Source organism: Durio zibethinus, chromosome 3, assembly GCF_047325235.1.
Source record: "Durio zibethinus cultivar Kanyao isolate XHJ-2024 chromosome 3, ASM4732523v1, whole genome shotgun sequence".
NCBI lineage: Eukaryota > Viridiplantae > Streptophyta > Magnoliopsida > Malvales > Malvaceae > Durio > Durio zibethinus.
Genome location: NC_143164.1, coordinates 6,707,679 through 6,771,910, shown reverse-complemented (window position 1 = coordinate 6,771,910; position 64,232 = coordinate 6,707,679). Strand labels below are relative to the sequence as shown.

Genomic DNA, 64,232 nt, shown 5'->3' with positions numbered 1-64,232 from the left:
TTCATGGTTAGTTTAAACATCATAGACTTCCCTTCTCCTCAGTCGTTCATGCCATAACTCATGGACCTGACTTAAGGTTAAGAGAAGATGAGAAAAGGAAAGGAAAGGAAAGAAAAGTAGGAGAAATAAAAAAATCTTTTCTTTTGTTTGGTTTATAATTTGAAAAAGAAATTGAGCGTGCCTCCCTTTTCCTTAAAAAGCTCTAAGTTATAACTACCTCAAATTAGGATAAACAAAAACGAAAAGAAAGGATTAAAATTTTTTAAATATAAAATAACTTTTATGTTTTTGTTATATTTTATTATTTTTCAAAAAATATTATTATAAAATTCAAGCTTAACCGTTGATGCTGTCTTTAAATCTTTTGCAACTCGTTCCTCAACTTTTTTTTGCCAATAATTTCAAATTCTATATATTTTTAATTTATGCTTAGGTCTTTTTTTTTTAATTTTATTATCACTTCACAAATTCTAAATAACAAAAACAAAAAAAAAATGATAGAACATATACAACAGTAAGAAAATGTTAATACTTAAACAAATTTATGGTTAATTTTATCTTAATAATAAATATTAAATTTTTAATTTTCTCATTTGTGGATTAATTTTGAAAAAAAATTGTAGTATAAAAATAATTCCAAACATATATTTTTTATGAATTAAGTATTAATAATATTCTCTTTAATTGAAATTATTTTTATTAATTTTTAAAATTATTTAAAATAGTTAATATTGAGGTTATTCATATGATAGAAAAATAACTTATTAAAAGATATAATTGGAGCAATATAATATAATATCTCATTTCCTTTCCTTTTCATAACTTAACCAAATTAAGGTTTGTGATCAATTCATTCATTTCCTTTCCTTAACTCATTTTAATTATCCAAACAAAGGAATGAACTATTATTTCTTTTTCTTTAAAACTTTTCTTTAATTTTCCTTTCCTTTTCTTTACAAATTTTAATCCATACATAAACTAAAAGAATTCAATATAGCTATTACAAGGGATCTATTTACATTAATATAAGTTTTTTCATTTGTTTTGACCTAATCAAAATGATTAAGTGTAAGTAGGCGTTTGGCTCGTGGAAACTTAGATTGTGAGAGAAAAAATGATCATTGGATAAGTATAGATTTTTGTCAATAGATGATTCTTCATTTTATATAAATATTAGATTTTGGTGTTTGGTTCGAAAAAAAACTATATTACATAATAAAAGCTGTTTACTATAATATCTTCGTTACTAGTGAATAACACGTAACCAACATTTCAATTATTAATTATGTTATTAAAATTAAACTTGTGACAACCATTAAATAATCAAAATAAAAAAAGTTTTTATTTTTATAATATTAAAAATAAGATAATTTATTATGAACAAAATATATATAATAAAATCAAATACCACCTTTTTAAAATCTAAATGTAGTCCTGACCAAAATATATAGTAAAAAACTACGTTTTATTAGACATATACGCAATGTTTATAATAAATAATATGTTTCTATAAAAATAAATACTACGTTCATGAAAGTAAAAATATAATTTTTGATTGAAAAAAATAATAACAATCATTACATTTATGAAAGTAGAAACATAATCTTTAATTAAAAATATTTTATAATCATTATATTTATAAAAATAAAAACATAATCTTTGATTAAAAATAAAATTTATAATCGCTATCTTTTTATGTAGAAATGTAATCTTACTTTACTTTTTTATCTTTTTATCTTGTTGAAAAGTGGCCATTTTCGACACTTTTTTCTTTTTATGACATAAGGTTTACTTTTTTTATTCAAAGAAAATGACCACTATGTTGACCTTTTTCTTTTATTGAAAAGTGTTGAAAATAATCATTTTTCATTAAAAAAAAAAAAGTAAAAACGTAGTCTTATTTTACTTTTTTCTATTTACAATCACTACATTTGCGTGTTGGAAAAAGTAATTAATAATTCCAAAAACTACATTTTTTACCTTAAAAAATTAGTTGAAACAATTTTTTAAATATAATTTTTTTTTCATTATCAATCATGTTTTTTATTTTAGAAAAGTGATTTTTGTAATATGTTCAAAAACTAAGCTTTGAAAAAAAATGATTTTTGATAGATTATCAACCATATTTTCAAACAAATAAACATGATATTTGTTAGCAAAAATTATATTTTTAAATATTATACATATTTTTTTAATATTGTATCGATTACTACATTTTTTACATAAAAAAACGTCGTTGATATGAAAAAATCTATTTTATTTTATTATTATTTTAATTGATTTATTACATTTCAAATATAAAAAACATATTGCTTTCTAAAATTAAAAGAAAAAAACATAAAATTGTAGTTATCTACTATTTTGTTATTTTTATTATATGTAATATATCACATATCTAATTATGTGCCAAGTGTCCAATCTACGGCTAAGATTGCACCTTTGTCCAATGGTGGCTATGAATGTACATTTCCATGTCATAATGAGTTTTCATTTATTATATAATTATGTTAATTTTTAAAGGTAAAACAAATTAAAAAAATTTATTATTAAGGTCAAATGTGAAACAAAATTAGTTTTTTTTTTTTCGGAATCTTAAAAAACCATATGAAAAGTTAAATTTTTTATTTTGAAAATTTTGGACACTTTTAAAAATCTTATAATATTTTTAAGAATCAGATACCATAAACCAAACATCGGACTCAAATTACAAAAAATAATATTTAAAAGGATAATATAACTTTTCCAATAACTAAACGTTCCATAGATTTAATTTTTATCTAATGATAAAAAAAAGTGTATAATACTTACACTAATATAAGTATATACACAATAGGAGGTAACCTTTTTTCATCTTATAAATCTCACTTGGTCCATTTTATAAGCTTCGAATATAACTTTCAAGATAGATGATTCATTTAAATGAACAGTAAAATTGATTTCGATGAGGTTAAAAATAACAATGAAATTAATATTAGTTAACGTAATTATGAGATTAATTATTATAATAGTGAGATTAAATAATGAGATATGTGTTAGATACAAATATAGTTATAGCAATGAAATAAAATATAGTGAGAATAATAAATGATTATTATAGACATTATATTAAAACTTATATATAATGAAAATTTCAGAATATTTTTGCATTTATAAGTTAATTTTTATAACAAATAATAATTTTATTAAAAATTAATAATAATGTTTTACAATTAAAAATTGATTATTTGTTTATGATTTTTAGCTATTTATTAATTAATTTATTAAATAATTATATAAATGATTTATTAAATAATTATAATGATGTTATTTGAAAACATTTAAATAAAAACAACTAAAATAATCAAAAAACAAATAAATAATAAAAGAGACAAAAACAAAGGCTATAAGTGATAGGGACATTTTTGTCCCTACACTGCAATCTTAATGGTAAAAATGAAGAAAGAATAGGAAGCATGAATAATCATAAAGGGAAAGTCGAAATGCATCCATTTTTTATCTCTACATCTTTTTCTTTTTTTTTTCAAATTTTTTTATAAGTAAAATTGCTTAGATATCATTTTCACAAGTATTCAATATTCATATTCAATAAATTTTATAACTTTTCAAAAATATATTTCTGCCAAAGTACTATGACTTTTTGAAAATGAATTGTCAAAAAAATCATAACACTTCTGAAAATATATTTATAAAAAGTTATAACACTTACTGGCAAAGTATTTTTGATAGTGGAAGGAATGAAAGTTTTTAAAAAATTACAAAAAAAGAAATCTTGTTAAAATTTTTATGAATTAGTATAATGAAAAAGTTATTACTAGAAAAATCATAAATTTTAAAATTAATAAAAAAATTACTTTTATTATTTTGATTTAAGAGAAAAAAAAAATCTTATGAGATCTTAATTAAATATTTCATCTCCTTATATTACAAAGAATGATGAAAAAATTATCAAATTTTGTCAATATAAGAGTTGATAATTGCTTAAAACTGTATAAGTAATATTTGAATACTATATAATTTTATCAAAATATAATATGTTAATTGAGGAAATCTATCGTGATAAGTAGATGGAGAAACTATTCCAAAAAATTAAGTTTAGTTAGAGCTACTATAAAATTTTAATAATTGATATAAAAAATTATTTAAAAAATGATAAATTTTAAATTTATAAAAAAATTATATATATTATTTTATCTTTAATTTAATTAGGGACTTATAAGATTTTGTTCTTTCTCTAAGATCAAAATAATAAATATAAATTTTTTTCTTAATTTTAAAATATAAGATTTTTCTAATAATAACTTTTTTCATTATACTAATTCATAAAAATTTTAATAAATTTTTTTTTTGTAATTTTTCAGAAACTTTCAATCCTTACATCCTCAAAAATATATTTTCGAAAAGTGTTATAACTTTTCGAAAATATATTTTCGAGAAATATTATGATTTTTCAACAATCTATTTCTAAAAAGTTATAAGACTTTTCAAAAATATATTTTTAAAAAATTATAAAATTTACCGAATATTAATATTTAAACACTTGAGGAAAATGTATTTAAGTAATTTTATTTATAAAAAAATTTTAAAAAAAGGGATGTAGAAAGGACAAAAAATAGGGTACATTTAATCGCTTTCAAAAATAAAAAGAATGTTACGGTGGGAGTGAAATATTTCCACTGGACCCCTAAAGTCCAGTCAGTTTTTAAGCTTCTAGTGTAATCAAAAAGCATGAAATGTATTTTCCAATGGTATACTTCAACTGAATCTCATTGGCGCTTAAATAGAAACCAAATGAAGCCAAAGTCTAATTAAGCTTTAATTGCAGTATGTTCGTTTATAGACAAAATTGAAGTTTGAAATAAATCTAAATGAAGAAAACAAGCTCATAATAAGAAAATTACAGTAATCCCAAAATCAGGGCTTTGTTCAGTTTTTTCTGTTTAGTATTATCATAGGTATCATTCCTGTTTTGTTCGGATTTAATTTTTTTGGATAATATTAAAAATAAATTTCTTACATCGGTTTAATACATTTAAAATTTTATTTTCGAAATACTTTCCACACATCGAATAAAAAAACTTTTCTTTTACCAGCTGGATTAACATGTTTTATTTTTTAATGTATATTCTTTATTAGTTGGCATATAAAATGAGATTGAAAATTTAGTCAAAGCAAGATTGGTAACTGTTTCAATTGGTTAGTTTGGAAATTTTCGTCTCATCCCACAATTTGTAAGGGCAGTAATTGGATGGTGGTCAACAAGTTAGGCCTCATTAGAAAGTCATTGGACGGTCAATTCGGCTCGGTTAGGGTTATTTTAAGGTTTCAATCATATTGGGCATCCGTTGGGCTCTTTTTCAATATGGCATAGTTGGGGCACTTTACCGGCTCGCATCTTCAGTGGCCAATTGAAGAAATAACCCTATAGTGACCAACTGAAGGTGTTTTTTTTTCTCACTTTTATTTTTAGTGCTCTTATACATCAGTTAATTCTTTTTATTTTTTTAATTTAAGAAATTATAAAATATTTTATTAAATTTTCTATGACAAATAAATTTTTTTATTATATAATAAATTAATAAAATATAAAAATTTATTATATTAGAAAATAAAATAATATTATTTTATAATTTTAAAATTTTAATACATACAAATTTTAATCTAATACCCTTCTTGATTATTTTTTCTTATTATAATTCACCTAACCACTTTCACCAACACTATACTTACATTCAAACACATATTTTCACTATTAATTTTAAATTCATTGTTATAATAATTAATCTTATTATTATAATAACCAATCTCATTTTTATTACTATTTTACATCTCACCGAAACTAATTTTATTATCTATTTAAATGAGCCCTTTTGTGGGTATTTATTTCAACTTATGGAAAGACTTATTTATTTTTAAAGCAAAAACCAAGTGTGACTCTCAAAATTTTAAAAATTTTAGCTTATAGGATGGTAAATTTCTACTTTTAAACGAAAATATAAATTAAAAGTTCTTCTAGAAATGTTAATTTAATAACAAGCATTTAATGAAAATTGTTAAATTCTCACTTTATTCTTTAATAATCCACAAAATTATATTATATTATATTATATTATCTATTTTTTATTGAATTCATTTGTTTTTTTTTATAATTAAATTATTTTATTTTATTTATTTTTCACCTAAAAACTTGTGATTTAATTTATTAAAGTTGATTTTTTATTTTTATTTTTTAAAATATACACAAATACTATCAAATAGTTTTTTTAACATTCCATAATTCTTTTATAGTAAATTTGCCAAAAATTATTTTACCTTCTTTTAACAATAACTCTACTCTAACAATTTCTTTATATAAACTCCAATTGAGGCAAAAGAGATCCCTTGATGATTTAGTGGCTTTTGATTGTTTGGTTGAAAACTTGAAAAGTGCATATGTTGTCACACAATGTATTTCCATGAAAATTATTGAAATTGATCATTATATCCTCCTGTTAAATATATTAATATTTAATAATATTAGGGTTAAATATAAAAATGGCCCTTATATTATATATTTTTTGTTAGTTTGGTATTTCAACATTCATTTCATTATTTACTTTGATATTTGAAATTAACGTTACCAATTAACTTGCAAATGTGATATTAACATTCAATAAGATGTTAATATGTGTAAAACAAGTCCAGTTAATATCACATCATGAATGCCACGTAAGTATTAAAAAAAATTCAAAAAATTTAAAAGAATTCAAAAAATACAAAAATAAAAAATATATATTTTAAATTTTATAAAAAATTACAAAACGAAAATATTTTTTAAAATTTTCAAAAAATAAGGAAACTTAAAATTTTCAAAAAAAATCTTAAAATTTAAATAGAAACCAAAACAATTTCAAAAAATTCTAAAAAATAAAAAATTATATATAATTTAATCAAAATTTAATTTTTTTTAAATTTAAAAAATCTTAAAATTTTAAAAATATTTAAAATAAAAAAAATCTAAATTTTTTTTGAAAATGCCAAAAAATTTTCATTTTTTGAATCTTACAATTTTAATTTTTTATATATTTTTTTAAATTTTCAAAAATTTTTGAAATTTTTTATTTTTATGAATTTTTAAGTTTTTTAAAGAATATTTTAATGTTTTAAAAGTTTTACAATTTTAAAATTATTTAAATTTCTAAAAAATTTTAAAATTTTGCAGATTTTTTTTATTTTAAAATTTATTGAAAGCTTTTTATATATTTTTAATATTTTCAAATATTTTAAATTTAAGACTTTTTTAATTTTCAATTTTTTAAGTTTTTTTATTTATAAAATTTTAAGAAAATTGAATTTTTATTACATTATTAATTTTTTGAATTTTTTAGATTTTTATTTTTTTTTGAATTTTTAAAGTTATATTAATTTTATAATTTTAAAATATTTAATATTTTAAATATTTTATAATTTTAATTATTTTTAAACAAATTTAGAAATTTTTTAAAAATTTAAAAAAAAATTAGAATTTTTTTAGAATTGTTTTGAATTTTTTTAGAATTTTTGAAAGTTTTTTATAATTTTTTTTAATTTAAGATTCTTTTAGAATTTTTTTTTATGTTTTTTAATTTTTAAAAAATTTTCATTTTATACTGATTAAACATTAATAATATGGCATTGGATGAGGCTTTTAACACGTCTCAATCTAAGATAGAAATGTGATAATTGAACGAAAATTAAAACATTAATCTAATAATTTTAATTTTTAAAATTAAACTAACAAAAAATATAAATGTAAGGAACTATTTTTATATTTAACTCATAATATTATGCTACTAACCATTAAAATTCAAATCATTCATGTCACATATATGCTGACATTTTATATTTTTGTTTAATTTTTTTATGTTTGAGATGCTAAAATTTAAATTATAATTATTAAAATTAAAAATTTATTATTTTATCAATAAATTATTGATATATTGATATATCTATATATATACACACACGATAAATATATAATTCTTATTGATTTTTCTTTCTTAATTTGATGAGTTTCTTAAAAATTTTCAAAGAAATTTTGGAGTTTGGATTTTTTTCTCAAATAAGATTCTGACAGAACAATAACATATGTAGAAAGCAATAATCTGGTGCGGTAAAGTTATTTTGGATGTGTGTATTCATCGTTTCGGGAAAAGGAATCAACGGTGCATATTTAATGTAGGAAGTATGGTTTGAAACGCAACTTTAGAAGCTTGAAACCGACTTTACTTGCATCGCATGGGTGCCACGTAAGCGAAGTTTGTCCTTTCGATTGGATGGTTGTTATTTGTAGCGTAACATTTACTCAATATTCCTCATTCCTTTTAACACTATTTTTTGCTCAACACACTTCAGTAAATTACTGCTTGATTCAAAATTTTCCAAAATAAAATTTTAAAAACTCCTAAAAATTTTTGAAAATAGATATTTAAAAACTTTTAAAAGCTTATGAAAATAAAAATTTTTAAAAATGAATTTCAATAAACTTTTAAAAAATTTTAAAAATAGATGTCCGAAAAATTTTAAAAATAAGATTTTAAATTTTTTTAAAAATTTTTGAACCTCTATTTTTAAAAATCGACTTATTAGCATCTAAATGCATATTTTTACTATTAATTTTAAACTCATCCTTATAATAACTAATTTTACTAATACATTAATTAACATCACTTCTATCAATCTTTTAAATACATCAAAATTAATTTTTTTATCTATTCAAATGGATCTTTTGTGAATATTTGACTCAAATTATGAAAACACTTATTTATTGTAAAAGCAAATATCAAGTGTGACTCTTTTAAAATTTTAAGAATTTAAGCTTATACGAAAGTAATTTGAGCTTTTAAACCAAGTTATAAATTAAAATTTCTTCCAAAAATGTTAATTTAAAAACAAGTATTTAATGAAAATTGTTACATTCTCACTTTACTCTTCAATAATCCACAAAATTATAAAAAGAGTTATATTATATTATTTTATTTTATCTATTTTTTTAAATTCATTTGTTTTTATTATAATTAACAAAAAAATTTATTTATTTTTCAGCTAAAAACTTGTGATTTAATTTATTAAATTTGATTATTTTATATTTTATTTTTTGAAAAATAGACAAAAATACTATTAAATAGTTTTTTCAACATTCTATTATTTTTTTATATTAAATTTGTCAAAAATTATTTTAACTTCTTTTAACAATAACTCTACTCTAACAATTTCTTTATACAAACTCCAATTGGGGCAAACAAACCCTTTCATGATTTAGTGGCTTTTGATTGTTTGGTTGAAAACTTGAAAAGTGCATATGTTGTCACACACACAGTATTTTGATTGAAAATTGTTGAGTTGGTCATTATATTCTCATATTAAAAATATTAATATTTAATAATATTATGGTTAAATATAAAAATATTCCTCAATTATAAATATTTTTATCAATTTGGTATTCAAATTTTCATTTTATCATTTATTTTGATACTTGAGACTAATCCATTAGTCAATTAGCGAATGTTACACTAATATAGAATAAGATGTTAATATGTTTCAAAAAAATTTAATCAATATCACATTATTAATGCTACGTAGGTATTAAAAGAAAATTCAAAAAATTTCAAAAATCTAAAACTTTTTTTTTTTAAATCTGAAAAATTTTAAAATTTATAAATATTACAAAATAGAAATATTTTTAAAAAAATTAAGGAAACTTAAATATTTTAAAAAATCTTAAAATTTTAATAAAAAAATAAAAAATTTTAAATTCTACAAATTCAAAAAAGTGAAATTTTTAATAGAAATAAAATTTTCTTAAAATTAAAAAAATACAAAAGCATAAAAATATTTGAAATAAAAAATAAATTTTTTTGAAAAAAATCTAAAAATTTTAAAAAAATTAAAAAATTTTATTTTTTAATCTTATAGTTTTATTTTTTTTAATTTTTGAAATTTCAAAATTTTTTGGATTTTTTTGAAAATTTTAAGTTTTTTTACTTTGTATTTTTCAAAATTTTAAAAATTTTTTAGAATGTTTCAAAACATTGAAATTATTTTGTTTTTCAATATTTTTTAAAAAATTTTCAGAATTTTAAAAAAATTATATATATATTTTTTATAATTTCAAATATTTTTAAAAAATTCAGAGTTTGTTAATTTTTAGTTTATAAGTTTTTTTTTTTTTTAATTTTAAGAAATTTTAATTTTTATTAAAAATTTTCATTTCTTTGAATTGTTTAATAAATTTTTATTTTTTTTTGAACTTTTAAAATTATCTTAATTTTATAAAATTTAAAATATTTCATATTTTTTAATTTGTTATAATGTTTAAATAAATTTTAGAATTTTTAAACTTTTAGAATTCCTTTAGAATTTTTTTTAGATTTGTTTTGAAATTTAAATTTTTTTAAAAAAATTTCAGAATTTTTTTAATAAATTTTTTATATTTTTAAAATTTTTGAAATTTTTATATTGATGTGGTATTGATGATGTTTGTCTAAGATACTACGTTAGCATCACATTAAATGTTTATATCACGTCAGCATTAAAATTTTAACAACGTTACTCTAAATACTAATGTGATAATGGAATAAAAATATGATAATGAAATAAAAGTTAAAATATCAGTATAATAATTTTATTTTTTAAAATATAAAATTGATAAAAAAAAATGCACCTCAGAGGTTATTTTTATATTTAACCTGTAATATTTTGCTCATTGCCTGTAAAATTTAAATCATTTCACTTATGTGCTGACCTTTTATACTTTCGTTTAATTTTTTTTATGTTTGAGATATTGAATTTTAAATTTTAATTAAATTTTAAAATTTAATATTTTATTGATAGATTATTGATATATTGACATATATATATATATATACATGATAAATATAAAATTTTTATTGAATTTTCTTTCTTAATTTGATGATTTTCTTAAAAAATTTCAAAGAAATTTGGAGTTTGGATATTTTTTTTAATTAGATTCTGACAGTCCAATAATATATGTACAAAGCAATAATCTGGTGCCCTGATGTTATTTTGGATGTGTGTATTCATCGTTTCGAGAGAAGGAATCAACGGTGCATATTTAATGTAGGAAGTATAATTCGAAACGCAAATTTGGATGCTTGAAACCGACTTGACTTGCATCGCCTGGGTGCCACGTAAGCTACGTTTGTCTTTTCGATTTTTGATGATGATTTTTCTTCTTTCCTTCTTTCGTTTCTAATATTACCACTTGATCTTTCTTTTAAGAGAAATTATTTGAGATATTGGTAGCAAAATTTTTTTAATTTTATAATTAAAGTTATGATAATTATACTTATTTTATTTTTAATTATTTTTTAAATATATAAAAACAAATTTTATAATCTTAATTTTATTTATGAAATTAAAAAAATTCATTATCAGTATATTTTATAATTTCTTTATTTTTAATGCATCAATAGAAATTTTTTTTCATAATTTATGTAAAAAAATTATAAAAAGAAAAAAAAATGCTCCACCATCATTTAAATAAGGTAATTATGATGTAATGAACCTTTAGTTTAGTGATAAAAAATAGATTTTAGAAATTTGAAAATTTAAAATTAAGTTTTATTTGTTTAATTATATTATAGTTTGTTAATTAATTATTTAGTTATTATAATTTAATTATAATATAGTAATTAATTATTTAATAAATTATATAAAAATAATATTTAATTATGATGACAACTTAAAAAAAAAAAAGTAATTAGGAGCCTTTATTGATAAATAAAATATTAAACAATTTCAATAGTTTTGTTTGGTGTTGAAGGTGACTCTTTCCCAAAAGGAAAAGTTTTAAATTATATATCTTCTTTTACTTGGTAAACAAAAAGATTGCATTGTTTTTTTAACAAAAAAAAGAGGTTAAAATGTTTGCATTGTTTTTTGGAAAAAAAAAAAAAAAAGGTTTACATTTTGGCATAAATAAGAGATTGTTTTAGGTATCCAAGATATAATAGTTTGTTTTATGTAAAAGCAAATATTTTCTTGCTCACTTGTGATTTATCAACATTGAGTTAGATTTTTTTTTATTTAGGTGATTATAAGTCATAGTTTTAAGTATCAAAAAGAAAAAATTATCTTAGTTTAAAGTTGAATATTCAATTTGATTTAAAATGAAGGTTAAGAAAAATACTATAGTATTATTTGCATATTGAAAATTAAAAATAATCTATATTATTTATATTAGTAGATTTTAATATTAAAAAAATTATAAAATATTAATATGGCATATTACAAAGGTAAGAAATACTAAAAGATAAAATATAACTTAAGACATCTCCAAAAATTAAGAATTATAAGCACTCAATTAGAGACATACAATCCACTATTTTTTGAATATACTTGCTTGGACTAGGAAAAAGTAAATGTAGTAGAGTTTTGGTTTCAAGTAATTTTAATGTGGTTTAACTATAATAATAAAATATTAAAAATTTTAAACTCAAAATTTAACTAAATTGATTTATATAATTATTCTTAAAACGTGACATTTAATATATCTGAAATTTAAATTTTAGTATTTACAATATTTTTTAAAATCAAATTATAGTTTCCTTTGTAAAAAATATTAATAAAATTTATTTTAAATATTTCAATTAGATAAATCTGAACTTTTATTTATAAATATGATTTCAAATGAAATTTTGTAACCCTGATAATTTAAAATATGGTATAGCAATATGATACGAATACGATGTAAAAAAAATATAAAGTGACTCAGTTTAAATTTTAATAATAATTTTATATGTGTTTAATAAAACCAAAAAATATATTTCATATTTATATTAATATTAATTATGACATGTAATTTTTATGTAAAATATTGTATGAATATATGAATTTCAGTATTTTATATGATATGAATATACGAATCGTGAAATTTAAAATTTTATAACTATGATTAAATTTGATAGTGAGAATTCATAAGAAAAATCTAAAAGTGCATTTAAATAAAAAATGTTTTAAAATAAAATTATTTTATTTGATAAAATAAAAATTAAATTATAAAAAAATTTTAAATTTGAAAGAGGGATATTAGATGACTCAATTTCCTTTTAAAAAAGGTAGATTTTTTAAAATAATATGTCAACATTTATATTATTTCATTTTTTACATAATTTTCACCTTTTCAACTCTAATTATAATAACTCATTTTTTTTTTTTCATGCTATTAATAATATTTATGCATTTTTACATATCTAATAACACTCATATTACATATTTTTTTCAATATTTTTTTTATTATATCTCTAACATCACGTAATTATTAGAATATGTTCAAATCATATTTATCTCTAATATCATTTTGAGAAACCTAAATTTGAATGTTTCTCATGATATTCCCTTTTTCTAGATATTTTTTATTTCGTTCTTTAGCATATTAACGGTGACATGTCATCAACTTTTCCTAAATTGAGCTCAAAAGTTAAAGCCATTTGTCGTTTTTAAAGACCGTGTCTGGCGTGATTTGGTTAACTTCGGAATTAACGAAAAAAAAACCCACTTTACAAACACTTAAATCAAAATCTCAAAGCCATTTGCTTTGACAATTGGTCTGATTCTTTTTTTTTTTCCTCACCAAAATCTCTGTACCTGACTAACTAAAAAAAACAAGTTAATCTTGGATTTTAGGGTTTGTAGGTTCAATGCATCGATAAGAGAGTCTTTAAGGATGAGAAGTAGTAGAAGCAGAGTGGAAGAAAAGAGGACTACAATTTATTCAACATTACATTCTTTTTGTGTAAAAGTGATTTTATACTATTATAAAAATGTTTTTATTTTTAATTTTAAGCATAAATAAAGATATTTATTCAATAAAATTTTTATTGCTTATTTTTATATATATGCTTTATAACCAATTAAAAGCTTTAGAATTTTAATTTGAAAATAAAAAAAAATTGTTACAAAAATAAATAAAATAATAAATATTTTTATTTTTATATAATTAGTTGAAGCTAGATTTGATGGTTGACAATTTATATATCAATGTCATATAAAATATTAAATTATATATTTATATTTTATTTTATACAAAAATTATGTATTTGTGTAAATATAAAAATATAAAATAATTTTTTTAATTTTATTAAATTTATATATAATTATTATTAAATTATTTTATTTTTATATCAATTATTTGAATTATATTTATAATATAATATAATATAATATTTTAAATTATCAAATTTAATTATAACGAAATGCAGATAGCAGAATAATCATATTAAAATCGATGGTGAAAACCGTAAGACATCCCAAATTAGATAAGCAACTACTAATGAGAGAATGATATTTTGATTTATGGAATTCACATTTAAAAAAATCGTAAATAAAAAAGGGGATTTTTTTTTTGCCAAAAGGAAGAATGGAATTAAGGGCAATAATATAATACGAATATCGTAGAGCTGAGTTTGCCCTAGCCTTTCACTTTTCCCTGTGTTGCCCTATATAATGCTACGTCCTCGCCATTTTCCCCGCACCAAAATCCTAACATCTGCCATCTAAAAAACTCCAATCTCAGCTTCTCATCCCAAATAACCAGTCCCTCTTTCTCTTCATCCCATCAAAGGTATGATTCTTCAGTTACCTATTTTATTCTTATTTTCTTGATGAATCCGTTCGATTTAATTTATTATTTTTCTACCGTTTATTTTTATCTTTCATGTATTTGTCCCATAACTAGATTTATGTTTTCTGTTATTGAATCGTTGCAGATCTGTTTTTATTTTTTTTGTTTTAAGAGCTTATTTGTTTTGATTTAGCTTTGAATTTGGATTATTGTTGACGATCGGATCGATGTAGTTTTGGTTCTGACCAGAGCGATTATATTCTAAAGTTTCTCTAATTTGTGGATATGTATTTTCGCCTTTAGATTATTACAATGCAGATATCAAATCCTATATATATATTTTTTCTTTTAATTTTTCATCATTTAACATTGAATGGAATGGTTAGATTATTTATTACGAGTTTGTAGTTCTTAATAATTATTTATTTTAATTTTTCATTAAATTTACCTCATTTTTTACATTTTTTATAATTATTTTCTGTATGACTAGGAGGTTTTAAAATTGGGATTTACATTTTCTTTCTTTTAATTCACTTTTAATTTTTCAAATTTTTTTTTTCATATTAATGGTTTGGTATCCTTTTACTCTTGATTTTGATAGTATCTTTGTAACCTATGTGAGTAAATAACCCGAATTTGGAAGATCTATATTGGAATCTTTAGGCGTTTAAGAAACGGATATTTGTTAATTCTGATGCTTTATAGGCATTTGGAATTTGACATATGTTTATTTTGTATATATTTTTGATGTATATATATGTATTGTTAAAATTGTATCATTATGCTTCAATATTTCATTTTACTATAACATATTAATTTGTTGATTTAGTGTTTTCTTGGCTATTAACCTTTGCCTGGAATATTCTATTATTGTCTTCAGGAAGTTGGCTGTTTGGTCTGCTGTGTCTGCAGTTTGTCAAAGTGGAGGGTGTTACTTTTGAATCTTCTTTTATGTCTGAACGGGCCTCTCTCTTTTTGTCATCAATTGGATTGCTCGGAGAGTACTGTCCCACTCCTAGAAAAAAGAATAGAAGTTCCTCTTCTGAAGTTATCTGCATGCATGTTGAGGCCAATAACACATATTGTCTGGATTTCCATTTTATGCAACCTCTTTCCAGTGCAAGGAAGCTGACTGGTAAAGGATTTCTCACCACAATTGAGAACACCAGCATCTGATCTGTCCTTTAATTAACTCTGTCCCACAGTTTGATCTAGATGGCTTTGCAAAATATTGGTGCTTCAAACAGTGATGATGCCTTTTATAGGTATAAGATGCCCAAAATGATAAGTAAGATTGAAGGGAGGGGAAATGGCATCAAGACTAACGTGATTAACATGGTAGAAATTGCCAAGGCTTTGGCTAGACCTGCTTCTTACACTACAAAATATTTTGGTTGTGAACTGGGAGCCCAATCCAAGTTTGACGAGAAGACTGGAACTTCACTTGTAAATGGGGCCCATGACACTGCCAAGCTTGCAGGGCTTCTTGAGAACTTCATTAAGAAGTATGTTCAGTGCTATGGTTGTGGGAACCCTGAAACTGAGATAATTATTACCAAGACACAGATGATTACCCTGAAATGTGCTGCATGTGGGTTTGTTTCTGATGTTGACATGAGGGATAAGCTTACAACTTTCATTCTTAAGAACCCACCTGAGGCGAAGAAGTCATCAAAAGACAAGAAGGCGATGAGGAGGGCTGAAAAGGAAAGACTCAAGGAGGGTGAGGCTGCTGATGAAGAGCTGAAGAAGATTAAAAAAGAGGTAAAGAAGAAAGGTTCCTCTACTACTTCAAAGGTTGCTGCCTCCAAAGGTGCAGTAACCAAGAAGAAAAGCAGACATTCTGATGAGGATCACTCCCCTGCACACAGTCAGGCTGATGAGAATGAACAGGTGGCCAGTGATAATGATGATGTCCAGTGGCACACGGATACTTCACTGGAAGCTGCTCAACAACGTATCCAAGAGCAGTTGAGTGCTGTTACTGCAGATATGGTTATGCTTTCTACCAATGAAGAGAAGAAAAAGTCAGTGAGGAAGTCTCCGGAGTGTGAGGTTAAGGAACATGAGAATGGTATCAGTGCCCATGAGAAACTTGTTGATGAGATAAAGGAATACCTCAAGAAGGGGTGCTCTGCAACTCAGCTTAAATCCTTCCTAGGTTCGCTCTCTGGAACCTCCCAAGAAGTCATGGATGCCCTTTTTACAGCATTCTTTCATGATGTTGGGAAGGGGTTTGCAAAGGAAGTAACCAAAAAAAAGAACTACCTGGCAGTGGCAGCCCAAGAAGAGGGAGGGCAAATTGTGCTTCTCCATTCTATTGAGTCTTTTTGTGGCAAGGCAAGCTCCGAGGCAGCAAAGGAGGTGGCTCTGGTTCTTAAAGTGCTGTATGACAATGACATTTTGGAAGAAGAGTTTGTCATGGAGTGGTACCAAAAGGGTATTGCTGGTAGCAATAAGAGTTGTGAGATTTGGAAGAATGTCAAGCCCTTCGTGGAGTGGCTCCAGAATGCCGAGTCTGAGTCAGAAGAGGAGTGATTCTGAAACTCATGGTATAGTTGCATTTATTATGCTTATAGCACAGACGTGCAACTTTTAGTACAATAAGTTCCACTAACGTGGCTATAGATTTCAGTATTTGGCAACAGTATAGTTCGTTAAAATAAAGAACAGTGAGCTAGGTCCTACATGCTCTCTGTTGTGTTGTGATTACTAGGTTCTTTTATTGTCTGTTTGAGTCCTGGTTTTATGATATGCTTCATCTGTCTTTGTTTTTGTGTGCTTAAAACAATGAGTTGAATTTAGTTTGCTACTTTGAATTTTTTGCGTTTCTTTTGTTTTCTTCCAAGTTTTAATTCTAATAGAATGTCCCAAACGAGATTAACAAGAAAGCTAATATAGGCTGGTCCAATATTTAAGCCTGCATAGGCACTTGCATGATGATAAATGGTGGTAGGGAAAATATAGGGAGGGAATGCTGGTGCAAACATTAATTAAAGATTTTCCGCAGTAAGACGAGACCAATGGTTTTTTTTTGTCTGGATGTCTTGATCGTTCGATAATTATTTTAGATTTTGATTAATTTAAAATTAAGTTGGATTGAATTTCATAAAGAGAATAAATTCTTTTGAATTTATTTATTTTTTATTCATAAAATTTGAAATCAAAATTTTACTTTAAAAAAATCAAAATTTTTGTTACTCAGATTAACATGCATCGGTGATGAGACGAATGGTTATTGTAGGATAAAAGAATAAAATTGCTTTTTTTACTATAAGATTACTAAATTACAAAATTACTACAAATTTACTACAATAACAATTTGACGGTCCAGATTATGACCATATTGTCAGTTTAGTTTTTGGTATATATAACTTATTTTAATACTACCGATTACGGAAAAAAAAAGTCGGCGCACAGTAAATGTAAATCGCAACAGCAGAGCATCCGAATCGGGTCGTTCAGTCGGATTGCTCTCTCTCTTTCTCTAGCCGTACAACGAAACAAGAAATCACCTGCCCGGTTTATTCTTCCCTCCGGAAGTCTCTCTTAGCGGCATTCGTCACATCAATTTCCGCATTTCTCTCTCCCAACCCAACCCAGAACAGACTCACTGTCTCACTCCTACGTTCGAAACAAACAGTGCTTTCATGTTGACTTCCTTAAAAATTCCCAACCATCTGATTTATTGACTTAATAACCCCCCGAATCATCATCAAAGGCGTTTTCGTACTTTACCCCAAAGACAGTTCATGTTTATTTCGCGTTAGAATTCTAGTTACCTGTTAATACCACAACTTAATTAACATTACTAGATGAAGGCGATTGAAGTCCACGCTCCGAAAAACTGAGCCTGACAACAGTGACGTAGAGGCGGTTATGTTGGTCGTGGGCTAAAACTGTAAATTTCTAACCAGTCAAATATGGCTTTTTTGGCTTTTTCTCTCCTTTTTCTCCTAATGCCAACACAATTTGGCTTCGTGCCAGGTTCTCAACGGAACTCTCAATTTCCTTTCACACTCACCTCAGACACACCTAAAAACACTATAAAAACAGAAAACAAAGTCAGAAAGACTCAGACTATGCCCTTTTTCAACATGCCCTGATCTTTTTTTTTTCTTGTCCCTTTTGAATTTCCTCTTCCTTTTCTCAAAACCCTAAGCGGGCCAATGCCTCCCCCACAGCCTCCTACGCGACCGGAGCTCTGCCACGTCGATTCCAGGATCTGGCAAGCTTGCGCCGGCTCTTCCGTTCAAATCCCCACCGTTAATTCTAGGGTTTACTACTTTCCTCAAGGCCACATGGAACAGGCCTGCGGTTCCACTCAGTTACTCCCTTCTCTCCTACTCTCTAGACCTCTTATTCCTTGCATTATCTCCGAAGTTCATTGCCTCGCCGATGCAAAAACCGACGAAGCCTTCGCTAAACTCATCCTCGTCCCTGTCGAACCTTCTAGACTTCCCAATCAATTTCTAGATATCAACGGTGAAGATGAAGGTTCTGATAAGGTCGTGTCGTTTGCGAAGATTTTAACGCCGTCCGATGCCAACAATGGCGGTGGCTTCTCCGTCCCGCGGTTTTGCGCTGACTCTATTTTCCCGCCTCTTGACTACAATGCTGAGCCCCCGGTTCAGACTCTTTCGATCACCGACGTCCGCGGCGGCGTCTGGGAGTTTCGCCACATTTACCGAGGAACGCCACGTCGGCATCTGCTCACCACAGGATGGAGCAAGTTCGTTAATCAAAAGAAGCTCATCGCTGGCGATTCTGTTGTCTTCATGAGGGACTGTAATGGGAAAATGTTTATTGGAGTCCGGCGAGCGATGAAGCGAGGAGAAGCCCGCGGGTATTCTGGGAGGTGGAGAGAGCCAAATGATGGAGGAGCAATGAAAGGGGAAGGAAGGGGGAGGATGACGTTGGAAGCGGTCGCAGAATCGGCGGAGAGGGCGGCGAGTGGATTGCCATTCGAGGTTGTGTACTATCCTCGGGACGGTTGGGCTGATTTCGTGGTGAGGGCGCAGTTGGTGGAGGCTGGACTAAATACATTCTGGGCTGAAGGGACAAGAGTGAAGATGGCGGTTGAGACGGAGGATTCGTCACGAATGACGTGGTTGCAAGGGACTGTTATGTCTGCTGCTGTAGCGGATTCTGGCCCCTGGATTGGCTCTCCTTGGCGAATGCTTCAGGTAAAAATGCTTCGGGCTCAATTGTTTGAATTGTGGTTATTCATTGTGATCATATTGAAAGTGGTTTACTATTGACTTCAATGTTAACAACTTTATCCCTATTAATCAAGAAGTACGTACTAATTTTCAACATTATTAAATTAGGTGCATTTAAAAGTGAATCAGTGCGAAATGCTTATACATAATAAGTTCTGATGATAGACTGATAGATTGGAGGAATTGAGGTTGAAATGAGATTTCACAATTGTAGCAGTTGGCTGCATTTTACTTTCGTGTATATCTATTTTTGCATATTTTCCCCTAAAATCAGTGCCCTTTATTAGGCTTAAAATCCTCTAACATTTTAATGAGATTGGAGTAACAGAAAGTGGAAGATGTCAAAGTGAAACAAATCATGGAGTTACTCTCCCTGGGAGGTCGGCCAAGGTCGTGCAGTTCAGATTATGGATTTGTAGGATTTCTTTAGAATTTGATTTAGATTAAGAATGATTTTGCACCATTTTTTATTCTTTTCTTCTAGCCTGTGTTTGGATTTTTAGTGGCTTGTTAAATTATTGTTCCTCATTCCAAGCAATATTGGTGTTGTATTTTCTGTCTGTTGCATTTGTAAAATAATCAAAATTCTTATATTGACTTGATATTGATTGTGGGTAAATCTAAAGTCAATTACTTTATATTTGTGAAAATAATAAAGTGCTTATGTGTTCAATTTCGAGCCACTTGACTAACAAGGAAAATGCAGTTTACTCGTGTCAAATTCGAATCCCATCAAATTGGTACATTCCTAAATTTTAAATTTGATGCTTAAGTGAAATATATCTTATGATACTCCTAACTATGTCATTCTATCCTCTTAGTGGAGAATAGTTGACCTTTTGGTGCTTGGTCTAGTTTAATCTGCCCTTTTATCCATGTGTCTATGACTGGTAATTGTGGGAGAATAGTTTCTTCCTTGCTTTATGTTAATTTCTTCTTTCAAAGACAGCATTTTGGGGATTGGGTTTGTGGTTGGATGTGGTTTGTTTAATCTACAATCTACATTTAAGTTTTCAAGATGTATTAAGATGAAGTTTTCATTCATTTTTCTACTTATAGAATTTCTTCCACTTTAAATTTGCTGATTCATGATTTCATTATCTTTGTATCATTAGGTTGCATGGGATGAACCTGAAGTTCTCCAGAATGCAAGCAGAGTGAGCCCATGGCAAGTTGAAATTGTTTCCTCCTCGCCACTTCATTCCTCATTCCCCTTGGCAAAAAGGTTCAAGTTTTCTCAGGATTCTGGACCGACTGATGCAGAGGGAGAAATCTTCTTCCCTACTACAGGGTTGACCAATTCAATAATGGGTTACATAAATCCATCACTGTTGAAATACTATTGTTTTCCTGCTGGCATGCAGGGAGCCAGGCAAAATCATTTTCACTTGCAAAGCAACTCTGTGAGTGAGAATACCCCAATGATGTCCATTGATAATTTCTCTGGCAACTATGTGATGCCCAAGTTGGATAGGATATCCACTGAGCTCAACATTGGCAGTTCACAGTCTGACAACTTGTCACCAGATAGTCAGAGCAGCATGGTTTCCTTTGGCACAGAACTTACTGAAAATGGGGGCTGCAACTCGAGCAAAGTGGGTGTTAGTTCGTTTCAACTGTTTGGCAAGATAATTCATATGAAAGAGCCAATGGTAAGTAGATTTGAGGAGGTTGGTTGCATGGAAGATGATGATGGTAAAAGATATGATGAAGCTGTGAGTCTAAAAAACTCATTAGATCTTTCAATGACTTACAGCTATTCGAAGCTACTTGACAGGCTAGATGTCCAATGCCAAAGAGCCTCAGCTTTCGAAGGGTTTTCCTTGTGAATGAATCTGTGTCCACATCATGAAGATGAGTAACTGTTTAGGTATGGTTTCTCTTATTGGATTTCACAAGTTTATCATGCTACTCTTGCAATTTTATGCTTAAGTGTTATGTTTCTTTTGTCAAAGTAACAGTGATTTTGTTGCTTTTTATAATATATAATTGGTTTTACATGATATACTTTCCTTTTGTGTGGCCTGGGTTTTATAAAGCTTTATCTATTGGGCATCCTGTTCCTCTAGAAATGCTCTATTTTGTGTTATTATGCGCTCTTAGGTTCTTGTCATGCATTTGATATGGTTGGCCATGTTTTAAACTTGTACATTGATGTTTAGAATTATGAAGGTTGTGCAAAAAAGTTGTGATCAATTTTGACTAGACTCATACCTGCATCTTCTCAAAATGAACACTGGAATGCATAACTATTCTTAATACTTGCTGGCCTCTGCTGACTGCCTGTCAAGAATGAGCATCAAAACAAATAATTTCCCAATTTCCAAAGGATGTGTTTGCCATTAAGTATCTTTTAGCAACATTATCAAAACCAGACTTAAGAGTTGAGCCAGGATTTGGTTGAAGGCTTGAAGTGGCTTTGGTTAGAGTCATAAAAGCCAAGTTCTCCAAAAATCACCCCAAATGCTCATGATTTGTGGTACACCGAAAAAGCCTTGGTGGGAAGGATCTGTTCCAAAAAGCATTGTGGTCAGGATTTGAGAAAACCAGTTTATTTTGTGAGCTTTTTTCTGGGGAGAGAATGGTTCCAGAAACTGCCATGAGGGTGCTTAATAAGCAAAGTTGATGATTATTTAAGTCTACTGGTCATCCATTGTGGTCTTCTATCATAGTTCTGGGCTGTTAAACATATATTCTTTACCTAAACATCATTTATTGAATTTGAGCTCCATCAGTTTGTTTTAAGATATTATTATGTAATATTTTGATGCATATCTTTATATCCTTTTCTTGTTCAGTATTGGCTTGAGGTGCTTTTGTTGTCTGTATGACCCTTAGATCACCTATAATGATTTGTTCTGCTTAAGCCTTTTTTTTTTTTTTTTTTGTAGGTGATTTAGGCAGGCAGGAAGCTGACACCTAAATGACTTTGTCAGTATTGGCTAAAAATAAATGACTTTGTCAGTAATAGTTTACATTTTAGTTTGTGCTGTTGGAGACTTTGGACTGTTAAAATTGTTGACGTGTATCGCATTGTGTATCGCATTTTATTACATTAGAGAGTTCATTTTGTTTGAGCTTGCATCAAACTCTGGATGATTGGAGCAAATCAGTTGACTTGCTGATATACAAGTTTCATATTTTCTTTGATTTGGTGTTTTGCTAATATGATTTTCGTAGCCTTATATCCTAACCCACATACTTTCTGATAGCAATTTTATTAGGCACTGGTATAAATACGCTTGGCTCTTTGGAGTAAATCTTCAATTTTGTCAATTACAGGTCATCTTATAATTCTTGAAATCAAGGTTTATTCGATTTTACAGATTTATTAAATCTTTATTAAACTGTGAATTTGATGAATGATGATATATCCATCCAAATTTCATTTTCCTTTTATTATTATTATTATTATTATTATTTTTGAGAATGAAATCATCTTTTAGCAACATCTCAAAGTTCAATTTATGTCCATAGTTTGTTTAACATATGTTTAAAATTTTAACAAGTTTAAAAGTTTACTTCGATCAAATCTCTGTATCCAAATATGCCATAATTTTCTTGCAATGGGCCAACATTACAATATGAATGTATATTTTACTTTTTTTGGAAAAAAAAATTCTTCAGGAATCCATAACAAAGCCTATCTAAATTTCCACAATAGTTTTATGCCAATATTATTATATATATGGAGATCAATCTTTCTAGATTAGTGTACCTATAACTGCATCGCACCCATAGAAAACACATTCACCATTAATTACTGGTAAAAAAGATGGATTTGGGACATGGGGAGAAAAATTGTAGCTGTAGATGAGCTGCAAGAACCTATAGCACGTATATGGAATCATATTTTCAGATTCATAAATTCCATGTCACTAGAAATACCAAACATCATCTACATCCATGGCCAACCCATGACTCTTTCACAGTTGGCTTCGGCTTTACCTTTACCTCTCCATCCTACAAAAGTTTAAAGTCCCGTAACTGAAGTTACAAAAATTTACCTGAGCTTTTCCTTCACCCTCTTGCAAAAAGGTTATATAGGTCAAACAAAGAAACAATCAAGAGTACTTTGAAATTTTCAATCCGAGGGGGAAGTTCTCAAAACTGAAACTTAGTTGGGGGAATTTATAAGTAACTGCATTTCATTTTTCTTTTTTATAGTTAAAGTTATTAAAATTAAAATTTTGATTATTAAAATTAAAAAATTCAAAGTTTTATTAATAAATCACGAGTGATCATTGACAACTGCATTTTATTTTCTGGTCCATCCAAATTAGCTAGTAAAATAAGGAGATTTGCAAAGATTTTATTATGTATGAAAAATATTTGCTTTAATAAACAAATCTTGAATTATTTGATCAACCTTTTATTAAAAGGTTATCATAAGAAGGCAAAACTAGTTGTGTTAAAGCAATGGCCATATTTCCTATAATCGTTTTGATTGACGAATTATTGAAAGGATCCCATTAATTCTTTAATTATTTTCTTTATATATAAAAAAAGATTTTTCTTTTTATATTTGAGATTGTTAGAGATTAAATCTTAATTATTAAAATTAAAAATTAAATATTTTACAAACAAATAATGTGATTGTCGGAAAAAAAAAGATTAAATTATTATCTTCTTTTCATTTGAGCAACATGTTAAAAGCATGTTATAATCCAATTCATTTAATTTATTATCTATAAAAGAAAAAAAAAAAAAACTAATATTTAGACAAACCTATTGACTCGGTGTATTTTATAGTATTAGGGTGGGATAATCCAAAATCAAAACTAATATCACACTAATCACGAGCTCTACTTACTCCCACAAAAGTATTAAAGAGATTATATATATATATATATATATATATATATAAACAATATGAAAAGAAGAAGTTCTTTTCCCCATAATCATTCAATCTTTCGGGTGAATCTGTTTTTGTTTTCTTTATATAAAACAATAAAAGCACAAAGAGTTGTCCCCAGAAAGTGAGAAAAATGAAGTTATAAAATTTATAACATGAATATTTTACGACACAGTTTTGAATCACGTTTGAATAAACATAAATAAAAAATTTATTTAAATTTGATTTGGGAAAAAAATAATATAACAACAACTAATTTTATTTTGATTTCATTTTATAAGTTAATACTTCTTCCGTTTCACTTTCTTTATGTATTTTTGTTTACTTAAATTACTTATTATTTTTTATAATTTTTTAAACTTTTGACAGATCAATAATTTTGTAAAAAAAAAAAAATAATTTATTTGTGATTCACTCTAGCCTTTGCAAGTCCATTTGCCATTCACTTGCAGTCTCTTAGGATATCAACTTTATCAATAAGATTTTTTTTTTTTTTTTAATACTACACAATGATTTGAGAAGTTACGTAATTGTCAAAGAAAACGGCACACATTTTAAAATTGGAACGGACAGTGTTTTTAATTTTATAGTTCTGTGAATACTAGATGTCGGTGAAAATAAAAAAAATTAAATTTAATAATTTAAAATATAATTAAAAAATAATACGAATAAAAGATATAAAGATAATATCACTTAAAATTTTAAAAAATTTATAAATAAATTTAATAAAATTAAAAAATTATATTTTATATTTTTATGTTAATATGAATTATGACATATAATTTTCATGTAAAATATGATATGAATATAATATTTTATATGATATGATGATATGAATTATCGTATCTAAAAATAATAATAATGAAAATAAAACGCCGCCTTTGTCGGTGCTCATCAGCCATGTTAATTATTTTCAATATCCCAAGATCTAGTAAAATATTTGAATTTCCATAATATAGGCTACCAGTACTATAAAAAGAGATCAAAATTTTCAGGACTAGCAACACCATTTACCTGTTAAAAAAAAATGGATTTGATAAAAGGAGATGAAAATATACATGAGTTGCTTCAGGCTCAGGCTCATGTTTGGAATCATTCATTAAGATTCATAAGCTCCATGTCACTCAAGTGTGCTGTTCAACTAGAAATACCAGATATCATCCACAATCATGGCCAACCCATGACTATTTCAGAGCTGGCTTTGGCTCTTTCTATACAGCCTTCAAAAGTACACTGTGTCTACCGCCTTATGCGAATCCTTGTTCATTCTGGATTCTTTGCTGAAAAAGCTGGCCAAAGTGGCAAAGAAAATGGTTACGTCCTCACCCTTGCTTCTCGTCTTCTCCTCAAGGACAATCCCTTGAGTGCAAGACCTTTCTTACTTGCAATGCTTGATCCAATTTTGATGAAACCATGGCAATATGTAAATGCTTGGTTCCAAAGTGATAATGACCATACAGTGTTCAGCACAGCTCATGGTAGTACCATGTGGGATTATACAGCGGTTGAACCAAGGCTGAACAATTTCTTTAATGCAGCCATGGCCAGTGATGGTCTTCTGGCGGCGAGCGTGGTACTTGGTAAGTGCAAGGGAGTTTTTGAAGGGTTGAAGTCACTGGTTGATGTTGGGGGTGGCACTGGAACCATAACCAAGGTCCTTGCCGAGGCATTCCCACAAATGAACTGCACTGTTTTTGATCTTCCCCATGTTGTCGCTGGCTTGCAAGGAAGTGAAAACTTGAAGTATCTTGGAGGAAACATGTTTGAGAAAGTTCCTCCTGGAGATGCAGTCATGTTGAAGGTATATGTATATGCATATTACTACGTGAAAATTCTTAATTGGCGTAGTCATTAAAATTAAATCCTAACCTTATTCTGTTAAATCTAATAATAATTTGCAGTGGATATTGCATGATTGGAGCGACGACGACTGTATAAAAATACTTAAGAAATGTAAAGAGGCAATTGGTAGCAAAGACGAGGGAGGGAAAGTAATCATTATAGACATGATAATGGGAAACCAAGAAGTGGATGAAGAGGCTATCGAAACAAAACTCTTTTTTGACATGCAAATGATGGTTGTTCCGGAAGGTCAAGAAAGAAACGAACAAGAATGGAGTAGGCTCTTTGTTTATGCTGGCTATAGCGACTATAAGATACATCATATTTTAGGCCTAAGGTCTCTCATTGAGTTATTTCCTTAATAATTCTCGAACCTCTTGTTACTGATCTGTATTAATAAAGCGTGGTGTTTTTATGTTTTAATAAAGTTTGTCATCTAGCTGAACCCAAACTTAACTCAGTTGCATTTAACAAGTTTGGGATTTGAATTTCAGCACTTGTAATCCTTTCTCCTATTCCCTGGCTCTAACCTTCTTTGTGAAAAAAATAAAGTTGGTTTCCTAGCTAGCTACTTCCAATGTCTTTAAGGAGTCCTTGTTTTTCAGAAGATAGAAAAGTTAGATGTTGGAGCAGTTTTCGGTGCAATATTTCATGTTGGAATGTAAATTATTGGAGCACTTATCTGTTGCTGTAGATGTCTTTTAGACCTTCATTATTCCATGTCATGTGACTTACATATGGATCTTGTTACGTATTGAACTGTTGATGAGTATATTCCAGTTTCAGTATGTCCGACATACTGGGATTCAGTGGCTGGTTGAGAGTAATGTTTTGGAATTAAAGTATGGTAGCAGTGATGGTTATGATATCATCGACGTTGAATACCTAAAATTCTTGATTCTGTTGCTTTCTTGTGAGTTGTTATCTTAAGGAGAGTAGGGAGAAAGGAATGGAAACACCCTTTACTTTTCCTTTTCTTGGTTATGAATCATAAAAGAAAGCGATTCAATCATTCCTCCCTTTGCCTCAACCTCAATTTTCTTGTTCCCCAAATTGGGGGAAAGGAAAGGATATCAAATTTTCCATGTGAATGGCATTTACACTTTTATTCATTCATTATTTTCGGAACACTTGATGCACTAAAAAGGGCGTGGTTGTGAGAGTAAAAGTTATGGATCCATTAATTTCTTTTCCTCTCCTTATCTAGACATAAACATATAATTTTCAACAAAGCTCTTTTGGCTAAACAAGCATGGAGATTGCTAAAAAAACCCTGATGCTTTATGGGCAAAGATTTTGAAAGGGATTTATTTCCCTCATTCGTCCCTCCTTGAGAATCAAAAAGATATCGTGGATCCTCGTGGCCATGGAGAAGTTTATACGAAAGGATTGATGTCTTAAGGAAGGGAACCCACTGGAATGTGTGTAATGGATGAGACATTTTTATCTGGCAAGATAAATGGGTTCCGACTCTTCGATCTTTCCAAATCTCTTCGACCAGAACTTTGGAGAATGGTCCTACACTAGTTCATCACTTGATTGATCCTGCTAGGAGGGCATGGAACATTGGTTTATTGAAAGAGTGGTTTAGTAAGAAAGAGGTCAAAGCAATCAAGATTATTCCCATAGGCCACCCTAATGGGAGTGACTTTCTAGTCTGGCACTTCTCAAAGGATGGGAATTATTCTGTCGAATCTGGTTTTAAGTTTCTCCAAAGCTATTCCTCTCTTGGCTGCACCGGAAGCTCGAGTGAATGGTGACAGCTTGCTCATAGCTTTTGGAGGAGAGTGTGGGAACTGCCTGTTACACCAAAAGTGAGAAATTTTGTATGGAGAGCGTGCCATAATGCCTTAGCCACGAGGAAGAATTTGGTATGAAGGATGATTCCAGTGTCCAATGCCTGCTGCAGGTGTGATAAAGAGACTGAATCCCTTGAGCATATTCCTTTCTTTTGCCCGTTTGCTGAAGCTGTCTGGGGTGCCTCATCTTTCAACTATAGGCCAAGAAAGGAAGGTTTTGTGGGTTTCCTTAAATGGTGGAATGGCGTGGTGTGCGACCTCCCTGAGTTTGGCTCTTTTTGTGCGTCATGGCTGTTAGCTTGCTTACGCTGGTATATCTGGAAAGCGAGGAATGATTTTCTCTTCCAGGGCTTTAGCCTTTATGGGCAATCCGATTGTTACTTGGCAAGCTGCACTCTGGGACTTTCTTCTGTATTATGAGGAGCATGCTCTTCCTGCTCGTCTGTCTTTCAGCACAACAATCCCTCCTCAATGGCAAAAACCACCCTTCTTGTGGATAAGGTCCATTGCGATGCCTTATTTGACCCCCTTCTCAAAAAGGAAGGTATTGCCACGATTGCCAGAGATGATAATGGCTGTGCTATTGATGGAAGCAACGCACTAGTAAATGCAGGATCTGCACCGGTGGCTGAAGCCTTAGCTCTAAGGCTAGGTTGCGTTCTTGTTGATAACAGGGGATGGAGAAATGTGATTCTTGAATCTGACAATGAAAAGCTTGTCCGACGTTTGAACTATGGTTTGAACCAAGGAAGCTGGGAAACTATGACGATTAAAGAGGAAATAAAGGTACTCAGAGCAGACCAGCAGACTTCCATGCTCCGCGATGGTCATGAGGAAGTTAATTGTGCAGCAGATTGAGTAGCTAGGATGACTCGACAGAGAAGATGCGCTGTAATCTGGGTTTTGTGCCTGCCGTCTAAACTATTGGATTTGTTATCATTGTAATGTTTTGATCAATGTGTTGTAGTCATGCAAGAAAAAAAAGAAAAAACCATATAATTTCCCCTTCCCTTCTTCATGCTGACCTTATCCAAATAGTTGGGTTTGTTTTTTAGGTGAAAGCGAAAGAAAAAGAAAAAAAATTGGGTTGAGAAAGGATAATTTTTATGGGCCTTCTGTCCAAAAATAACCAGACCCAAGTCCATGTTCATCCCGACAGCCAAGGGTAAATTAGTCAGTCAAACTCACTTCAATCTCCAGACAAAGCTACCTTTGTTACCCCTCCTATCTCTCTATCAAAAAGCTCCTTTTTCAAAACCCATTCCTGGGTTTTCTCCATCTAACGTTTCATTCCCTTTGAACAGCAACAAGAATCCCAAAAGGCCTACTTTCAAGGCTTCTCTATCAGCCCAAGAATCTGCTCACACTGTAAGTTTTTTTTTTCTTCTCTTGGGTTATTGAATTCTTTTTTTTTTCTTTAATTTATCTATTATTAAGTTGTCCATGATTGAAGGTGCTGTTGCATTAGAACAAAACCAAAGATTCATTGAGTTTCCCACTCTTTATTATCATCATTGTATAGAAAAAATAGCTGAAGATGGCAATTTGAATTGATAACAAATTCTTATCATTGTTTAATTGTTTATGGTATTATTAATTTTATAAATACTTTTATCAGGACGATGTAAAAATATCAGGAGGAAAAAGTTTGCCCAGTTTAAAGGCCATGATTAGAGTTTACAAGGAGGCTCTTCTCAATGGAGATGATAGGATTGTATCTGATATAGAGAATAGAATAAGCATTATAGAAGAAGAGAAGAATGGATTGGAAAAGAAAGTTTTGAAATTGTCAGCAGAGATAATCTCAGGGAAAGAGAAGTTTATCCGTTTGCAAGCTGATTTTGATAATTTTCGGAAACGAACAGAGAAGGAGATACTTACGACTAGGTCTGATGCCCAAGGAGAAGTGATTGAGAATCTTTTGCCCATGGTGGACAGTTTTGAGAGAGCCAAGCAACAAATAAAACCGGAAACAGAGAAGCAAAAGAAAATAGACACGAGTTATCGGGGTATATACAAGCAATTTGTGGATATTATGAGGAGTTTGCAAGTGGCTGTTGTACCAACTGTTGGAAAGCCCTTTGATCCTTCTGTAAGAGTTTTTTTTTTTTTTTTTTAGTGTTTAAATGCTTATGTATGATATTTGTTTTCTTGTTGTTAGTCATTGTAGGGTTTTGTTTGGTTCAGTCATATTGGAAAAATATACTGTAAGTGTTGGATATATATTACATGGTTCAGTTAGTTGCCTATCTGCTCAAGTTTTTTAGTATGGTACTGTAGTGTAGTATTCAAATCTTCAGTCAAGTAAACACTTTGGTTCAATCTGTTTTGAGTTTTGTCTCTGTTCAATTTTTCTTGGTTCAGTTTGCGGGCTTAGTTTCTGTTTCAAACTCCACGTGATAGCCTGATCATTTTTTATGCTTGCATGTGATGGGATGTCAAGTGAGTAATATCAGATTAGGAAAGTATCATGCAAGTTTAGGCTAGGTACATATGATCCGCTGAAACTTGCTTTTGACCCCCAGAGTTGGATGTCATGCAAGTCCAGCATCAAAAGAATGCCTATTTAGAATTGAGGGATTTAAGCTAAATTAGGGACATTCTAGATCTTGAATGAGAACATTAAGAAGCTAGGTTCATATACCTACTAGCTATATTTTTCTATCATCCAGTTTAGTTTTCATGTCTGGATCATTTTACAAAATAATACCATCCTATCCAGTTTGCACAAGTTAGTGTAACATTCTTGATTTAGGCATATCCACTCCAGTATATCAGATTGAATATTTTCCTTCCATTGAGCCCAAAATGGAAATATACCATTCAGAAGTTTGGTTGAAACATAAACTTGTAGACTTTGGAGTGATGGTCATTAGCAAACTGAGATTTAGCCACTTGATATTCCCAGTGATTTTGTTACTGTTTCACTTGGTTTCCACTTGTCTGTTACAGCTACATGAAGCAATAGCTCGTGAGGAATCTCAAGAGTTCAAAGAAGGGATTATCACCAAAGAATTTTGTCACGGATTTCTCCTTGGGAACCGGCTTCTCAGACCAGCTATGGTTAAAGTTTCTTTGGGGCCAGGTAGTAAGCAAACAACTGTGGCCTCTGAAAAATCTTCTGGGCAACCTGCAACAACTGGAGTGGATGAACGATGATGTTTCACAGGAACAGTACTGACCATCTCATCAGTATGTGAAGGCTTCTGCTGTTGAATATATCCTTTGCTATTTTGCCTTTGAAATATGTTCCCTTGATTTTAATGTTGTCAAATTCAGTTTTCATGGGCCAAAATTTGTTACTATCAGACATTTCTGTTTTAGAAAGGGGAAAAACACTTGTACAACTAAGAGTATTCTCATTAATTGATTTGTTAAAGTGGAATCTCTTTATCTTTTCACTTTTTGCCATCCGAATGATATTGGATGGGTTTACTTCGAAAGGTGATTTGATGTTTATCAACCCCTTAGTTGAAAAGCCATAGTTTCACCAAGCAAGTCAGCGGGCTGAAATGAGTAAATTTCCTTCGTCAGGCAGGGGATGGATCTGAAAATTTGTTTTATCTCATGTCCTTTAGATGTCCTCGAACTTGCTTTTCACTACACATATGCGCACATACACTAGTCCCTATGTTCCTGATGCAGCATTTATCTGCAGGTCATTCCTCTTTGACTGAAATGTTTGCATCCATCACAAGCACACGTAGGAAGAAGCTCAAGAAAGGTATTTTTCCTTTGATGCCATTGCCACTCCATGAATGCAATGAGCAAAGGTGATAGCATTCCACAGTAGCATCTTCTTTTAACTTCAGAGTTGATGAGACTAATACTGGCCTTACCCTCCTTGTTTTACCAAGTTTGACATTTAGCTTACATGCCTATCAAAGCACTTGCAAGTTAAACGTTGCATTCAAAAAGCTCACAATTAGTGATAACGGTTATGTAGCTGTCTTCATAGTCTTAGAGTTCCAATGTCAGTCAGCACATGCCAGGGAGAATTACATTAAATGTAATCGAGCATTGTTCAAAACCTTCAGACATCACTTCATAATAAGGTTCTGTATCCACTTTCTGGCTGCCAACGGCTAATCTGAGCTACCAAATCTCTTAATTTTTCACTTTCACAGGAAAGCTAATCTCAATGGCATAAATGTATACTGTCACTGTACTAAAATTGAGGTCATAACTCCAATTCAAATGGAACATGAGATGGGTAAACTTTTGATGATCATTATTCATTTTCAATAACCGAATTCTTTACAACTGCTGAAAATTTATTTACAGAAGGCAATGAAGTATAATGTCAATTCCTTCATTTACATCAAATGATTAACGAATTAGCATTTTGCTATTTGACAACTGATATCCCTTTCCCGTCCGTGAAGCGTGAAGGATTGAAGAATTTCAATCTCCTGAGGCTCCGGACTGTCTTTTTTTGCATTTTAAACTGCCAGAATCGATTTAGGTTCCATCATTTGAAAACAGAGCTTTATGGCTGCTATCATCTGCATGGAGGTGTACTCATATTGTGGATGAGAATTGTATTAACACATTGTATTTCACAAACCAATTCATGGAAAGATTCATTCATCTATTTTCAATATAAGAATTGCCAAGATCATGGCCCACACAGGTTAGAGATGCCATTGCTAACTACGGGCACATGTGAAAGAAAAACTGACTGAACTCCAAGCCACTTTGACTACTTCAACATATTTTCTCCCTTTTCTCCTCTAACATTTAACCACACCTTTAGATAATTCAAACAGTGAGAGTGCCCATAGGAAACTCCTAAAGTAACGCAAGTAAAACAAACCAAAGAACAAAAGAAAACCTATAGAACCCCAAGCTTAATTCATATGATTCATGTAGCTATCTTCAAGAGATGGCATCTACTATTTTGGTGCCTATAATCTCTTTTCTTATTCTCAGACTGCGATTTTTTTTGTCAAAATAAAAACCTATAAAAGCAAACTACTACAAAAGAACACAATTTCAACCATTATACAAGCTTGGTTTTTTTTTTTTTTTTTTAAACTAATCAATTGTGAAGGGTCTGCATAAGAAAACATAAAAGAATATTAAACTCTGACTCTTCCCTTCAAAATGGGATAATGGCGTTTTCTTTATTTGACAAAATTCCTCTTTCAATGCATCCCATACAGTTGCAAAAGGAATGAAGCCGAAAACCCCCAATGTAACATTAAATCCCCATTTACCAAATTACAACTTCCAAGGTCTAAAGCTGAAACATGAGCTAAATACTTTTAACCGTCGTTGAAATCATAAATCTAAACCTAAACAATTCAATCAAAATACAATCTTTAACAAGTTTGAAATTAAACAAATTGATTAGACAAAGAGTTAATTGAGATTAATCAGAAGATAAATAAAAATAAATAAAGAAATTACCTATTGAGAAGTAGAATTATGAGCGTTGATGCTGTTATAATATCTGGAAAATCGACGAGGCGGCGGCTTTGCTTTAGCCGGTTTTTTCCTCAGACCGAAAATTTCTTGAACCAGTGGCACGTGAACCAGAACCAACTTCCATGCCAGCAACCACCCTATAAATTTAAATTTATAAATAAATTAAAAAAAAAAGGAAAAAGATAATTATCAGCCAAGAAAATCCTTAAATTACGAATATATTAAAAAAAAAAAGCGATTTTGAGATTAAAAAATTACAGAGTATAATGAAGGAGAGGACGAAAAGAATAGCTAGAACCGGACGGAATAATATAAAATTGAGATAATTCCAATAAAAAAGAAAATTCGAGGGAGTCGACGATGACGAAGACTCCATGGACGAGAAAAGGAGAAGCATCGAATTCGAATTGACGGACCTATGCAAGGAGAAAACCGTTTCTGTATTTATGCTGATTCTGGGCTGGGCTTCAATTTTTCAGGCCGGTCAGCCCATTTACATTAGCTGAAACTTGGAAGCAAAGAAAAGAAAAACAAAATTATAAAATTATACGTGTTTTTCCAAGCTTAAAACGTTTTAAATTCTTTTTTATGTGTAATTTGCTTCAATACATTATCATTTTCAAGGTTTCAGGGACTCAATTGAAAAAAAGAACACTTTTTTTTTAATGGAAAGTTCTGTTTTTGCTTCAAGATCGAATCAACCAAGGATTCGTTATTTCCGTTGTAATTGCTCCAGAAACTGTTGCCGTTGTTTCTGTTGCTTTCCACCTGTTCTTAGGGCTGAAAGCTCTTCTCCCACACCCTGAAAATGTTTCCCCCCATACATTCCAAAATTTCAAAATTTCCCCCTTTTTTTAGGGTTTCAATGCATTTATTTCATTCTCAATCGGGTCTGTCTCTGAGTTTTAGTAAAATTTCCATTGCAGACGATTCGATTTCGCTCCAAATCGATACCAGCTTTCGCTGATTTTCTTTATAGAGCAGCTCAGATTACGAGGGCTGTTCAGAGAGATGATAGAAAATTGCAGAAAGAGTTTCTCAAGGATCTTTACAATAATAAAGATGTTGTTGATCTCCGGAATTGGGTTGAGGTATTGCAATGCCATGATTTGATACTTGAAGATTTATAATGGCCTGCATGCTAACTGACATCATTTCCTTTACTGCTCTGGCATACCCATACTTCTTGGCAATCCAGTCGTTCTTATCTATCCATGTTTTCCCATTGAACTTGTGTAAATTACAGAAAATAGGTCAATGGTTCTGGATAAATTTTATAGAAATCACTTTGCTGAAACAGCTGACTTTCAATATGGCAACAACCTTAGCAACAAATCCAACCATATTTGCTATGTAGATTGTCTAGTTATATTTTGCCTACTGAATTAGTTGATATTTGGAACAAGGTAAACAACCACTTTAGCTATCTGTTGGTTTTAATTTTTTTTTCTATAATAGTTCATACTTTTCCCTGTATACCATGAAATTGTCTCTGCATTTACTTAAAATAGTTCCTGTTGTTCTTGGGATTTTTATTTTTGTAGTAGCTGTTGTTAATGTCTAATTTTAGTAAGCGGTGCAAAGAGGAAACAAAAGCTGAAAACCTAAAAAAAAAGTTGCTTAATAAAGTAAATGAAGAAACATGATTTGGGGTGGTAACGTGGGGCTTGGGTGTCGTTGAAATGGGTAATGATCTTTGCTCAGTACGTAGCCCATAGCACACTTCGAAAAACATAATTTTCTGCTACTGCTACTGTTGGCAAAACTTCGTGCTGGCACGGCTAAAACTCTGATTTTTGTCTGTGATGTTTTTTCTATGTTCCCCCCATTATTTTATGCTTTTATTTTATTTTGTTTTTAATTAAATTTATTCAACCTCCTATCATGGAACCCTTGAAGGGAGGCAAGGCATGAATTTCCGGCAGGGACAAAAGGCATGAGATACGGTTACAAGTGAGAAAGTGACACCCCGATATTTTTCTTTAGTTTTACAATCCCACTGACCCCCCAAAAAAAGGGCAAAAAACAAAAGAAAGAAATTGGCGACAACAGAATAAAAATAAACTTGGGAGAAAGAAAGAAAGAACGAGAGAGGGACGAAGGGACGTGTCAGAAAGAGGGAATGTGGTTGGAAGCTTTCATCGTCAACTCCATTGCTTTCAAAGTTGAAACCCGAATCAGACAAAAGCTTCCTAAGAGCAATGAAGCTGCTGCTGCTGCTTTTAAAATTAAAGCTAACCCAAGAATCTCACAGTTCTCGCCTACAATCCTAAGCCCCCCCTTTTTTCATTTCTTTTCACCTCTAAAATGATTAGTCATTTACTATAACGACTAGAGAGCACCCCTCTTTTAGTCTTTTACATGTGTGTATAAAATACCATCGGATCAAGAGGGAAAGACACTTTCAAAATAAAATAAAATACCTACTGAATATTTAACAACAATTCAGGATTTGACTCTGATATTTTCCTCATTTAAAAAAAAAAATACTAACACACAGGAAGCTTCTATGCCCTTTTTTCCTTGCAGGGTAAAAAACAACGAAGAGGAATTGGAGGCTGGTTTGCCCTGCCTGAGAAAATTACTCTGTTTTGCCCGCCCCCTTCTGTCTCTGGGTTTTGGGGAAAACAAACTACTATGTCCACAGTAGAAACAATGAATGCATGAAGAGAAAAAATAAAGAAAATTTTTTAAGCGGAAAAAAAAAGGAAAATTAGAAGGAAGAGAAGGGTTAAAAGGTACAACAACCCCCAACACTGATTCCTCTACCTAGCTTTTTTTTCTTTTTTTTTCAACCATCCTACTCTCTCTCTACCTATGACTGCAAAAGTCCAAGAGCTTCTTCCTCCCTTCAACAATCTCATCAAAGAAATCATCAAGTTGTCCAACAATATTCTCAACACCAGATCTCAACACCCCAAAACACCCTTTCAAATTCTCCACTCTTTCCCTTGTCTCTCCCACCTCTGTTTCCCACTCCTGCACGCCTCCTTGTCCACACCTCCTCTCCAGTTCCCCTCTCAGCTCTTCCATGGCCAACTTTGATCTCCTAAACTCGTAAAGCAATATCCCTGGCCTCCCATTGATCTGGTTGATCTCTGCTGCCACTCTTTGCTGCAATCTTGCTGTTGAGATCATGAAAGCTGATCCAAAAAAAAGACACCCTTCGTATCCTCCTCTTAAGAAACTTGATTCTGGCCAGCAATAAACCAGCCCGTACAGCAAGATCATTAACAGCAATGAGCTGACATTCCTCATTGCATATAAAGCTCCTCGGAAACCACTGAATCCATTCAGCTTTGATTCGATAGGAACCTTCTCGTCAAACCTTAATGACAGTGGTTGGATTCTTGTTTCCATCAACGCCCTGTTCTCTTCTTCCAATCCCACAGCTTCTCTATGGCACCCTGAAATTGCCCGGATGACCTGTTTTCAGTCGTTAAAGAAAAATCAGAACACGAATTCAATGCTTTACAATTAAAAAAAGGGACTTAACTTGGGCAGTAAAGTTGTAAGCTTTGGGAATTAATGACCTGTCTGGAGAGCTGCAGACTAAGATGGCGATGATTACCAAGAGAAGAAATGATGTTAAATCCAGCAGAATAATAATTTTCCATGCCAGAGATGCCTGATTTAAGGACATGACAAGCTTCCCAAAGTTTTGAACTTTCATCCATGTATTCATCAAGCCACTTATCACCAACAGGAAGGTGGAGTTTTTGGACAAGGAGGAGTAGATGGGAATGGAAGGATCGGAGAAGGGAAAGCACCCTTTGAAGGAATTGGATTGACATGAAGTTATTAGAGAGATAGACACGTTCAAGATCATCTATGCCACGAGTAAGGAAGGTGTAGAATCCACTGACTGAGCTGGTGGAAGATTGATCCATTGCAAAAGAAAGAAAAAGGGAAGAGTTTTAAAAGTGAGGCTAAGCGGAGTTGAAAAGGTTATAAAGAGTAGGATATTTAAATGGAGAGGAAATAGGTATAACAAGGTTATTTGGAATAATATCTCAAATCTTATATAAGATTTATGTAAAATTATTTAGATATTAGGTGATAAATAAAAAGATTAATAACATTTTTAAAAAAAAAATTATAATAGATAAGGTTATATATTTTTAAATAAGTAAAATTTCTATAAAATTAAGTGTGAAAATAATATTTTAAAAAATTATAAAATTTTATTGGATAAATTCAAATTTATAGATATTGATTGAAATTGAGATAAAAAAATAAAAAGATTCATAAATAGTGATTGTAATTAAAATTGATTTGTTGTTATATTTATAATTTTTTATAACTAATAAAAATTTTTTATTCATAAATATAAATAAATTGTAATAAATTACATTAAATTATTATTATTTATATAATTGATTAATCATGTTTTTATTTTTTTTATGTTTAATTAATAAGATTTTTTTTTAATAGGAAGGAGGATGGAGGAAAGGAAAAATGGAATGGAAGGGAGAGAATATCTTAGAAGCTCGGGTTTCTAAGGTTGAAAAGTACTATTGGGAGAAATGATGGGTGTTTCCTATAGAGGGGAAAGGATGATTGGTAATACGCCATTTTCATTGTTTAATGGGCAGAAAGGAAAAGAAAGGAAAAAAAATTATTATAAAGAAATTTGAAGAGTTAAGAAATATATTAAAACAGGAGGAAAGAAACTCTCAAAGAGGAAAACAAAATAATGATAGAGAAAAGAAAAAAAAAAAAAAAAAAGGTTGGGGCCAATGCCCCATAACTGATAGCCCCCACCCGACATGAATTTTTCATAAACTCCCTTCCAGTTTCTTCCTTTTTTCAGTTTGTTATCTCCCCAAAATTTCCAGCTTTCTAAAGTTGATATGTTCCTATTCAAAGAGAGAGAAAGAAGAGGGTATTTTGCAATTTGAATAATAAATGACGTTTGGCAATTTTCTAGGATGATAGACTATATGAGTTTATTGGGTTATAAAAAGTTTGACTGATTGACTCAGATTCTGCTACCATCCCTTCCAACTTCTAATCCATTCTTTCTCAGTTTCTTCCCATTTTAGAATTCAGATGGTTGAATTGAGTGCTCCCTTTGGCTGCTTCCCTTCTTTGTTTTCTTTCTTTCTTTCTTCCTCGAGCAACTGACTTTGGTCCTTCACGTCACCCTCCATTCTATTGAAATTTGTGGGTTTTATTTTTCCTAGATTTTTTTTCTTTGATTTTTTCAAAAGAATGGGGGAATTGAAATGATGAGGTTCCTTTGTATTTGTGTCTTTTTATTTAACCTTCTACTATGCAAAATCAGTCTTTTTAGGCCAATATTACTTTTATTCTCATCACTTTTTTTTTCTTTTTTGGACAAAATGGATGATGATTTTCTTTCTTTTCTTTTTTCTTTTTCAATTCAATGAATATTATATATCTTTAAATTCATGACCTAATCAACACCGTCGCTTTCACCAGCTTTAGGGCACATCAAACGGCGGATCCTAAATAAAAAGATTGTTTTGTCGATTGGTTTACTTTGATTACCTTAATATACAAACCAGAGAGAGTTAACCTTTCCTGCGGAGTATACCAAAGCTAATAATTTTTTTTTTTTTTGGTTTGAAGGAGGTAGAGTCCTATAACAAGGAGAAAAGGGGGAGAGGTTCAGGTCGAATCCCAATTTTGTATCTTTTTAAGAATTTTTTTATCACTAAATCAAAAAATTAAAGGCATATATCAATGTTAATATTTTTGGCCAAAAAAAAAATTCTAATACTATGAAAGAAAAATAAAAAAAAATTAATTTAATATTTTTATTAATAAAAATATTTTATAGAGGAAAGCATTTGTTTTACTATTATTATGATCATTATGCTATATATAATGTGATTTAATGGTGTCTTCATAAAAATTCACATCACTTGCATTTATTGTTTCAAGTTCTATACAAATTATAATTTCATCCCATACTCTTGGACAAAATTTTCGTATATTCAAATTTAATAAAGATATAATATGGATTTATCTTAGAGTAAACTTTCATGAAATCCATATGGACAGTATGCTAGTTATTTCATCTGTTTTAATGCAATAATAACACATAGATAATTAAAATTTAATCAAATCCCTAAATCAATGGATAATAAATAAAAGAATATTTGTTATTATCTAATTTGTTTATCTTGAATTTAAATAATTATAAACGAATAATTAACGAATTTGGATAAGAGATTTATTATTTATGATAAATTTAAAACAGATATAAATAATATCTCCTGACTATCTAATATCTAAATTATTTTAAATTTTAATAAATAATAATAGATATTCAAATTCGTTATCTACTAACATATATAAAATATATAAAATTTTATGCTTTGTTGAAAATTTTGGATCTTAAAAAATAATATTTATTTATTATTAATTAAGAGTAAACTTAAATTTTAAATTATCTTCTTATTTATTTTATACTTTGACAAAAAATTTAATAGATTTGAACATTTAAAGGAATAATACTTATTTAAATAGATTCGAATTTAAATAATGATATTAAATTTAAATGAATATTATAAATTTTAAACAAATTCTAATACAAATATTTTAAAAATAATAAATATCCACTCTCCGTAACCATTCTTACCTAAAAGTAATTGATCGTATACAGAATGTGAGCATCTGTATATTGCTCAAATAAAAAGATAAAGGAATTGATTGCGCCTTCTGTGGTCGGCTCATCCCTTATTGCATCACCTCCGCTATTTTTTTTTTCCTTTTACCCTATTTATTGAATCAACGTAAGATTATTTTTCAATGCTGATCTGTCGGCCATTCCTCTCCTTTTCTTCTTTCCCCTTCAAAAGAGATCTCTCTCCTACTCTCCTTTCTTTCTTACTTTTTCTCTCAAGAAGCATTTTAGACCCAAATAAAAATAAAATTTCTCAAAACTACCTATTCATACTCATTTGAAGAAAAAGATAACAAATGTAAATATCTCAAGTCCCAACATCTATGGATTGCTATAGTAAAAAATGTATTCACTTTTAACATATTGTAATGGATTATAGATGTTTGATCACCCAAAATTTATTACATTTGACCAAAATAAAGTGATAATGTTTAATTGTCCCTCCTTTTAATCAAAATCAATAGAATGTACAAGGGGATGTATTTTTTTATTTTTTTTTGCCTTTGTTCCCTCACCATAATTTTCTTGAGAAGCAAATTAAAAAAAAAATAAAGGGTTTTAATTTACTTAATGATATGCATGTTCTTTTTCTAGATGGGGGACCAGAAATCTTACTTATATTTGATTATGTTTCGAAAAATATTAAGAAAATAGTGGTGAGTAGGGTGGTCGTGGGTTTTTGGAGAATGAGACATGTTAAAATAGGATGTTGGTCTTTTGAGATTTTCATTGGAAAGTGAAGAAGAAAGAGGCCAAGAAACTTTGTTTAAGGGCATTGATACAACCGCCCTCCCTTTAATTATCTTTAATCTAGGACGAGAAGCACACCCTTTAATTATGGAATATACCACACCACCTTCCCCAATCTTATTGTTACTTAGAGGAATTATTGTATCTTTTCAAATTAGGAGTTTCTTGCTGAAGGGAGAATTGTTGATTACCTGTTAAAATAACATTAGATAAGAAGTTTTTGTTTATTATTTTTTTATGTAAGAAATTAGTTTGAAGTATAATTGAAAATTGATACTTTTTAGAACTTAAATGTTAAGCTACTCATTTGGTAGAGAGAAAGGCTCAAGTAATATTTAAAAGGAGCTTGTCACATAATTTGGTTCAAATCAACCCCTCCGTATAGCAGCCAATAAGTTTGTCTTATGGAGCAGTCTTATTAATTATTTGGGTTTTTATATTTATTTGATAATATGTTGATATGTTCAATTTAGGCTTTATTGAGATTACAAACAAAGCTTTGACCACTTTACTTCTTTAATACTATTTTTTCTTTTTATATATTTGAAGTTATCTGATATTTTCTGATCAATAAAATTAAGATTTCAGCACACAATCAATAGATTAAAGATAATTAGGAATTTTATTTTTGAAACTTATAAAAAAAGTTATAAATTAAAAGAGATTAGTGTAATTATTCCATTGAATAATGCTAATACACATTAAAACTTAAAAGTTCTATTAACTCTTTGAAAATTGGTTAAGGTAGATAAGAGGATCATAAGAGTTTTTTTTTTTCTTTTTTCATATAATTAAAGCAAATTTGACTTGAAAATGTGGTTCAAAATCAAATTCTCCTGCCTAATGCTTAAAACAATTACGCAAATGAAAAGATATTAAATAGTTTTTCTCTTTGTGGGTAGGGACGAAATCAGTAAAATCATAAAAAAAAAAGGGTCAGAATAATAAACCAAGTTGGGAAGGAGGCCGAATTTCATATTAAGGGGTCGGAATAATAAATTATTTAATATTTAAAAAAAATTTTTTTTGGGGAGGGGAGCATGGCCACCCAGCCTAGATTTTATCTCTGTCTGTGTTATTAACTTTTTTTTTTTTTTTTTAAAGTATGGTATTAAATTAGGGTGAGGTCAAACATTAGAATTTATCTTAACAATATTCGTTTTAATAAGATAGTTTCATCTTTCATTTTGTTTTTAAAATAATTTCTTTTCTTGGAGCATAGCAACTTACAAATTTTTTGTTATAATCTTATTATTATCACAATCATAGAAAAAAAATATAAGGGTTCATCACTTATAAAAATAGACTTTATATAAAATTTTAATAAATCTCATATAATTTTGAACTGTGATTGATTAATTGTATTACAATAATTATAAACGAAATATTCTCTTTCTTTTGAAGGACAATTATTGATGTTCGGTTGTTAGCGAGAATTAGACTCGAATTAATTGATAATTAGTGATATTTTTTATTACTCCTCAACTTAAAAATCTTTTCAATTCATTATTTGGAATTAAAACCATTATTTATATTCATATTATAAAAAATTAATGTTTTAATATGACCTAATTCAACCTTTCTTAATCTCTATAGCTTATACATGAAAATAATTGACAGGAATATTACTTACAAGTTAGTGAAGTCATTGTTTTTTATATCTAAAAGGGTAAGCATCTGCACAAATGCAATTATAATTCACCCTTATAAATAGAAGCTTTCTCACATGTCAATGCCATTAAACAGCTCAAAATTACGATCAAACTTCCCAAGTTAGCCAAGAAAACAAGGCCTGCATATTCTGGAAATCCAAAACTTGCTGAGGAAATTTGGGCAGCTCTGGATTTAGGATCTGGTGGGGAGGTTGGTAGGTGAGAAGTTGCTTGCTCTTCTATGGTAAAACAAGGACTTCCTACGAAAAATATAGTATCTATCGTGCCAAAAATTTACACAATATTTTAGCGAAAATGTGTCAAATTACGTATAGTTGTTAGATACAAGGTCTAAATTTAATTTCATTTATTTGATCAGTCCATGGATTGTACTAAAAGTAAATGCATCAAACGGTTAGATTAGTACAACCACAACCCTGTCATCACATCAAGAAACCCCATATATAAGGTAATGTTTCATTTTCTTCTTAATGATCTTAGATGGATTCAACTGGATGGTTCAGAGCCTCCAACAAATGAAAATGATATAAGGAATAATTGTTTCATTATGGAAATTCAAAAGGGGGCTAGAAACTAGAAATTAAAGAGTTATAGAGAAGCAAGATATCGCTAGTCTTGGCAAATTTTTATTTTTTTTTTAATCTTGAATAACTAATGAAAGTTGAATTCGAGATTCTCAAAATAGATTTTAATATTATTGAATTAACAACTCATTGATACTAATTTTGATAAGTTGCTTATCAAATTAGCTCAACTCAATTAAATTTGGGTTTTCTTAGGGGATCACTCAATACTTTTTTTTTTTTTCAATCTTCAATATAGTTATGTTTTAATTAAGATAAAATAGATGATTTATTTTCCCTCAAATTAAAGTCCAGGTTCATGACTTTGGAGTTAGCATTAGCTTTTTTTTTTTTTTGGCCTATTAAGAAAAAGAATATCAAGAGGAAAGTTATTGAAACTAGAATCTAATCCAAACTAATTAAGTAATCAAATAGTAACTTTTTCGTATAAATGGAAAAAAAAAATTACAAGTGCTCAAAGCCCAAATCTCACATTTTTCAAGGAATAATTAAACACATCTTGATAAAAATTTCATGTGTTAGATGTACAAGATACAATTTTTTTTCTTGTACAAGTAGAAAAGAGAGTGAATGAATTGTTTAAATTCATTTACAAAATTTAAAAATTTTATCGTTGAAATATAAAATAATAAATTTTAAGTAAAAAGACATTTTAATGAGAAGATTTTAAGTTTAATTTTCTTATTAATAATTTTATAGTTGAGAAGAAACCTAAATAATGGAACTATTTAGTCACATCCATAAAAAAAAGTATACGGGTTAAAAAGCCTTTAAATAAAAATTTAATAATCATTTAAATTTATAATATTTTATTGCTATCAATCAAATTCTAAATTTTTTATTTTGAATTAATTGAATCTTAAATATCTATTTTCATTCAATTAAAATTTCAAATAATTATTTTCATTCAATTAAACTTTTGATTAGATAAAAATAATTAACTATTTTTCTTTTAAGAAAGATTCAATTAAAGGTTACATTTTTTTTATAAAAAGGGTTACGATCTATAAATAAGAGAAAAGATTGTATGTATTAAAATTTGAATATTAAACTTAATAAATTTTATTTTTTAAAAATAATTGTATAAATTAATTGAATTAAATTTTAAAATTAATATAAGATTAGATTTTGACTACCTAATATATGTGCTAAGGATTTTGTGGAAAGGGAATTCCTCGTTATACAAGTGAAATGGGTTACACTGTTTTTCATTTGTTAGTATTTTAAATAATTTTGTCAATGAGACATTGTTTCGATGATAAAAGAGAAATCATAAAATTTTTAAATTTTAAGCTGAGCCAAATTTCATCATATGTGACTTTGATAAAAAATTTATAAATTAAATCAAAGAAATAAATCAACTAATGAAAATTAAAATATTAAAAAAATTTATTAAATTATTCTATTTTATTTAAATAAATCTTTATATTTTTATTGTATCCAAAGTCCTTTTATTTGTATCTATATAAACCCTTATTTCAAATAAAAAATTAATTTATATTAAAAGGTTATATAAGTACAAATTAAAAATTAAAAATTTATTTGGATGTAAATTAAAAATTAAGAATTTATATGAGTGCAATACAAATATAAGAATTTATTTAAATAAAATGATAAAATTTAGGGTTTTTTAAAAATTATTTTAGCCTTATTAAATGTAATAAATTCTATTGGCCAAAAAAAAAAAGCAATAGATTGTAATTTTTTTTATTAATAACTTCCAAAAAAAAAATCTAACCATTACTCTATTAAAGATAATTTTTTTTTTTTACCTTTACGTTAAAGTTGTTTTAGAAAAGAGACCCAATTTAACTTAAAAAAAAAAAGTAAAGTAAAGCTAGGTAAAAGTGTTAGTACCTTAAACATTTCAAGGGCAGGTGTCAACCCAAAAACTAAACAACTGGATTTACAGTCCCCTGCTCAACCTTCTATCGTGGGATTTTTCATTTCCTTTGGGCCACATGATATGAACTTTTTACGATCAAAATTTCAAATGCTTAGTCTCAGATTTGGGGAACAATTAAAATATTTAAATTAATCTAAAAAAAATAAAAAAATGAAGAAAAAAAACTATTGTGCGAAATGAAAACATTGTTTCTAACCAATCATACCAAAGAGTGGGCTTAGAAATAGCATCATGCAATTTTCAGTAGGCCCTTTGCATAATTTATTTTATTTAAAATTATATGAATTAAAAATAAAAAAATTTTAATATATATTTTTTATTATTGGACCAACAATTTCTGTTCTCTTAAAACCTTTTTACGAGTTTTCTTAATTATAAGGATTCTTTTTGATGATTTTGCTGGTTTTGTACACTAGCCATCATGTAATCTGCGGGTGGTCAGTTTTATTTATTTTTTTTTCTTTAAAGGTTTTTTCCTCGAGATAAGGTGAACTTTGAAGATAATTATACATGGGCCAACCGACAAGGAAATTATTTTTTGGTATAAAATAAGTTGTAATTTGGGAATAAAAAGATTAATTATAAATGTTAAGATTTAAATATTAAATTTATTAAATATTATTTTTTAAAAATAATTATATGAATTGAGTTGAATTTAAGATTTAAATTTTTTTTTTATATTTAATTTCTTTAGCAGTAAGTATATTATTACTTATGCATACCAAATAATTTCAAAATAAAACCTTCATTTTCTGTGGTCACAGCAACAAAAGAAAAATCCTTAATAATGTGTCGTGCAAGTGTGAGCTACTTTTTCCGAAGAAAATGGGCCACAAATACACTATATTGACATGACCAAGAGCTCAATATGGGTTTTCAAGCCGACGCTTGAGATGGGGTAGCAAACTTGCTTTTGTTCTTCTATTGCATAAATAGCATTGGTAACTATATGACATGAAATTCACATTTCTTCGATTCTGTTCTCCATCAAAAACGTGCCCATGGGTGTTAATGCATGCACAATTGACTTAAACAAAAAGGAAGAGCAAAATTTAGGGTTCCTCCAACTTACAAGTTTAACATGCACATTTTCACATGAAAAGAGAGTAAGCAAAGAAAAAATGCAAAAGGATCGAAATTAAAAATTTATTTAATTAATTTATATAATTATTTTTAATAAATAATATTTAATAAATTTAAAATTTAAATCATAATGTTTACAATTTTTTTTACTTATTTTAAGATTACGACTTGATTTATATCAAAATAAATGCTGAGGTCAAGTCAACCTATTAGTATATCTTTGAAAAAGAATAAATAGATGGGGAAAGGACATGACGAAATGATGATATGAGTTGAGAAGAAAGGATACAATTATCAAATTTTAAGGCCAATAGGCTTAATTCTTTTAGGGGCATAGACTTTATACGCCTAGTTTCCCCTCTTTGTCCAACATTTGATGGCGATAGGATGGGAAGAGTCTGCTTTCCTTTCCTTCCCTTTGCTTTTTGGTTCAACTAGCCCAAAACTCCACTTCAGGATTCCTTCCTACTATAGAGTACCTTTTAGCCCCTTCTCGTTCGCTAAGAGAGGGAGCACTCCAAAGTTAAATAAATTTACTACCTTCCTCGAGCCTTCAGCTAAGCATTTATAGTAATCTAATGTAGTACCAGTGCTTCCAATGAAAGCTATTTAGGGGGTATACTCTCTTTTCATGATTGTGCTTTTGATTTAGAAGAAAATTTTTTAATTTGCAAATGCCAAATTGATTTAAGGACCTTCGTTCATCATGTGCTGAGTGGGAACATGCCACATGTTGTAACTTTAATGGTTGCAACACTCAATTTGGTGCTTAAAGTCCTGTGGAGATGTTAGCAAAATAAAAATTTGAAAGCTTACATGTTTGTTGATCCTGACCAGGAGTGCAATTCACCAACTCAACCTCCTTGAAAACAAAACGTTGTCACTCAGTCATTCTTCTGCAGTTGATGAAATACTCAAGGTAATAAAGTATAAAACATTCCACCAAACATTTTTGGGAAAAAATGGAATCACTTGATGTATAAGCAGTAAAATCTCAGCTCATTGACTTTGATGAACACCCATTTCATATATACATATCCTATCTGGATCTGGTTTTTTTCTTGAGCTGTTATGTGACAAATGGCCTCCCATGAATGGTTTTTCATGGCTGACAATTCTCTTGACGGTTCCTGTTGGCATCAATGACAAGCCAGCTGTTAGATACACAAGGGAAAGGGAAATATAGTGCTACTAAGACTGCTGGGTTTGATTAAAATGCAGGTTTAAGGATTAGTGGACTATTTGTTGTTTAAGGTGGTGAGGGACCATCGTCCAAGATTTATGGTTTTGGCCTATGGTGCGACGGTCCGGTGAAGCCATGAATTCTAAGCCGAAATTCCATTCAAAACCAAAAGTGGGCTCTTGATCATTGAATATATATACATGAAAAGCATCAGTCTTGAATTTATCGATATTTTAAAAAGTGGGGTAATTTAAAAAAAAAAAAAAGCAAACAAAAGGAAGGGAAGAAAAATGCAGTAGTGTAAGTGTGACTTTCTTGGCCTATTGCTAGGCGATTGTTACAGACTTGTGCAGAATTTGAAGGCGAATATTTGGATCAAATCAAAAAATAAAATGGGGGCTGCAGGCTAAGTCTATAGCCCCACATTATGATGAAAAGTGTTAAAACAACTACTGAAAATATTGTATTTAAAAAACATTGCGACTTGGTGGCCTAGTGGCATGGTTAGGGGAAGCTTAGGGCGGCCATTGTAGTTCAAAGCTGCATGCAATCATGTTCTGTAAAAACCCAGAAAGAAAGTTGAAAAAAAAAAAAGAAGCTTCTGATTTTCAATTCATGCAACTGCCTGGATTTGTTCTTGTTTTTTCAGTATAAAAATATGAAATGACAAAGCATTTGTTTATCTGGTACTTTTGTTTTAAATGCTTTTACTAGATGAGATGGTTAACGACATAAGAGCAGGATTCTCTCTCTAAACAAGCAGATGAGGAAACAAAGAAAACAAACAAAAATAATGAGAGATCCAAAGCTGACAAAGTAACCACTGACCAGACTGTTTCAGAAACAATGCTTACTTGTCAGCTGATTTACCAAACAAAATTGATCTGACAGTGTTTCTTTGCAATTAAATACTAAAAATTATTGCAATCTAATCATATGATGAAACATAAACATAAACAATTTTTAACAAGTAAACACGCCTGGTGGGACTCGAACCCACAATCGTCTGATTAGAAGTCAGACGCCTTATCCATTAGGCCACAGGCGCTATTTATTCATTTTCTCAAAATAATTATATAGAACGTTCTTTTTCCTTTTTTTTAAGCTGCAAAGAAACGGGGTACTCCACTAATATGCAATTCTGCGATGAGGGTTTTCTCATAGTTGTTAACCTATAATTAGAAGCTTCCCTGAATGTTTTTGTGTTGTAAGAGCAGATGTTAAGGATGATTGCGCTATCAATGAGAAGCCTTGGTCCTCATGCAATGTTTTATCTTGCTGCTGCTTTCTCCGACATTTATGTTTCATGGAAAAGCTTGGTAGTGGTTCGATATAACGAAATCCTCTTCTATTTTGTAGACTGAAATGTTATTGTCATTTCAATAATCTTTTATCCATCCCTTTATTGTTTGGCAATAGGGACTGATTAATTGCATAGGCAGAGCACAAGATTCAGTCATCATCTGGCCCTCTGGATATGCGACTTATGCAAGTGCCGAAGATGCTCTCAGTGCTAAGGACGGGATGGAATCCCATGGCTTTCTGTATATTATTCAAGGTCAGACACGGTGGTGCACTTTATTGTTTTCTTTGGAAGCTAGGAATGATTGAAAAATGGTTGTTGAAATGAACTGTAGTATCACATACCGTGAGTCAACTGGCTCCAATTTTTCCCGTTCTGCACAACATCTTGATAGGGCTTCAAAGATTCTCCTAGAGAAGGCCAGTGTGCTGGCTCTCAACAAGTATCAAATGCATTCAGTTGTAGCCAATGAGCTGTTTCAAAGCCTGTATTGTTTTCCTTCCTTCACTGTTACAACGTCTGTAACAAATTGTTCCAACATTCGGCAAGTTCTCAAACTAAAAGGCTTGCCGATACTCAAGGAACTGATAAACTGAACAATTTCTGTATGGCTTAGACTTAGCCGAAGCTTCTGTTTCTTTTCCATCTTAAAGAAAAATGGAATAATGAATGTCACTCGCAAATTCCCTGTGCCAAATTGTAATGTTCCTCTTTTTTTTTTTTTTTTTTTTGCTTTTTGCTTTCCATTATTGAAGTTCAATTAAAAATACTGCTAATGTACATTTGTAACCAGCGAATGCCAAAGATCCGGCCTGCACTATTTGTCTAAGCTGGCCCATCTGCTTGCACAAGAGCTATTTGCATACAATATAGCATGGCAACCACAAGCTAATGTTTCAAAGCGTTTGGTCCCTTAAACTAAAGCGCATGCCCTAGTTTCTTAGAAAACCAAGCAGCAAGCCTGCCAGACGGTCAGTTCCTACTAAGTTTAGCATGCATTTTGTTCAAACGTCTACTGTAAATCTATTTTGCAGAATTCTAGGACGCTGGTGTGAAAATGCACTGGTTCATCTATAATTCTAAAACAATAGGAATAGCTTTTGAACTGGTCCCCTTCTAGATTCACTCGTCTTACCCATTTAACCACCGTTTGCACCAGCACATGCAATCATAGACATCCAACACAACATATACACTCGCACACATAAAGTGGAGATATAGGAAACTTCTAATCGAGAATAACAATTTTCTTTCTTAAATTTGGAACAATTTTATATACAGTTTCTCTTTTCCTTTCATTTAAGCACAAAAATGTATATGCATAGGGGGTCCAATAAGTGATATATAAAGAATTAAGTTGTGGCCCGTATACAACATTTTCTACTGTGATTCATCATCTGTGTCAAGCTCAAGGCCTTCTGCAGCTAAAAGCTCCTTTATAACCTTTTTCTTTTCCTGCTCTGCTTTCTTTCGCATCAAATCCCTTTTCTTTAGCACAAGGGTATGCCGCTTAAGGGTATTGCTAAAGTTTTCCATTGATGCCTTCTTTTCTTTTGCCAAGATTTTTCTCTCCTCATCAGGATCTATCTGAAATTCCATCCAAATACAAATTCTGAGATGTATAGCAACTATATTGAAAAGACTCGCAATCTATTTGATTGAAATATAAAATAATGATATGTAGTCAATTGTGTATAGGGTAATGAAGAATAGTAATAGCAATAGTATTGAGGACTTTTGAGACACCTCCTGAAATTAACTTCAAGCTCAGGACAGAGGCCTTTCCAAATTCATCAAATTCTAAAATGGAAATCTATTTCTTTAATGCTAAACCATGGGTGTACTTAAATTAGATTCAGTGCCCTACCCTGGGATAACTTACCATAAGTAGGATGGTAAACGAGGCAAGTGGCAAGTCAAGAATATGTTTAGAATTCTCCCCAAGAACATTTACACTATTAGAGAAGTTTTAGAGATAATTAGTTACCTTAGAACGAGAAAGATGGCGGACACGGAGGTTCAACTCTCGCTGCTGCTGCTCAGCCCAAGCTGCAACAGCCATATCTCCCCGCTGATCCCAAGCTTTTCGCTTTTTTATAAGCCACTCCATCCATGCTTGAGATGCCTGGAAGAAAGGAGAAAATGAGGAAATACCACTCTTAAGGGTGTAGCTAACAAAGAGTAAAAGATAGACTGAAAAATCCAAAATGCGCTTAAGGCAGAAATTTTAAGAACTGAAATTTCACCATACTAAACAATTTAAATAATACATTACTTCTAACATCACTTTTTGTATTAACTTGATAAGTCATTTTTTTATTTAAAGTAAAACCAATATAAGAAAAAAAGGGGGGGGGGGGAGTGAAAGCACTTATTGACAGTTTTTAGCAACAAAATTAATAGGAAGTCTGTCCGCAAGTTGCTTTAAGAACTCAAGTTAATAACCCATGTATTTAAAATGTAAAACAGCAAGATTATATAATTTAAAATTATCAATTGAGTTTGGATTGAGGATATTAAATCTTTCACAGCACAGCTTGCATCAACAATTTCAAGTTTGATATTACTTTGAACTCTTAAAATGATAACAAAGTGCATAATATTAAAAACCAATTTAAAAAATAAGTGTGATTACAACTCAAATAGAAAATGCATAACATCTAAATAGACCCAAGCGAAGTTACATAAAATTGAATATCTTACTTTCATCGGATTGACTCGGTTATCCATATCATATTGCCTACGCCTCTCCACATCTATGAGCAATTCATAAGCAGCTTGAATCTTAATGAATCTTGCTTCCGCAGTTTCACCTTCTTCAAGAGCCCCTCTACCATCATAGACTTCAAAATTGAAAATTGATCAGTTAGTAAGAATAGATGCCAACGTTTTCATGAAATTGGTGAAGTGGCAATAAATTTCCAGTGGACTAGATATAAACATCTATTATAGCATCCAAAAGGAGAAATGAACCAGTTAAACTTAACAATAACAAAACATCATTACACTCTCCTCTCAATGGTCTCAGATGCTGACTTCTTATTTAATGTGGTCAGATGCGCTTAACATGGGAAACATCCTGTCATGAGAGATACCCCAAATAATTCCCAAGATTAAAATCTCCCATTGCCGCATAACCAACTTGCAGTCTAACGTGCCATTTGCAGCTACTACACAAAGGGCTACTGGAATGATGAGAAAATGTTTAAAAATGATCGATACAAGACGCCCTCAATTAACCTAATACTGAAACTCGTACATATCCGTTTCACTTCAAACTTAATACATGTTGAACATTTCGAAATCAAGATAAAAGCCACATACCATCAGGATGATAGAATTTGGCCAAGCGTCTGTACGCAGTCTTTATCTGTTCTTCACCAGCATCCCTTTCTAACTCTGTTGTTTAGAAATAAAAATTCCAATATAATTTATCACTTAGCAAATCAAAACAAAAAAAAGAAAGTTATTTTTTTCCGCAATATAACCAAACTAGTAAAAGAATGGAGCTTTTCTCGTCAAGCAAACACGGCATAAGGGTAAAAATAATTACCAAGAGTTTCATAGGGAGATTTTTGCTGGGTCCAATTCGATGCCCTAACAACAGTTCTCCTTTGATTGACCCGAAACAAAGGTTCCTTCCTGCCCAAATCTCTGGACAAATCGAACCAAGGAGAGAACGACGATGGCCTAAAATTAGGATTTCGATAGGAAACCCTACTTCCAGATCGAGCTTGATGGAGTTGGTGGTGCCTGCTACAACAAATCAACGAAGAGAAGACCGCGTGCGGTCTACAAATTGTCCACAAATTGCTCATTTTTTTTTCTCTTCTTTGGAGTTGATTATGAGCTCGAATTATTAAAATTAAAATTCAAGAAAAATAAGAATAAGATTTCAGGAGAATTGAAAAATTAGGGTTTTATTGAGAATTGGGGATTTTGCATGGGCTGATTCGGAAAACTGGAAAAGGAAAGAAGACGTGAAGGAAGTGAAAACGTTCTGACATCGAACATTTGAATCTGACTGAATCTTCGTTTTTTAGTTCAATTTTTTTTTTCTGTCTAAAAATATATTCATAAAAAGTAATATTATAATTGCCTTCTATATATATATATATATATATGGAAAATTTGCGTGCGGCATGGAACGGTTTTGCCGTCCTTTTGGTTTTGCTTGAGAGTGCATTTCACTAGATACGTTCAGATAAAATTATTGTGGCGAATTATCTCGTACGGTCATAATTGATAAGTATTTTGATTTTCAGACAATCGAACGTTTTAAAATTCAACGAACCATTAAATTTTTCTCCTTCCAGTTGGGAAATTGCTATCCAAATGCATTTTAAAAATTCTTTTTAATAAACTTGGTTAAAATTTGAACTGAAAAAATTACTATAAAATTTTTTTTTCATCTCAAATTCTTCTTTCAATCTCAAAATTTGAAAAAGAAACTTTAAAATCATAATTCTAAAGTCAAATCGTTAAATGTCTCCTTGAATAAACACTTTTCTCAACATATAGGAAAAAAGGAAAAATCCCATTTCTCTTCAAATATGATTATTATCATATTTTTTAAATTCAATGCATCAAGTACGTTAAATTTCTTGTCCCACAAACTTCAATAACGCAAAAAAAAATGACAAAAAAATAAGTTAATCACTAGCTTGCTAGTATAATTCTCCAGCTTCCAAACAATATAGTACCATAAAACACTAGTAAATCTAACTTTAATGACCTAAAATTCTTCTTGACATACACGGCATAAGGATTCGTATTTACAGGTTTTATGGTCAACAAGTTTCTCTGAAAAATTATGAGCATGCATATATGTATTTATATATTGTAGTTCATACAACAAGACCTCCGAAAATCTACTTTCTTACTGGTTGAAGAACGAACTTCTGGTGACTACAGTGTGGATAGATTGTTGGTGCTCTAAGTTCGTGGACTAGGCAGGCTCAAAGTGGACGGGCAGAGCAAAGCGAACTGAGAGCACGTAGACGATGAAAGTATTCCCCCAAGGCAAGTAAGCCTCGAGCTGCTTGTCGGGTTGTAAGGATTCGAGCCATCTGTTGCAAAGTCTGCTGGCGAAGGTGATCAGCCTGTTTTAGGGAAGAGCACATGCAAAATCCAGGAAACAAGTGTAAATTTTAGGGCCATATACTCGAGCGCTATTCAACATTCTAGATAATGTTTTCTTGGAAATAAGATTCTCTTTTTGTTCATATATTTTTACCATATACTCGGGAATTATTCAAATTTCTATAGACAATGTTGCCCTGGAAATAACATTCTCTCTTGGTTCATTTGTATTTACAGACTCAGTTTTTAAAAGTTTAAACGGATAATTAGCATTCTATTGAGCATATACTGGATGCCATATCGAAAATGGATTGACTTCATATCGAAAATGGATGTTGTTAAAGTCTGAGGCAGTGATCGAGTGGCAGGTGATTTCGGGATGGCATCTGAAATTTAAAGCTTAGTGAAGCTTAAAAAAAGTTCTCTAAGCCAATGTCCATGAAACAAAGAACCCCCATTATCCCTCCTCCCTCCAAGTTCTGAAAGCATCAGTAGCACATCAGCCTCATCATAGTTTTGAGCAAAGCTAGATATAAACCTGCATTATTGTTTTTATAATTTTATGTAGACCTAAGGAATTCGTTCTGTGGGGTGGATTATTATCTTTCTAAGACCAATTAGGAAACTGGCAATTTGCTACAAGCTTATCTCCATGTAACAAAAGGAAAAAAAAAATTGATGATGAAAACGTTGTCATACCTGATTTACAAAGCCCTCTAGGGCTTCCAGTTTATCTATTGCAGACGCCACCTGAGCTCTGTAGTTTCCCGAACTGAAGTCAGCAGCTACACTCTGGCCCAAGTCCTGCTGGAGTTTATCTATTCCCTGGGAAAGAGCATCTTCAGCTTGCTGAGAAAATTGTCGAAGGTTACAGACCTCCAAATGTTGTTGATCAGTCAAGGGCTCAATTTGTGACATGACAACCTGGGCAAACAGAATTCACAGTTTCATAATTCATGGGTAGAAAAGTTTATTAAATGTTTGATGCATCAGCCCTAAAATAGTTGGTTATCATAAGGAGCTATTGACCTCAGTAGGCAGCACACATATGGCATGTCCAAGAACAGAAAGGGTCTCAAGATGATAGCATAATGTAAAGCTTATCAGCTATAACCATTTTTTGTTTTAAAAGTTTAGAGACCATGCAAAATAAATTAATGACTATAAAATATCCAAACAAAACTTCAGATAATTACGGGTATACATCCTTGTCTCCACTTTATTCTTTACTCTTACTAATGCAATAAAAGGTGAAGCAAAAGTCGATCTCGAATGGTGAAATAAAATGCAATTGCTTCTGCAAACCAAGTCTCATAATTTCTTTTAGGATTTGGACATGCTGCTCAGAAGAAAATATTTCCTACATGGACAGATCTCCAAGTTTCTACTCTCCAGTTTGCAGTCTAGATATCATACGAGAGAATTGGGAATGAATTACTCATTGCAGTGAAAGGCCAGGAAGAAAATTGAGTTGCATCTCTCTTTACACACTATTGGTATGGCCTAACATTATTCGGACTGCCAGGAAGATCTAGATCCCTATTCATGCAATTAAAATTAGCTATATGATAATGCTATAATGGAATTGCTAAATAATATTCAACAATGAAGCATGCTCAACAATATTCAACTATAGAAGGACGATCAATATAATTAGTAACCGATAACAGATTGGCAGTCTTTGAAAAAAAAGCCATTTGAGACTAAAAATTACATTTAAAAGTTCTGACGGGCAGAATCCTCCAATCCAGTGGAAAAAACGCTCGGCTGAAGTTCTCCAAATGCCTGAGATCAAATAGACAACATCTGCCTTTGCAGCATCTGCTTTCATGCGAAACAGATTGCGATAGTGGTTCAAGCCACTTTCTACCAGTATGCAGAGCTCTACATCAGTAATGTGTGCCTGGAGTGCACTTCTAAGTTCACAAATCTGTTTATTTTGCTCTTCAACCCAGTATCCATATTCCTTCTCAAATGCAGTAATCCCTGCACAATTCAAATTAAACTTACTCTAAAGAAGAAACCAAGATGTAGGCACTTGACATTTACATGAGAAATGTGATATCCCTAGAGAAACCTTTACTCATAATTGGTTACTAGTTAATACAGCACATGGTAAAAGATGTCTAGTTTCTTGAAAGCTATATCAAAGAAATTTCCATATAAATCACGAAAACATATTAACAAATGTGTGTTTCTTGTGAGACCTTCGGACATCATTTTCTACTGATAAAGAACACTACGTTAATGACATGTCCAATAGAAATAGGCTCCTATAGTCCTATTTTGGAGTCCTAGCTTTCCATAAGCTTCTGAGAAATTCTGAACAGAATATAGAAAACATAGAGAGAAAAAGAATTTCTTCGACTCACTACTGCAAGCATACTAATCCCTCTGCCAAGTTTCTAAAAGATCCATATCTAAGAGCCAAAAGTGGGAAAAAGTAAAGAGAAACAGAACTAAAAGAAATGAGGCTTCTTTTTTTATGAGGTTTGTAGCAGGGAAGGGATTCTATTAAACTGGAATTTGGATAGAGAGAAAGGAAAGCATTTGCTATGCAACAGCAGAAACCATTTACCATTTATTATTTACCAGAAATCTGCTATATCCAATAGCAAAAAGTTGTAAAGATATTAGAGTGCTGTGCCTCTCCAATAATTGATGTAAAATTAGCAAAGATTTGTATTAAAAATATTATCTTTACTTAAGATTATAGATAGATTACTCATCCGCATTCCAGTCATGCAATGCCATTATGGGGAATGTGGAAAACCATAAGAATGCAAACTATCCCAAATTTATTTAAAAACTCATGCAAGAATACCATAGCTTAGAATATTACATAGCATGATTTTTACAAACCAATAAACATGCAAGTATACTAACTTCCATTCATGACAGTGAAGAAAACCATTGAACAATAATAATCAGTGGCATATCTTATACAAGCACAAACTACACACCTGGGTTTACAGTTGCAGACAGTCCAAAATAACCAGTATCTGATGCACTGCTTATGTAGATACCCTGCATTAAGGCATTGCCTAATTGATTAAATATGCTACATTTAGAAACCTGATCAACAAATATATGCTTTTTCTTGGACAATAAAGAAATGCCTTACTGATAAAAGATGAAAACATACTGGGGGAGAGAGAGAGAGAGTTTCACTTCACCTGCTGCCTAGTTCTTTCAATCTCTTGCTCCAACTGAGCTAGTTTCAAACGACTTGATTCTAATTGTTGAACATAGACCTATAAGATAAATTAAATCACAAATAATTGTATATATAAAAAAAATGAAATAACTAACATAAGCAAATATTTTATATGGCATGCATTTTCTGTCTACCTTTTTCTTCAAACGACTTTTACGAGCAGCTTCACGATTTTGTGCCAAACGTCTTTGTATCTGCACATATTGTGTGTCTTTAAATAAAAAGCAAATGCAATTGAAACAAGTAGGAGGTCCAGAAGAACAAATAGATTTAGAATGTAAAACAGCTATTACATGGCCAAAGAACAGGAAATACACTGTTGGTGGAAAACTCACTCACCTGTCAAAAGAATTTTCAACTAAAGAATAAAAGACAAATGATTTTGTAATAATTTCCTTTTTTTAAAAGGAAGTTTATGATACTTTAACCTTGGTAACAGAAATTATTGTATATTGCATTACATAAAAAATAAACACTCATGTCTGAACTTAAAATTATAATACTTTGAAGCATATCAAAAGCACAAATACTCATCAGTAGCACACATGACATAAAGGCTAATCATGGTTAAATAGTGGATACCGCAGCTATCATTTGTTAAATGTTCTTGAGGGGAGGATGGGTGTGTTGGGGAGAGAGAAAGAGAGAAAAGATGCTGCAAATTGATCACCTTATAAGCCGGTTTGTTTGTTTCTTGATCATTTCTGGAATGTTCAACTTGCTCACAAGATATATATTCAGCCTACGATTGAAATCAGAAAATTTTAGTTATTGCCTCCAACTGGAAGAAAAAGCTTAAGCATCCAACCAAGAAATAAAAATGAATTCAACTTCACCTTGTTTTCTAGCCTAGCATCCACCTGTACAATTGTTGATGACCCAGTACTTGGACTGACGTCAGCATTGAAGGTGTCTCCCCACCTGCTTATCTGGTGGAATTGCTCATATATCGCCATCCTTGGGGTAAGTTCGGTTGATTGAGAGCTCATACTCTATCAAGCAACTGGAACAGAAAACCAAAAATAGACAAACAGCTGATTGATTGAATAATTGTCTTTGGCACCAGAAGAATGCATAAAAATATTACATTGAACTTTTCTTCCTAAAGTAGCAGTCAAATCTTGAGCCAAGAACACGGAGTCAGAGATTTCAACAATGCTCACACAGTACCCTGACCTCTCTCTATGGATAGATCTCCATGGCTCATAAAAATTACAGACATACAAATGCCTGAGAAAGAATACGAAACAAAAATCACTTAAATATCAGCAAAAGTGGGCCAAAAGTCCCAAGAACTACTAAGCAAAATCAGCAATGGTAGGATTAGCAGAGGCGATATGACAAAGCAACTAAGGAACATCAAACTGAGTGGTATCTGGAAGTGGACATTATCTTTTATTCGGAACAGAAGGGGAACTTAATCAATTGAGTTATGTTAAGAGCTTCCCGCCCTTTCTAGTGCTCATTACAACTAAGGCTGTTGATTAAGATTTAAGGTTTTCTCCAAAGCCAATAAAAGTGACCAGAAAGAGAAATTCACTTTTAAAAGAATATCTGTAACTAGATCAAGCAGCTGGAAACATAGCAAGGCTATTAATAAGATGTTCCCTCTTCCATTCTGAACCTCAAAAAAAAAAAGTCCTATTTAACATCTTCATGCCTTATGAATTCCCTTTACATGAAAATTTGAATATAAGAAAATTGTAGATCAGCATTATAGCATTTCTAGAGCCAAAACAAGGATTCAAAGCCACTAAAATATGAATCAAATGTTCCATTCTTCATAAATGTTGCCGACAAAGAAATCTATTTGCCTAAATCCTCATACAAGAAAAAAGAAAGGTTCATAGAGAGTGATCAACTAACATTAGTTTTTTTCAAAATCATGTACTAACATAAAAGATAACCAGCTCAACTCATGCTCTCAATTGGCGCCAAAACTACAAGGTATAATCATCTATCAAGTCATCTAAAGTTACCACTTAGCCGCCCTCTATAACTAAGAATCAAAAAACAAGAACATGGTCAGCAAAAACTCAAGCACACCTCTGTAGACGAAAAACTTACTTTAATAATGTGATCAAAGAGGGGCAGAAAAAAGATTGAATCTTTCAAAAATTTCAACGTTCTCATAAACCCAAAAAAAATTATTGAAAATTGAGAAACTTTATTAACCTTGTGGATCAACAGAACTGCCAAAACCCAAAATTATTCAATAAGAAGCCCAAATGAACACTCAAAACAATCTCTGTTGTTTATGTAAAAACAGCACCTTCCACCACTCCCTGAAAGCAAACAAAGAATCAAAAGCAACCCACAAATTAAAATACTTAGTGAGAAAATGAAAAGGAAAGAATGTGTAATAAATTTCTTTTTAAACGCTACACTCAAACGTTGGCGTCTGCGTGTTCCAACTTAAAGCAGCAAAAATATAAGCAAAAGAAAACGCTACAACTTTGAAAAAAAACAAAAAGAAAAGGAATGAAATATGCGCATAACTTTTTATCTGCGCATCCCACACTCCCTTAACCTACGCCAGTTATTACCTCAATTTGTGTCATCCTTTAACGACCATAACTGACGCCATTTTCTGAGAAAATACATCAACGAACCTTCCCCCCCCCAGGGTTTTTCTGGTCGTCTTTCGTTAAGGTCCCACGTGGTGGAAAATGATTGGACAGTGTGTTTGGTAATTGGTGAATAGCAGCCCACTCACTCCTTTGTGGCTTTTTTTTTTCATCTTTTTTTTTTCCGATGATACATTTGTAGAATCCAAAGGAAATTACTTTGTTACGTTAAATAAGACCAAGGATGCAGGGAATGCGGCAAATATAACATTTTTCATCCCATTTTTGAATTTTTATATTTTATTTATTTTTGTATTTATATCTAATAGTATTTTAAATTTATCTTTATTTTCATTTTTGTTGATATTTAATGACTATGATTAACTTTCGTATTTGTAATATTTTTAAAAAATAAAAATATTTCTTATTATTTATTTTTTACATTAATATAATTTTTTATAAATTTATATTAATATTTTTTAAAATAAAAATATATTAATTCTTATTAATTTGACATAAAAATTTATATTTATTTAATAAAAATTTATTTGTTAAATATATATAAAATATGATACGTAAGACTACTGTATTACTATTTCTCATATTCTATTTCATAAAAAATTTAATATTATATTCATCTTTATCTTTAAAATTTAAAATCTATTTACATATTTATTCAATAAAAAATCGAATTCCCTATCACATATGGATAAGATTTACATTTCTAAATAAAGAGTTTATAATATATAATCTTGATAATATAGTAATTGAATTTGAATAAAAGTTAGGATTATTACCAAATATATTGATGATATAATTTTTTATTTTAAAATCCTATTTTAAAAAAGAGTTTATATTTGATACATTATCAGTATATAAATTATATACACTATCAGTAAATTAGATACTACTATCAAGTAAATATCAATCTTTAAAATAAATATATAAAAATTAAGAATTTTTAAAAAATTTTTATATTAATGAAGTGATATTATCTGATTCATTTTATTAATAAAATAATATAATCTTATTCAATGACAGTGTGTAGAATCTATATATTAATAATGTGTTAAATATAAATCCTTTAAAAAATAACATGTTTCATTCAAAATATGTTTTAAAAATGAAGTATTTAATGATTAAATAAATATATTACAATTATTTAAAATCACATATGAAATTAAAAATAGAAAAATTCAAAATCGGTTATTAAAATAATAATTCTAAAAGCTATATACCAAAAATAAATAAATATAAAATTACTTGTGCATAGGGAATTGATGAGAGATCTTCAACATTTTGGTAGTGTGAGGAGTAGTAAGTGTAAACATCATTTTTAAAAATTTTTTTTATTATCATTATTATTATTATTATTATTATTTTTATTATTATTTTTTTCTTTATTTCTTTATTTTTTTTCTTTATCCGATTTAAGTTGACTAAAGTATTAATGCATTAAATGTACCATCATCAAAGTCTAAAATGCCAGCGATCGCCACTACCGACAGTTGCTCGACATGTTGCCTAACTTAGCGCCGTGGATTTTAGGTTGAAAAAATAGGATTTGAATATAAAAAAAATCTAGGATTTGAGTTCCAGAAAGTTCTATAAATAAAGCTTGTTATCTGCAAGGAAATAGGGAGAGGGGGATAAAAAAAAAACTGTAAAAAAATTTTTTAGAATAAAAAAAAAGTGTTATGTCAAAAAGATACCCTACAAAATAAAAATAAAAAAAGCTAAAAATCCAAAAAAACACAGTCCTCCCCAAAAATGGAGGAACCCAACGCCAAAAGTTTTCCTGAAAAAAAAAATCAGCCTAGTTGTAAAAAAAAAAGGAAAAAAAAAAGGTTTGACTGGACCTTTGAAGTTCGATCTAGGGCGTTCCAATAAGATTCGAGCAAAACTAGGCTCAGATTTTTGTTTAGGGAGTCGAGGAGAATTTTTTAAGATTTTTCACCGTCGAATATGGCGGCTAGCGATTGGAATGATAGACAGCCACTATCCGACAGGCTTTAAAGAGAGAGGGTTTGAGAATGTAGAGAGAGAGAGGAAAAAGAGAAAATGAGAGAATTTTTTTTTTGACTTTTATAGAAAGCGCCAAAATCAAAACAATGTTGTTTCAATAATGCTAAAAATAATGCAGTTTTGAGCTCTGAGGATCTGCGCGTCAACCCGTGACTTGACCCGAGATTCGCACACCCGACCCGACGACCCGCTACTTCTTCACCCTCTGATTGGTCCAGCTGAATCGACCCAGACCGAACCTAACTAGACTGAATCGTTGAACCAGATCGAACTATCGGACCAAACCGCTTGTTGACCGATTCGGTTCAGATCATTTTTTTTTTGAATTTTTTTAGATTTTTTATATATTATTTTTGTTATTTTAATTATTATTCTTAATATTTATGCATGTTAAAATGTTTTAAATTTACCAGAATAATTTTTTGTTATTTTATAATAATAAATAATAAATAATAAAATATAATAAAAGTTTTTGATAATTTTGAATAAATCTTATTAAATAATTGGTAAATTTTTTTTAATTAAATAAAAATAATACAAAATTAATAAAAAATAAGAAAAGAAAAATTTTTATCCGATGATGAGATTCAAAGGTACTCCGAGTAGTGATACCTATGAAATCTCTAGGTGAAAATATTTTTTTTAAAATACTACCAGTGTATTGGAGTATTTATAAAAAATTTTCAATACAATAAAATTTTTTTTCTTCAATATAATAATAAAAATTAATTAATAAATTAAGAATGAGTAATATAAATAAGGAAAAAGAAAATTTTACCCAATGACATGATTCTAAAAGTATTTCGAGTAGTGATGCTTTACGAAATCTCTAGGTGAGAAGATTTTTTTAAATATTACTAGTATATTTAAATATTTATGAAAAATCTTCAATGTAATAAAAATTTCTTTTTCTTCAAAATTTAAATTAAAAAAATAAAAAAATAAATAAAAAAATTAATAAAATTTTTAAAAAAGAGAATAAAATGTATGCATCAACATGGTAACATTCTGCATTGCATGCATGACATAAATTTTTTACGAAAAATAAATTTAAGCCTCTAAAGATGAGATTCTAAGGTATTCCGAGAAGCGATGCCTAAGAAATCTCTAGGTGAGAAAGAGTTCTTCTAATGTTACCAATGTACTGGAATATTTTAAGAATTATTTAAATAAAAAGGTTATAATTTATTTTTTTTAATAATAAAAAAACATATCTAATAATTAAAAAAATCAAGAAAATTATTTTTCAAACACCGAAAATGAGACTATTTTTTATCAAAATCAAAGGATAACATGTAGTTAATTGGTAGCATTTTTAAACAGGCACTGTGGGGGTGTAATCCTTCCCCACACGTAATCGACTTCTGAACCCAGACTGTTGCGCAAACCCTAAAATTATTCTTTTAATAAATTTTAATAAAATTTAAGAGTTCATTAAAATGATATGTTTTAATAGGTGGTCAATCGCACCTAGCCAAAAAAGATTGGTGGTAACTCCGTTATTTTTTATTTCATTTCCAAATTTTTCTGACGGACATAAAATCGTTATGACAGCTTGACGACTCCACTGACGACACCATTTGTTTTTGAGAGTCAGGCTAAAATTAACTATGTGTTATTCTTAAATTTGAATTTAAATAGTCTTAATCGGTTTCTTAGATTTTTATTTTTCACTTTCCAAAGAAAAAAAATCAAAAACAAAAAGAAAAAAATTCACACTTGTTTCTTTTATTATACCTCTTATGCTTTATTATTATTATTATTATTATTATTATTTTTATATTACTCTCAATAAATTTAGATATATTTGCACATACAATAACACGATGCATCTCATGCATGAGCTCTATACCCGGGCTCTGTCATTTATAGGAGGAAGTAAAGTACCTATGCCCTCGTGAGGTGATAACCTCCGCAATGACAAGTGAAATACTTTCACTCAAATTAAACCCTTTTCGTTTGTAGCTTATAATGGGTGAGGATCGGAGTGCCTCACTAGTCCAGCGTGGACAATAGTGACGAACAATTTGAGAACCTTTAAACATGTGTTAATCCAAACTCAGCATGTAATAAGCCTAGAAAACCAGCCTTAGGTAGAGCCTCATCCACCTTATTGTAAGAAATACCTCAAAATAAAAGTTGTGTAATATAAAACAAAATAAAATAAAAAAAATCCCAAAACTCAACAAAAAAAATGTTTTTTCTCAAATCGCATCTTCACACTAACTCAATTTTTGTTTCATTTTTTTTTTTTGCATTAATCATATCATACAGTTCTGCATCGAGATATTTGCTCTATGATATATTTCTCTCAAGAAGTTTTCATGGATCCCATAGAACTACAGATTTACTCATCCTCATCAGTATCCCATGTGAGCCGTATAATAAAGTACATGTTTGATCAAAAGAAGCTCAACAAAAGAATGAAGATTACTCGCCTATCGATTATGTGTCTGA

The 64,232-nt window shown here is 30.0% G+C and overlaps 9 protein-coding genes and 1 non-coding gene across 20 annotated transcripts; 5 read left to right on the top strand and 5 right to left on the bottom strand.

Annotated features, from left to right (window-relative positions):
* The first annotated feature begins 14,506 nt into the window (after positions 1-14,506).
* On the top strand, positions 14,507-17,418 carry LOC111296551 (eukaryotic translation initiation factor 5). Its single transcript, XM_022890958.2, has 2 exons — positions 14,507-14,599; positions 15,480-17,418. The coding sequence occupies exon 2, from the start codon at positions 15,815-15,817 to the stop codon at positions 17,135-17,137; it is 1,323 nt and encodes a 440-aa protein (XP_022746693.2). The 5' UTR covers positions 14,507-14,599; positions 15,480-15,814; the 3' UTR covers positions 17,138-17,418.
* Positions 17,419-18,465: 1,047 nt separating this feature from the next.
* LOC111296478 (auxin response factor 17-like) lies at positions 18,466-22,971 on the top strand. 2 transcript variants are annotated; one of them, XR_016340891.1, is made up of 4 exons: positions 18,466-19,785; positions 20,937-21,473; positions 21,578-21,691; positions 22,713-22,971. XR_016340891.1 is itself a non-coding variant. In XM_022890846.2 (3 exons), the coding sequence occupies exons 1-2, from the start codon at positions 18,769-18,771 to the stop codon at positions 21,648-21,650; spliced, it is 1,731 nt and encodes a 576-aa protein (XP_022746581.1). In that variant the 5' UTR covers positions 18,523-18,768; the 3' UTR covers positions 21,651-21,691; positions 22,713-22,971. The 2 variants fall into 2 exon arrangements, 1 of the variants encoding a protein (XP_022746581.1); XM_022890846.2 differs by having other exon boundaries at positions 18,523-19,785; positions 20,937-21,691.
* A 2,701-nt stretch (positions 22,972-25,672) lies between these two features.
* On the top strand, positions 25,673-27,217 carry LOC111301576 (trans-resveratrol di-O-methyltransferase-like). Its single transcript, XM_022897361.2, has 2 exons — positions 25,673-26,477; positions 26,578-27,217. Exons 1-2 carry the CDS (start codon positions 25,704-25,706, stop codon positions 26,878-26,880), a joined length of 1,077 nt encoding a protein of 358 aa, XP_022753096.1. The 5' UTR covers positions 25,673-25,703; the 3' UTR covers positions 26,881-27,217.
* A 2,226-nt stretch (positions 27,218-29,443) lies between these two features.
* Positions 29,444-32,261, top strand: LOC111296323 (uncharacterized). 2 transcript variants are annotated; one of them, XM_089758320.1, is made up of 4 exons: positions 29,444-29,685; positions 29,936-30,409; positions 31,270-31,509; positions 31,976-32,261. In XM_089758320.1, the coding sequence occupies exons 1-3, from the start codon at positions 29,461-29,463 to the stop codon at positions 31,474-31,476; spliced, it is 906 nt and encodes a 301-aa protein (XP_089614446.1). In that variant the 5' UTR covers positions 29,444-29,460; the 3' UTR covers positions 31,477-31,509; positions 31,976-32,261. The 2 variants fall into 2 exon arrangements, with proteins under 2 accessions (XP_089614446.1, XP_089614445.1); XM_089758319.1 differs by lacking the exon at positions 31,976-32,261 and having other exon boundaries at positions 31,270-31,718.
* Positions 32,262-32,526: 265 nt separating this feature from the next.
* On the bottom strand, positions 32,527-34,178 carry LOC111296399 (uncharacterized). 2 transcript variants are annotated; one of them, XM_022890723.2, is made up of 3 exons: positions 34,006-34,174; positions 33,730-33,884; positions 32,527-32,822 (listed from the first exon to the last, which is right to left on the bottom strand). In XM_022890723.2, exons 1-2 carry the CDS (start codon positions 34,142-34,144, stop codon positions 33,730-33,732), a joined length of 294 nt encoding a protein of 97 aa, XP_022746458.1. In that variant the 5' UTR covers positions 34,145-34,174; the 3' UTR covers positions 32,527-32,822. The 2 variants fall into 2 exon arrangements, with proteins under 2 accessions (XP_022746458.1, XP_089614447.1); XM_089758321.1 differs by lacking the exon at positions 32,527-32,822 and adding an exon at positions 33,413-33,614 and having other exon boundaries at positions 34,006-34,178.
* Positions 34,179-36,136: 1,958 nt separating this feature from the next.
* LOC111296253 (uncharacterized) lies at positions 36,137-37,762 on the bottom strand. The gene is made up of 2 exons (XM_022890486.2): positions 37,281-37,762; positions 36,137-37,173 (listed from the first exon to the last, which is right to left on the bottom strand). Exons 1-2 carry the CDS (start codon positions 37,635-37,637, stop codon positions 36,559-36,561), a joined length of 972 nt encoding a protein of 323 aa, XP_022746221.1. The 5' UTR covers positions 37,638-37,762; the 3' UTR covers positions 36,137-36,558.
* Positions 37,763-48,556: 10,794 nt separating this feature from the next.
* Positions 48,557-48,629, bottom strand: TRNAR-UCU (transfer RNA arginine (anticodon UCU)). The gene has a single exon. It is a non-coding gene; the product is annotated as a tRNA-Arg (tRNA).
* A 131-nt stretch (positions 48,630-48,760) lies between these two features.
* LOC111299830 (uncharacterized) lies at positions 48,761-49,955 on the top strand. Its single transcript, XM_089758318.1, has 3 exons — positions 48,761-48,900; positions 49,001-49,139; positions 49,219-49,955. The coding sequence occupies exons 1-3, from the start codon at positions 48,799-48,801 to the stop codon at positions 49,296-49,298; spliced, it is 321 nt and encodes a 106-aa protein (XP_089614444.1). The 5' UTR covers positions 48,761-48,798; the 3' UTR covers positions 49,299-49,955.
* A 155-nt stretch (positions 49,956-50,110) lies between these two features.
* On the bottom strand, positions 50,111-52,972 carry LOC111296194 (Chaperone DnaJ-domain superfamily protein). The gene is made up of 5 exons (XM_022890370.2): positions 52,438-52,972; positions 52,209-52,283; positions 51,588-51,727; positions 50,872-51,009; positions 50,111-50,471 (listed from the first exon to the last, which is right to left on the bottom strand). Exons 1-5 carry the CDS (start codon positions 52,700-52,702, stop codon positions 50,265-50,267), a joined length of 825 nt encoding a protein of 274 aa, XP_022746105.2. The 5' UTR covers positions 52,703-52,972; the 3' UTR covers positions 50,111-50,264.
* A 560-nt stretch (positions 52,973-53,532) lies between these two features.
* LOC111295732 (transcription factor TGA3-like) lies at positions 53,533-59,943 on the bottom strand. Of its 8 annotated transcripts, XM_089758317.1 has the most exons (11): positions 59,730-59,943; positions 59,359-59,468; positions 58,271-58,413; positions 58,020-58,186; positions 57,854-57,925; positions 57,318-57,377; positions 57,143-57,220; positions 56,930-56,993; positions 55,681-55,952; positions 54,666-54,890; positions 53,533-53,986 (listed from the first exon to the last, which is right to left on the bottom strand). In XM_089758317.1, the coding sequence occupies exons 4-11, from the start codon at positions 58,170-58,172 to the stop codon at positions 53,843-53,845; spliced, it is 1,068 nt and encodes a 355-aa protein (XP_089614443.1). In that variant the 5' UTR covers positions 58,173-58,186; positions 58,271-58,413; positions 59,359-59,468; positions 59,730-59,943; the 3' UTR covers positions 53,533-53,842. The 8 variants fall into 8 exon arrangements, with proteins under 8 accessions (XP_089614443.1, XP_089614440.1, XP_089614441.1 ...); XM_089758314.1 differs by lacking the exon at positions 58,271-58,413 and having other exon boundaries at positions 59,730-59,916; XM_089758315.1 differs by lacking the exon at positions 59,730-59,943 and having other exon boundaries at positions 58,354-58,413; positions 59,359-59,641.
* Between the last annotated feature and the right edge of the window lie 4,289 nt (positions 59,944-64,232).

Bases quoted from the DNA above. Each gene is read 5' to 3' on its own strand.
- LOC111296399 (XM_089758321.1), bottom strand. From the start codon at position 34,144: ATGCTTCTCCTTTTCTCGTCCATGGAGTCTTCGTCATCGTCGACTCCC. The intron at 33,885-34,005 runs GTAATTTTTTAA...TTAAATTTATAG, and splicing joins CCTCTCCTTCATTATACTCT to GGTGGTTGCTGGCATGGAAG.
- LOC111296478 (XM_022890846.2), top strand. From the start codon at position 18,769: ATGCCTCCCCCACAGCCTCCTACGCGACCGGAGCTCTGCCACGTCGAT. The intron at 19,786-20,936 runs GTAAAAATGCTT...TTGTATCATTAG, and splicing joins CTCCTTGGCGAATGCTTCAG to GTTGCATGGGATGAACCTGA.
- LOC111296323 (XM_089758320.1), top strand. From the start codon at position 29,461: ATGTTCATCCCGACAGCCAAGGGTAAATTAGTCAGTCAAACTCACTTC. The intron at 29,686-29,935 runs GTAAGTTTTTTT...TACTTTTATCAG, and splicing joins CCCAAGAATCTGCTCACACT to GACGATGTAAAAATATCAGG. The intron at 30,410-31,269 runs GTAAGAGTTTTT...TGTCTGTTACAG, and splicing joins GAAAGCCCTTTGATCCTTCT to CTACATGAAGCAATAGCTCG.
- LOC111301576 (XM_022897361.2), top strand. From the start codon at position 25,704: ATGGATTTGATAAAAGGAGATGAAAATATACATGAGTTGCTTCAGGCT. The intron at 26,478-26,577 runs GTATATGTATAT...AATAATTTGCAG, and splicing joins GAGATGCAGTCATGTTGAAG to TGGATATTGCATGATTGGAG.
- LOC111295732 (XM_089758317.1), bottom strand. From the start codon at position 58,172: ATGAGCTCTCAATCAACCGAACTTACCCCAAGGATGGCGATATATGAG. The intron at 54,891-55,680 runs GTAATTTTTAGT...CTGTTTGCCCAG, and splicing joins GCCCGTCAGAACTTTTAAAT to GTTGTCATGTCACAAATTGA. The intron at 53,987-54,665 runs GTATGACAACGT...TCCCTAAAACAG, and splicing joins TAGAGGGCTTTGTAAATCAG to GCTGATCACCTTCGCCAGCA.
- LOC111296194 (XM_022890370.2), bottom strand. From the start codon at position 52,702: ATGAGCAATTTGTGGACAATTTGTAGACCGCACGCGGTCTTCTCTTCG. The intron at 52,284-52,437 runs GTAATTATTTTT...TCTAAACAACAG, and splicing joins ATCTCCCTATGAAACTCTTG to AGTTAGAAAGGGATGCTGGT. The intron at 51,728-52,208 runs GTATGTGGCTTT...TCAATTTTGAAG, and splicing joins CAAATTCTATCATCCTGATG to TCTATGATGGTAGAGGGGCT.
- LOC111296551 (XM_022890958.2), top strand. From the start codon at position 15,815: ATGGCTTTGCAAAATATTGGTGCTTCAAACAGTGATGATGCCTTTTAT.
- LOC111296253 (XM_022890486.2), bottom strand. From the start codon at position 37,637: ATGGATCAATCTTCCACCAGCTCAGTCAGTGGATTCTACACCTTCCTT. The intron at 37,174-37,280 runs GTCATTAATTCC...GACTGAAAACAG, and splicing joins GTCTGCAGCTCTCCAGACAG to GTCATCCGGGCAATTTCAGG.
- LOC111299830 (XM_089758318.1), top strand. From the start codon at position 48,799: ATGTTAAGGATGATTGCGCTATCAATGAGAAGCCTTGGTCCTCATGCA. The intron at 48,901-49,000 runs GTAGTGGTTCGA...GTTTGGCAATAG, and splicing joins ATGTTTCATGGAAAAGCTTG to GGACTGATTAATTGCATAGG. The intron at 49,140-49,218 runs GTCAGACACGGT...AATGAACTGTAG, and splicing joins CTTTCTGTATATTATTCAAG to TATCACATACCGTGAGTCAA.